Source organism: Musca domestica, unplaced genomic scaffold (assembly GCF_030504385.1).
Source record: "Musca domestica strain aabys unplaced genomic scaffold, Musca_domestica.polishedcontigs.V.1.1 5, whole genome shotgun sequence".
NCBI lineage: Eukaryota > Metazoa > Arthropoda > Insecta > Diptera > Muscidae > Musca > Musca domestica.
This window is the reverse complement of record NW_026712346.1, coordinates 13,864,790-13,936,147: the sequence shown is the minus strand read 5'-3', so window position 1 is coordinate 13,936,147 and position 71,358 is coordinate 13,864,790. Positions and strand designations below refer to the sequence as shown.

The 71,358-nt window shown below is 34.4% G+C and overlaps 1 protein-coding gene across 1 annotated transcript; it reads right to left on the bottom strand.

Annotated features, from left to right (window-relative positions):
• Positions 1-11,360: 11,360 nt before the first annotated feature.
• Positions 11,361-46,007, bottom strand: LOC101887945 (protein dimmed). The gene is made up of 4 exons (XM_011292435.3): positions 45,369-46,007; positions 32,384-32,681; positions 23,735-23,983; positions 11,361-12,197 (listed from the first exon to the last, which is right to left on the bottom strand). The coding sequence occupies exons 2-4, from the start codon at positions 32,642-32,644 to the stop codon at positions 11,589-11,591; spliced, it is 1,119 nt and encodes a 372-aa protein (XP_011290737.1). The 5' UTR covers positions 32,645-32,681; positions 45,369-46,007; the 3' UTR covers positions 11,361-11,588.
• Between the last annotated feature and the right edge of the window lie 25,351 nt (positions 46,008-71,358).

Sequence of the window (71,358 nt, the reverse complement as noted above, 5' to 3'; positions counted from 1 at the left end):
ATGAAACATAAATATTTTTCGAAGATGTATCGTTAAAGAGAACCTTTTGGGTGCGACATTCTAAATAGGAGGATATCCAGTTTAACAGTGATGTTGGGAAACCCATTAGATCTAATTTAAGGAGCAATAACTTGTGCACTACCGTATCAAAAGCTTTGCTAAAATCCGTATAAATTACATCAGTCTGCTGTTTACTAGCAAAACCGCTATGTACATGACAAACAAATTCTAAGAGATTAGTTATTGTAGATCTACCTTTCATGAATCCATGTTGAAAAGGTGAAATTATAGATTTTAGGTAGTGAGATATCCTACGCGAAACTAAAAGTTCGAAGAGTTTGGGAATAGCGCTTAATTTAGCGATACATCTATAATTATCGACTAAACTCCTATTTCCTGATTTATGAAGAGGAATGACAAAGCTCGACCTCCAGTAACATGGGAAATAACCTTTCATTAGGGAAAAATTAAAAATTTTAGTGAGCGGCACGTGAAGCACATCAGCACAAGATTTTAGAATAAACGTTGGAACGCCATCAGGACCAGGGGAGAACGAAGAACGTAATGCTTTTAACCCAGAAAAAACTTCATCTTCTGTTAGGATAATACGAGGAAAATAGTTTAGTTTCTCGATATTGTAGTTATAAACACCGTTAAAAGTGTTCGACGTATAAGATGATTGAAAAAAATCGGCAAATAAATTAGCAATATCTAAGTTATCACTAGATTCAATACTACCAAATTTCATACGACTTGGAAATTTTTGTGCTTTCTTTTTAGAATTTACAAATTTGAAAAAGTTTTTGGGATTATGCAACAAGTTCTGTCTCATTTTTATTAAATGTTGAGAATAACATTTGGAATTTTCAGAGTTGTATTTATGCCTTGCAGAAGAATACTTTGAGTAGTTCAATGCCGTATTCGATTTTTTAAATTTTTTGAACAATCTACTTTTTAAATTGCGCAAACGTCTCAGTGCAGGCGTAAACCAAGCGGGACCCTGGTCTATAGTTTGCTTAACAGTAGGTACCGAATTAGATAAAGCGGAATTAAGTTGCTCGTAGAATGTTGAGACACTGGAGTCAATGTCGTCACTTATACGCCATATAGTGTTTGATAGAAGAGTGCGAAGTTCAATAAGGTTTGTTTTTCCAAAGTTACGCCTTTTAATTAAAGCATTAGTAGATAAAAATTTAGGTGAAGATGTCTTTAATTCGAGATTTATCAACAGCGTCGGATGATAGCTGTCCTCAGGAAGTACAAAGGGAGAGACTCTGGAAATCGAAATATTCAACGACGAAGAGAAGACTAAATCCAATAATCTGTCTTTGATATTTAAAATATCATTAACTTCGTACAAGCAGGATTCAAATATAATATCCCAAAAGGCATCAAAACCAATTGGGTATGACGAGGGAACATAATCTACAATATTCTCACCTGAGATCCAAGAAACACCAGGAAGGTTAAAGTCGCCCATACATATTAACGAAGAATTATCCGTTAGTAAAGAAGAAACTTTAGAAATTAGACTAGCATGGTTTATATAAATTTCAAGGCCAGAATTAGGAGCAATATAAGAACAAGTTAAGAATACGGTATTACCTGTGAAATTTAGTTTAGCGCAGACAAATTCACTACAGGGGTCAGCTGAGACATCAATCATTTCAGAAGGAATCGAATTATGAACTGCTATCAAAACGCCTCCTCCTTTTTTCATTACTCGATCCTTTCTATAAACTTGATAATTATCAGAGAACACCTCAGTGTCAAGAACATCCGATTTTAACCATGTTTCAGTAAAAGCTATTATTTTAAATTCACAAAAGAAGCTTTTAAGCAATACGTTTCTCAGTTTAGTATTTAATCCTCTAACATTTTGGTAGAGGATCCCACAGACATCAATTAGTTTTTTGATGCTGGTAAGGTATTCACAGATCTAGTAGAGCGTTCTCTGAACAAAAATTCTTTTACCAAGGTATCTTTGGGCCAGAATGAACTACTAACAATAATGTTAAATAATTTGGGGGGAACAGTTATTTTGAATGACGAAATATCACGCTGTTGAGAGGAACGAAATTTAAAGATGTTTAAATCTAGATCAGTTACATCGTTTAGATTTGATTTTATATAGCTGCGAATGTTGTCAGTGGAAGTATCAGGATGAAGTCTAGATACAAATACTGTTTTACGCCGTTCTACAACGATAAGAGTGTTAGAAGTGGAGGGATCAACGCCATTTACAACCGCGGAAGAGTTTGTAGGAGTTATAGTTGGAACCTGCACGACTACTGCAGGTGGTTTAGCTTTTTCGCCTTTTGAAGAGTTAATGCTTGCAGTCGAAGTGGAAGCATTAGAAGTTGGGTCTATGCCTTTGCCGTTATCGATTGATGGATTATTATTAGGAGGGGGAATTGGCGATATTGGAGAATTTAAACTTATTAAGTTATCAAGACCCAAGGTATTTGGGCCAAGATTGTTTGAATCCACTAAAGTCTTTTTTCTTTTAGGAGAGTCATCAGAAAATTCAAACCTGCTGACCAATTTTTCAATTTTTTCAAATTTTTTAAATGTTAAATTAAAGCTTTTCTTTAACTTTTCAATTTCAGCCTTAGTTTCTTTAAATAGGCAATGATAATCAACTTGTAAATCTCTACATTCAAAACAAGACCAACGCAGACCTTTAGCCTTGTCTGTAATAAAATCAAACTGTCTACCGTTGAAGCCAGCGCATTTAAGATGCCAAAATTTATCGCAAATAAAGCAAGATATTAAGCGCTCATTGATGTCTCTAACAGCACAATCGTTATTTGAGCAAGCCATAATGAGAGTATTAAATATCAACAATAGGGTAATGAACACAAGTAAAAAAGAATTATTATTATTTTTTTTTTTTTTTTATTAATTAAAATAACTAAGGAAATAGTGTAATTTTGGAAATGGTGTGGTAAGAAATTTACTGTAACTGCCTAAAAGTATGCTAAGAATAACTAATTGTTTACGTACAAAGATGTTAAGGGGAACTAGCCACAAACGTCAAAACACAAAATAACACAATGGAAGCAACAAAGGATAGAAATCAAAAAGAAGAATGTAAACACCAATGTAAACTAGGCGCAAAATAACAATTTTAACAAAAAATGGGAAAAAACTGAATGAAACGCGAAAACTTCACACAATTGGAATTTAAATAAATTCAATTATTTGGAATTTCACTGTTTAGCACTTGTAGAGACACAAAAACACGGTAAAATTAATTTATATTTAAGATGGTTAATCGACACACAGAAAAACACTTGTAAGCGAGCAGAGTTGCCAAACTTGATTTAGCGATGTTCGTCCGTGCGTCCGTCTGTGGAAATCACACTAGCTTTCGAACGAAATGAAGAAGGTTAAAGGAGGTAAGTTTTACTCAGATGTGTGTTTGTTCTGCAGGAATTTTGGTATTGAAAATGGGCTATATAGGTCCATGTTTTGGTATATAACTGTGCCGACAGATTTAAGGGTTTTTGGCTGCTTTAGTCAGCATGTTAACCCAAATTTGTTCTTATTTTATAAAAAAACATCCTTGCATAGAACTGTCTATGTAGGTCAAAGTTTTGATATAGTCCAAATGTAACTGTACCTCCAAAGTTCCTAATGTTTACTACATCATATGAAAGAAAATTGCATATGCAGGTCCAGGTTTTCGTCCCCATATAACTGTACATTGTTCACTGGAAAAGTTTCAAGTGTCGCATTTGAATATCGTAATGGCTTATTTGGAGTCAATAGGCTTTTAAATATGCAACAGTTGGTTTTGATTATGTTTCTTTTTTTTTAACAAAATTCTTTAATTAGGGAATCCCGCGAAACGAAAGGGCACCAAAAGAAAAAAATTGTATTTGGAGGTAGCTTTGTTCAACCATCTGTAATTTTACATTGGTTTAAACAACGTTTAAAGTTTTATTATTAAACGTATTCATTGAATACAGTGCTTAAAAAATGTATGCATACATAGGGTAAGTGTACCATTAGTCTGCATTTTAGGATTTTCGATTTTTCAATCTCTCAACATTCTGAGTGAAATCTTTCAGTTGCAAAAAAATTAAGTTGTTCAGATTCCAAATTTTGTTTACTTTTCGAAATAATAAACAAAAATTGAATTTGTTTTTATTAAATTGGCAAAGTTTGCAATTTTACTAAAATAGTAGTCGGCATATGGTATTTCAGTAAAAAAATATTATTTTGTATATTTATACCCTACAACACTATGTGTTGGGGCTATTATAAGTTTGATTGGGCCAAAAATTATATAACACCACGAAATATTGATTTCCCACATAGGAAAGTATATATGGATCTTCCTATCTTGCCGAGCTGAGTCGATCTAGCTATGTATGTCGGTCCGTCCGATAGCATAATATTTAAGGGTTGAAATGGACCAAATTCCTTATTTTGTTGTTGCTCTACAGGTCGCAATTATAGACCAATCGAAGCGGAAGTTAGCATGGGGCTAGAGCTTAGGGCTGGACAGAAGCCTTCCAATTTTGATGGTCATCGGGTAATATTTAGTGGGTGAAATAGGCCACAACATTTGTGTTAAATAAAATTCAAATTTTCCATTAAACCGCGAATATTTTTAGTCCCGGCAAAATCACAAATAGACGAACAGGTCAATTCTGACCCGTACGTAGATGACGATAGTAAATATATGGATATATATAGCGAAATATATACAATGTGTGTATACAAAGGAAGGGGGTGTTAGTTAGAATGCTTATATCTCAAGAATGGCTGGACCTATTTTGACAAATTCAGAATGCTCCCTTGACATAAAATTATAAAATCTAAAAAAATCGCAGAAAAATATGCCAATAGTGATGTTAATATAGATTTTGTAGTATTTTGTGAGCAAAAACTAAAAAAGTTCCTGATTTTGCAGCCGTTATAAAGGTCACAAATAGAAACCAAAGAACACGAAATCTCGCATGAAGTTAGAGTTTAGGACAGCGGGTAGAATGGACCACTAATTTTGTGTGAAAAAAATACCAACATTACTTACAGGCGATATCCGAAATACACAAAAGGCGATATTCTGGCTTTTTTATGCTGATTTCGTTGACGAATATAGCCAAATATCGTAGACAAATAAATCATATAGGTGAGTCTAAATTTGGAGATACAGAGGGGCTTCTTGCTTTTGGAGATGATTGCAAAATATTTAAGGGTTCAAATTAACCAAAAACAGAAATGTTTTTCCGATCACAATTGAAGCCAATCGACACGCCTGTGAAGAGAGTTAAGGACAGGGGAGACTTCTAGCATTTTGGATGACCATTGGATTATATTTAGCTGTAAAATGGACTACAACAACTAACAGCCCTACGGAGTGCATAAGTATTGGGCAAATGTCCGTAGTCAAAATCCTAATTTCAACAGCAAAATCTTCCAATATTGATTTAGACATAAGGGGGCTTCTAACATATTGTAGTATTGTAGGGTATAACATAGTCGGCCCCGCACGACTATAGCCTTTGCTTACTTGTTTTTTATTTCAAATAGTATAAAACAATGCTATATTACAAATTCACAATTTAATCCAGAATTTGAAATTAATTTCGTTTTTAAATAGTGTTTTATTTAATTATCATTCTAAACCAAATATAGGTAGAAAATCAAGAATTGTATGGTTACCTTCAGTAACGTATCGATTTTCATTTTAAAATAAAAATGAGATTTAATAAAAAAGTACCTTTCTTATATTTGGAATTTGTGAATTGATCTTATTCCTTTAGATAGCCAATATTTTTATCAAAAATGCCACCGCTATCTAAAACGTCAAATAGCTGATGTAAAAAATCTACTTAATTTAGAAAAGTTGGTCAAAAAGAACAAATAAAAGCAACTGCCGACTCAAAACGATATTTTTATTTGAGTGGTTTTTGGATTATTTTTTAATACTTTTCTCAAGTTTTGGTGAAATTGGTCAAAAATGATATTTTTCTAGTAATCGGCACCCCCTGCCGACTACTGGCAAATCTCTTTTTTCTGTTCCTAATGTCGGCGTTAAATAATATAACAGAAAAATGCTTGTTTTCTATTTTTTTCAAGCCATAAAATTATCTTTGGACTCTTATTTACTATTATAAAATATTTCTGATTTCATAATTATTAAGTTGACGCCACCACTAATGTTGGAAGACACTCACTGACATAAACCGTTATTCTCTCGTAATAAATGATCGAAGCTCATTGTTTTTTTTTTACAGAAGGAGATCAGAGATCACTGTTGACGTTTTTTGCAATTATTTCATTATTTGGTCAATTCTATTCTTAGTTATTTAAGTTTAAATTTCAAAACTGCCGACTACTGGGACATGCCGAACTTAGGCGCACTTACCCTACATATATTAATTAATAATGCATACCAATCCAATGACGTTTCGAATGCCATTTTTTAACAATTGTCGTCTTCGTTGCAGCACACACCACATAGAAGTAAACAAATTATATTACTATCTCGATACTCTTGGAATGAATAATAAGATGCATTTCACAATTCTTTTCGGTTACATTTGATCAATTATTGAGCGTAAATATAATAACGCACGAAATTATTCATTATCCAAAAACAAAACCGATATTAAGAAAAAAACAAAACTGAAATGTACTCAAAACTCATTGCGAACGTTTCCCTGTATATTCATTTTTGAAAGACAACACTAAATGTACCAATCATCATTCAGCACAGGAAATGTTTGGAAACGTTTCCTAGCGATTCGTTCGCAAACGTACAACTCGGCAAATCACAGTCGAAGTACATTGAGGCAATCGTGCTGTGTGTGTGGTATTGACATGTTTGTAACTCATGTAACTCGGGAATTCCATTTGAAATTCGTAACAAATCAATTTAAAATCGAGAACTCAACCAGGTCCGATATGTCTTATATTTTCTATTGAAAGTCTGTATTGAATGAAACATTAGGGGTGATATTGGATTATCAATAATAATTTTTACACATTGATTTCTAAATTCTGGAATATTCCCCCATTGGCTTAACTTCATATTACTCTCAATTGACGAGAGCAATGGTTTTCAAAACTAAACTGACAGCTTAGCAATATTAGCTGTTAGCTACCAATATCATGATTTCATCCCGGTGTAGGGAATGGTTACTTGGCTTTTTCAGCTTTCTGATATGATGACTTTGGTGAAAAGCAAACTCTATAAGTTTCGAGTATTCACAAGTGAATGGAAATTACACCCACTTTTACAAATTATTATGAAATGTTGTTCAGTTACCACTAAATACAATTTTAACATTTGTGTTGCTAAGAGTTTTTCAAATTCTTTCTGGGGAATTTTTTTCTGTAAGAATCATCAGCTGATTTAAAATCAATAGTCTTGTGTCCGATGTGGAAAGGTTTAATATTTTAAGGAGATAATATAGTTATTTTAATTGTCTTGCAAATAAGCACGTCACAATCTGGGCTGAGTGCAACAAGAGAGACAATGCAAGCGGTTGAAGGTAGACATTACCATTCAAAATGGACATGTACTTCTTATAATAATACAAATAGTTGTATTATGTTAATGCAATTATAAACTTTTCAATAGTTGTTGCTTTAATGACTGGCCACTAACCTATTGAAATTGGCGGAGACCAAGAGAAGATGGGCAGACAACTAGAAGTTGCCATCTCAACGTTCATTACAACAAAAGCCATTAACCCGTCTTCTCACGGCAGCGCTACAACAGGTGTATGCATTGGAAGCAATGTAGTTGTTTTGGGCAAAATACCCATCGCTACTAGGTTTTGCTAGTGGAACTTGAATCGAACTTGGATGGTTTGTGGTGTGTAATGTTTAATCGTAAGAACGCCGAAATAAATACTACTTCCCAATCCAACGGCAAAATGCATCGCATAGTCGCGAGCATGGTATATCTACTAGGTAGTCGCATCACCCCAGCTGACCGCACCTTTAAATGTCAAAACAAGTTGTTGTAATACTGAATTCGCCCTAAATGAATGCAACACAAAAAACAAGGTAGATGTACTAGGTGATCGCATCAGCCCAGCTGACGGCACCATTAAATGTCAAAACAAATTGTTGTAATGAAGAATTCGCCCTGAATGAATGCAACAACAAATTTGTTTATGTTGTCTTCCCTAAAAGTACTTTTTTATAATATTTCAAATAATTTAAGAGCAAGTTTAGAGTGAAACCAGTAAACAAATTAAAAGAAAATGAAAGAAGGAGGTTAGAATGGAGTGCAGCTTTAAGAATTAAGTTAGCCTCAACATCTAAGATCACGTGCAAGAATTCTTGGTTTAAAAAATATCGGAATACTACAATAATACTTATTTTACTCTTACTTGTTTTACAATAAAAACTTTTATTGCGACGTTCGTTTACGACGAGAGGCACACAAAATAAAATGTAAACAAACACCTCGTTTCTGATTGGTTGAAACAAATTTGCCGCAACCTTTAAATGACATGGCAAAGCTATATTTTTCGCCTTAGATGCCAATTTTGACATTTGAGGGTACCACAAAAGTTGCTTTATTGTAGCAATTCGCCGATGCGGTTACCTGTTAGATCTACCTTGCAAAAAAGTTTGTTTATGTGTTCTTCACTAAAAGTATATTTTTCTAATATTTCAAAATAAAAAGAAAATTAAAAAAGTGTTCCATTTGCAATAAAAAATACCGTAATGGAAATTTAACACTATTTAGTGTTCCTAAAGATGAAGGAAGGAGGTTGGAATGGAATGCAGCTTGTGGAATTAAGTTATCCCCAACGCTTGCAGCATTCGTGGGTCCATGCAAGCACTATACGGCCTGACTCTGTTGTATAGCCATTTTACTTTGCTGCTCCAGCTTTTCACAAACTTCCACTAGCTCCTCCAGCCTTCTTTGGTCTGAAAAAACTCTTTGTATGGTTTGGGGAATTTGCATCGGCTCTGCTACCAAGAGGGGTTTGGTATCCACCAAGTGGCTACTAGCTTCATTGCTGGGCATTATTAAAGGGCTTTTACTGGTGGCGATATTGGTGCTTTGTTCATTATTTAAAACCATTTGATCGGGAGCACTTGCTACTGTTGTACCATTAGTGGTATTTGTCGACGAAGTAGAAGATGTTACAGTTGTGGACTCGTAAAAACATTTCGGGGGATAACTATCAACTTGTGGCTGTTGCAATGGTACCAGAGATTCGTATAATTACTTGGCTTAGTTTCCACACACAACGTAAAATGTAAACAAACACCTCGTTTCTGATTGGTTGAAACAAATTTGCCGCAAACTTTCAATGTCATGGCGAATGTATATTTTTCGCCTTAGATGCCAATTTTGATATTTGAAGGTACCACAAAAGTTGCTTTGTTGTAGCAATTCGCCGATGCGGTTACCTGCTAGATCTACCTTGGTCGCCAGTGTGTAATAGTATCTCTCTGTCTCATTAAGCTCATCTCGAGAAAGTAATAAATCATAAACATATGATCTTCACCATAACAATGCAGAACTCAAGGAAAAAATAGGTTAACGTTTCCTTTATATGAGCTTCGCAGTAGTACAGAGTAAAATTAACTTTTTAAAAAAAAAAATCAACTGTACGTAAAATTTGAAATTAATAATATCTTTCTTTCCGGTTGTCAAAAAGTGCAAGGACGACAAATACATTAAAAAATGGCTGAGTTTGATGTAGATGTACCCTCCGCTGCTCAGACGGTTGGTGGCGCCATGGACATTAATCAAACCTTGCAAGAAGTCTTGAAGAAATCCCTCATTGCTGATGGTCTTGTTCACGGTATTCACCAAGCCTGCAAAGCTTTGGATAAACGTTAAGCTGTTTTGTGTATCTTCGCTGAGTCTTTTGACGAACCCAACTACAAGAAGCTCGTTCTTGCCCTCTGTCACGAACATCAAATTCCCTTGATCCGTGTCGATTCCCACAAGGAATTGGGTGAATGGTCCGGTTTGTGCAAAATCGACAAGGAGGGCACGAACATCAAATTCCCTTGATCCGTGTCGATTCCCACAAGGAATTGGGTGAATGGTCCGGTTTGTGCAAAATCGACAAGGAGGGCAAGCCCCGTAAGGTTTGCGGCTATTCCGTTGTGGTCATCAAGGACTTCGGTGAGGAAACCCAAGCTTTGGATGTCGTCAAGGAGCATCTCAGACAAAGTTAAACAGCCTACACACCGTACAGTTTATTTTGTGATGGGGTTCAGTTGATGATAACGATGCTGCTTGTTTTTGTTTTTATCAAAAACACATCAACCAAATCAACATCAATAACAAAAACTACAAAAAAGTATAAAAATAAAAAATAAATCCATTTAGATTTAATAATTTTATTTAGGAAAGAAAAAAAATTATAACAAAATTATTGTGCAAACTATGTAAAGTAGTAAAATAAAGTAACTTAGAATGTTGAGTTCAGATACGATACTTATCGTTGTTTGTCTTTGAGAGTCCACAAAAAGAAGCAAGAGCTTTGAAAACAAATAAGTAATAAAAATAGACAAACCTTAAGTTAAACGGTATTATGTTAGACATATATTTGCAATGTTTAAGATAAATTTACTAAAAACAAAAAAAAAAAAAAAATAAATAAATAAATAAAATATATACAGTCGTTGGAATTAAAAACACATGCATAGACTAGGTGTATAGGATGTATTCCGTCTTTTGCGAAATCAATTCGGAGGGAAGGTACATCTGTTGCATTCATCTGAGTTCGACAAAATTGAGGCCAAACGATTTCGTTGGTGTAGCCTATAGTACCATTTACTAATCTCTTTAAAACGTCGATATTGGACCGTAGCATGATTATAGCACTCATAAATATTTCCAGTTTAAGCGAGATTAAGCGATTGACAGGAAGAGGGTGAAGTTTGAATTACTAAATTTGACTCAAGAATAAAACATTATTATTTATGAATAATTTATGAAAATTATTGGTAAGTTAGCGATGACAGTATAGTAATCTCTAAATGCTGCCCATAGAAACAACACCAAACCAAAATTTTATTTTATTAGGTCCAATTTCGTCGGTTACTATAGTGTCGTATAGTTGGATTACATTGAATACGATACCCCTAAAGTGAACTGTGTACTTTTGTTTTTTGAAATTTTTTAGAAAGTTCAAAGCCCTTTATTGAGATATCTTCTTTTCGTTTAAATACAATCGATTGTTGTTGTATTTTCTTTATTTCTTTTTATGTTTTGTGTGTGTGTGTGTGACATAATTGCAAACAATGATCCCCAGTGGGAAAGTTCTAATTTGATGCTTTGCTGTTATTTTCTTTTTTTCATTCCAATTTCTAACATTTCATTGGTCTACATCTGCTACTCCTACAATTCTAATTCGTTACGGTTTTAATAATTATTTTTATTCATACATAATTTAATACAATATTTAATTAATTTATTTACTAATTTGTTGGTTTTTTGTAATCATTTGGTGAATTTTGAGATGTGCAGCTGCTGCCTTCGGTCGGTAATTTGCTCGAATTGCAATTGAACAAATCTTAGGTCTAGACATTCATTCGTTGGTATCCTTCTGTGGACTTTGTTTATTTCAACATGGCGAGTGGTCTTACAAGAACTCTCGGAAGGGTTCATCGAAATTGTTATCGGCCGTTGAATCACCGTAACCGTTCATTATGATCGCTGCCTGTTGTTGCTGCTGTGGAGGAGGTGGAACAGATGCATTCTGCTGCTGCTGTTGAGGCATCATGATTTGATTGTGATTCGATATCATAATGTGGTGCGACTGGTGGTGCATGTGGCTAAGTGGCTGATTCTGTATCTGTATGGTGGTAGTGGCTGTCGTCAACGATTGAGGAGCACCGGTATTCTGATGGTGCTCCGCCAAAAGAGTACAATTGTAGGTGGCGCCATTGGTAAGTGGCGAATCGTCGTAACAGTTACCATTCAAGGCGATCAAACCATTGGCATTGACGCCGTTGCCAGCATTAAGACCCAAGATATTGACATCCGGATCCACACCATTGTTGACGTTGCCATTTTCGACGGTACCGTTACCATTCATCAGTACACCGTTAAAATCTAATGCAGATTCTTCGTTCCGTTTGGCTAATATGATGTGTGTCAGGTTGATAATGTAGTTCTTAGCCAAGGTGAGTGTTTCTATCTTTGATAGACGACGTTCCATTTCGACATGGGGTATCACCTCACGCAGGGACTGCAAGAAAACAAGACAAGCGAAATATGAATGGGTGTTTGGAGTGAATAACAAGTAAAAAAGCAGTAAGTTCAGCCGGGCCGAACTTTGAATACCTCCACCATTTGGAACGAATTAGGAAATTTTCAAAAAAATGAAATCCATTAAAAATTCTGTTAAAAGCTTTAAAATAATAATATCAGAAGGTGTCGATACATGGGTGGATATACGATATTGTGGACTCACAAAAGACTCTTTGTGTAGAATTCCGTTGAAAAATGTGGCTAAAATCATCAAAATACCGAATATCGGGTGGGTACCGTTATATGGGGGCTATGTGATATCGTGGACCTATATAGATAATTATCTTCCAAGGGATAAAGTACTCACAAGGAACTCATTGTGTGGATTTTCAGATAATTCCATTGGAAAATATGGCTAAAATCATCAAAATCCCGAATATCGGGGGTACCGTTATATGGGGGGTATACGATATCATGGATCTATGTAGACAATTCTCTTTCAGGGAGTAAAGTACTCACAAGGAACTCTTTGTGTAGTATTACAGACAATTCCGCTGAAAAATGTGTCTGAAATCATGAAAATACGGAATATCGTGGGTATCATTATATGGGGGCTATACGATATCGTGGACCGATATAACCCATCTTCGAACTTGACCTGCCTGCAGACAAAAGAGAGATATGTGCAAAATTTTGGCTTCCTGTCTGAATTCGTTTTGACTGTAGCGTGATTACAACAGACAGACGAACAGGGCTAAATCGTCTTAGAATTTTACGCTGATCAAGAATATATGTACTTTGTTGGGTCTAAAATGATTATTTCGATGAGTTACAAACGGAATGACAAACTTAATATACCTTCCATACTATGTATGGTCGAGGGTATTAAAAGACGAAAGTGACGAGTATACTGTACTGTACTTGTACGCATATAACTTAGGATATTCTACACCAGTCTGCATATTTAGCAGAGCTTACAGTGACAGTAAATTCTAAACTACAAATCAGATTAAATATATATGTACATGGCAGCTGTATCCTAATCTAAATCGATCTTAAATAAATCTTATAGACCTATTTCTAGACTGATATCGGCAGCATATTGCCACTTTGACGACGCCAAAATCTTATATTTAAGGAAAAGTGAAATAACTGACTGACTTTTTGTGGGTAGGGGTGTGATATGGCTGGTCTCTCGGGAATTCGAAGTGTACTAAATTTCATACGTTTTGATAATTTTTGAATAGATACAGCTAAAACATGACATGAAAAAGAAACAAAACGACTGAAGTTACATTAGATAACCCAATGAATGAAAATTCCGCTGATTACCATCCAAGAAACACCATCCAAAACTTCTTCGTCAATAATTTGTAACCAGAATCGTGCAGTAGTAACTGAGTTAACCCCGTCCAAAATCTCTTCTACATCAAAATCTGCACCACTTTCAATACCTAGGTCCGAACTAACTCCGTCTGTGTCAAAAAAGTTTTTCTCTCCTCAAATCACGCCAAAGTCAACAAATATAATGAGTACTCCTAATACTCCAAGTCCGCCCAATCTAAAAGTAGTTTTGCCTAAACGTTCAGTATTTGCTCCAAGGTTTGCTGCTACAACGTCTGAGGATGATGTCATATCATATAAATGTCGATGCTGAAATAAAAGTTTTTTAATTCAAATATGCGGAAAAACGAAGTAAAGCTTCTTTCAAAATTCTTGTTCCTGAGGATATTTTTGAAATAATAGTTAAACCATCCTTTTGGCCTGCAAAAGCCGTTATACACGAATATATTTATAGAGAAGTTCCAAAACCAGTTATTGTATATTTACCAACATCTCAATCAAAAAACCAGTAAGGAAAGCTCAAAAGTCGGGCGGAGCCGACTATATGATACCCTACACCACTATGCATATTTAGTAGAGTTCTCGTAAAAAGGTTTATACAGGGCATTTCAGAGCTCTATGAGATATTTGGTACAAAATCAAAATCTATCTAATTCTATCGTGAATTTTACGAACTATAGCTATCTCTGAACCGGGTTTCTCCAAATTTGACGTATTAGCTTCTAGACTGAATTCGGTCTTATGTACGAAAATTCATGCCATTTGGGCTGATATTGGCCATTTGATCCACAATTAACACGAAATCGGATGAAGATATATATGGGAGGCATATCCAAATCGGAACAGATTTTAATAAAATTAAAATCAACTATTTTTGCGCTCTATCTGATATCTGGTACCAAATATCATTCCTGTGGAGTGCATATTACGAATGTGAGGGACTTAAAGATCAAACCGGATGAAAGATATATATGGGAGCTATAGCTATATCTGAACCGATTTTTACTAACCCGAAATCGGATGAAGATATATATGGGAGCTATATCCAAATCTGAACCGATTTCGATAAAATTTAAAACAGCTATTTCTGTGCTCCATCTAATTCCTGGTACCAAATATCACGGTTGTGGAGTGCATAGTAGGAATGTGAGGGACTTAAAGATCAAATCGGATGAAAGATATATATGGGAGCTATAGCTATATCTGAACGGATTTTCTCCAAATTTGATATACTTGCTTCTAGGCCGAACTCGTTTGGGTGTGTCAAAATTCAGGTAATTTGGACTGATAGTGGACATTTGGTACACATTTAACCCGAAATCGGATGAAGATATATATGGGAGCTATATCTAAATTTGATCCGATTCTCACCAATTTCAATAGGGTTCGTCCTTGGGCCAAAAAAAATATTGTTTGGAAAATTTCATCTCAATCGGATAATAAATGCGACCTGCATTTTGTTCACAAGGATACATGGACAGACGGACGGACGGACAGACGGACTGACATGCATAAATCGACTCAGAAAGTGATTCTATGAAGGTTCTCAAAAGTAAGTATGGGTCTATCTCGTTTCCTTCTCCATGTTACAAACAAATGCACAAAGACATAATACCCTTACCACTATGTGGTGTAGGGTATAAAAAGCCGGTAATTCGCCATTTGTGTATTTTGGATTTCGCCTGTAAGTTATTTTCAGCGGGATTTTGTGTCCTTTGGTTTCTATTTGTGACCTTTATATTCGTTATATCATCGTATTTAATTCAAAACTCAATTGTCAGTATTATAAAGGTCTTAGCAATATTTTCCAAATCAAAAGTAGGTTTGAATTCGTAACTTTTAGAAGACCATGTTTGTGCAAAGTCCTATGTCAATTAATCTATATCCGTGTGTGTATGTAGCCGTTCGTTAAAATCGCAATAAAGGCGAAATATTTAAGCTAATCTTTGAACATTTATACAATATTCCTAGGAAGATATTCAATACTTAGAATATATACGTTTCGTTTAGGTATAATAATACCGCTTAACATATTTTTGTTATAATTTCTACCGAATTAACGGTATTTTTGCATTTAAAGTTTTCAGTATTGTGAAATCAAAACTGGCAATAACTGTTTACTATTTAATTTACTATTGTTCCCCATTATGCCTAGCCCCAATTTAAAAGTACGTTGAGATTTTAAATGTTTTGATGCTTTGAGAAGTATTTTCTAATCAAAATTATATGAATATATGCAAAATTTCTCGATTTGGCCAGTTCCTCTGACCCCAAGCAGATACCTAGGGTTAGGGGGAGAGTCAAGAGTACGTCATATACTAACTATGGAACAAATATCTTCATTACTTTGGCAAATATTACGATTTTAGGTAAACCGAAAAAAATGAGCGTAAAAGTAGGCGTAGTCACTTTTTCTTTGCATAAAAACCAAACTCAGGGTAGGACGAATATTTTAAAAAATATTCAAATCCGTCCAGCCGTTCTCAACTGATTCCATTAACAACGTAAAACAATTGATTTTTATATATATAGAAGAGGATATATGAAATTCTCACTAATACGAATAGAAGAAATTATTGTTTTTCTCCCAAAAAATAATTATATTATTAATTTTACAATTTTAATTCGCGTTTTCAACTTTTTGTGTAAATGTTGACATTTTGAAAATATATTTGTATTTTTTTCTATTTTTAAATTTTGCAGGAAAGACACCTGTCAAACATTTTTCTGCCGATACAAACGTTTTGAAAATATTGCCTCTTTTTTTGCAGTTTTCTGTGGAAATTTCAACTCGTGGACAAAATGCGTACCTCGAAAGAGAGAGAAAACAAAATGTACTTTCGTTTGAATGTACATACGCCATTCAACATTAGGTGTGTCTGGTTACTTTTCCAGCAGGAATTGTCCAACAACTTCTTTCTGAGAGAGTAAGGTAGTTTTATTCTCTTTTGCAAGGAAAATGCGAAAAGTAAACAGACGCTATTCCTGCAGAAGCTTGCAACTAATCAGCTGATTTGTCAAAACAAACCAATTTGTCCCCCATAAGGAGAATTAAAACAAAGGAAGCAATACTAATTTTACAAGTTTTTTAAATAAAAATGTTGGAAATAGTCTTTTATTTTCTTATTACATATTAATATTTACGTTTTTTTCACATTTTGTAAAGTTGTTCTCCAAAAACAATTAGTCTTGCTTATTCCAAAACAATATTTTCAAATTAAAATCACAAAAAGAAATAAATAAACAATAGAAAACATCTGATTGAATGTCGATGAATGAGAAGAAGAAGAGTTGCAAGAGATTGCAAGAAGAAATTTGTCCAGCAAGAATTTGCAAACTCTCACTGAAAGAACTGTCAAAATTTCTCTCTCCAACTACTCTCTTTTGCAGAACTTTCGGGTTAACAGACGACTTCCAGTAACAATTTGTAACAATTGTTACAAATTTTAGGGTAACCAGACACACCTATTGTAGTTTACATTCATAATTTTCAGTCTTTCCAAAAATTTTTAGAATTTTAGTAAATTTTTCTAGTTTTAATTTTTAAATGTCATAATTTATTTTTTCGATAAATGCTCTCATTTGTTAGGGATGGGAGATATTTTTTCGTTGTTCTGAGAGTGATTTGATTTGAACAATGTACAAATATGAGTGCTCCCTCAGGAAATTTTGTGTGAAGAATTAAATAGTTTTTTCGTAGTTAAGGGTCAAACAACGAATAGAGAGCGAGTCAAGTGTAGTAGAAACGCCACATAAGGTAGTTTTATTCTCTTTTGCAAGGAAAATGCGAAAAGTAAACAGACTGTCTTCCTGCAAAAACTTGCAACTAATCAAATCCTTTAAACGTGTTGCTAATGGCGTTCGTCTAAAAATGTTGGAAATAGTCTTTTATTTTCTTATTACATATTAATATTTACGTTTTTTTCACATTTTGTAAAGTCCTTCTCCAAAAACAATTAGTCTTGCTAACTCCAAAAAAATATTTACAAATTGAAAGCACAAAAAGAAATTAACAAACAATATAAAACATCTGATTGAATGTCGATGAAGGAGAAGAAGAAGAGTTGCAAGTGATTGCAAGAAGAAATTTGTCCAGCAAGAATTTGCAAACTCTCACTGAAAGAACTGTCAAAATTTCTCTCTCCAACCGCTCTCTTTTGCAGAACTTTCGGGTTAACAGACGACTTCCAGTAACAATTTGTAACAATTGTTACAGATTTTAGGGTAACCAGACACACCTATTTACAACACATGACGATGGTAGTGATGCAACTCTAGTTTTAAGTAAATACTATAATATATATTAGTATTAATTATTAATTAATTAATTCAGCCATTCAAGTAAAAATAAAGAAGATATTTATAACAATCTGACCTCGAGCTCAAACAATTAATCAATTAATTAGTACAAAAGAAATTCTAAAAATTGTTTCACAATGAACGTGTAATCGATCAAAGACATATATGACCAAGGTTATTCAAATATGAAACGATTATCACCAATTTCAATATGATACGTTATGGGTCAAAGAGATGAACTGTGCAGAGTTTTATCTCAATCGGACAAGAAATACGACTTGTATTTTCTAATAAAAATACTTTGACAAATGGATGGGAGTATATAAACAAACGAGAAAAGTAATTCTACGTAGATATTCGAAGGAAACTATGGGTCTATCTTATTCTTCTTTTAGACCCAAGTCTGAGTATATCTGTTTGAATGTTCGTTTTGTTATGGACTGTCTTATAAATTGTTATTATACTTCAAGTGTGTAACAATTACGTCCACATTTGCAAAAAATAAAAATAATCGCATGGGATGGTCCCATACGTGAGGTCTTAACCATAATTTGGGCCAACCTTCGAATTTGGTTTTGTAAAGATTTTCTATTTACAAAGAAATCAGAAAAACCAAATAACATAATCAAATAGAAAACAACATTATTTTAGGAGGACTTTAAAAATTGTTTCTTATTTAAATTTGTCATTTGAGTTTTTGAAAAATTAGTTTTTGTTTCTTTTTTATTAAATTAGAGAACATATAAACCGGGATCGTTTATTAAAGACAACTCCATCTTAACAAGTAAAAAAGCTGTAAGTTCGTCCAGGCCGAACTATGAATACCCTCCACCATGTGGAACGAATTTGGCAAAATCAAATAAAAATTTGGCCGTTAAATTGTGGTCTATACGACGACGTGGACCTGCACAGGCAAGTTCTGTCATAAGCCATTACAATATTCAAATCCGAAACTTGGAAAAAAAAATCGGTGAATAATGTAGATAAAATCATCAAAATACCGAATATAGGGAGGTACTATTATAAGGGGGCTATACCAAAACGTGGACCTGTACAGACAATTTTCTGTCATAGGCTGTAGTATCCATTATGAACTTCAAATACCAAATTTAAAAGAAATCCCGCGAATAATGTCGCCAAAAACATCAAAATACCGAATATCGGCAGTTACCGCTATATAGGAAGACGTGGGCCTGCACAGCAAATTGTTTGTCATAGGCTGCAGTATCCATTACGAACTTCAAATACCAAATTTGAAACAATTCCGGTGTATAATGTCGCTAAAATCATCAAAATACCGAATATCGGAAGGTACCGTTATATGGGGCTATAAAATGACGTGCACCTGCACAGACAAATTTCTGTCTTAGGCTGTAGTATCAATTACGAACTTCAAATATGAAATTTGAAAAAATTCTGGTGATTAATGTCGCTAAAATCATCAAAATACCGAAAATAGGGAGGTACCATTATATGGGGGCTATACCAAAACGTGGACTTACATGACACATTTTCAATACCAAAAGTCCTGCAGACATAATATACATATGAGTAAAATTTTATCAACCTACTTTATGTCGTTCGGAAGCTAGAGTGATTTCCACAGACGGACGGACATTGCTAAATCAACATAGAATTTAATGCTGATCAAGAATATATATATAGAATATAAATACTTGGTGGGGTCTAAAATGTATATTTCGAGGTTTAACAAACGGAATGACAAACTTAATATAACCTCCATACTATGTTGGAGGGTATAAAAATATTTCTTAAGAACTACTTGTACACATATCTATGCACCATGCCGCCATAAATCTTAGGCGGAGATCAAAAACACGCATAGCTATCTCACATGTGGCAAGCAAACATGCTGCACTTGCTTATCAGGGTGAGTTAAGATTATATCCCGCAATCTAACTCCAACATTCCACATGCAGCAATTGAAAATTCACCACATTTTCATATCCTATTCTTATTCTACACTAGGTAGTCCCGCTACATTGAACCGATAAAAATCAACGAAAATCCTATAAAAGTGTCAGCTCTAAAATTTATTTTTTTTTACTACCAACGCGATCTATTGATTCAAAGTTAAAATGAAATGTCCCATCTTTATGTATTGTATGTCTATTTATAATTTGGAATAAGTTGTTGTTAATAGTTTAATAAGTTATTAATAATAAACGACACATTATTAAATAAATAAACAACCAACCAAATATATAAATACATTTTATTTATCAATTTGTGTTTGTTTGTTTAATAAACAATTATTCTGGGACCTTAGCGCACTGGTGCGTATTATTGTTATAAACGTGTGTATTCTATACGACACTGTGGCCCAAAACTGACAGAATGGGCTCGTATGCTGCTTAATCGTGTTATTTTGGATGAGAAGTAAAAGAGAGAAATGTGAAATTCACTCCCAGGAAATTTCTTTGACTGGATGCTATGGGAGGGGACAATTAGTAAAAATTTAAAACTTAAATGACAGTTCTGGTTATCATGCTTTATATTTTACCCGGAAAATTTGTCTAGTGTAAAGTTTTTTAACCGAAGTCATATTTTTTGCCTAAATTTGCCTACAAGTTTCGGTAGTTTTTCGATAAAATAAATAAATTTTTGCACGTAACAAACAATCTTGCACTTTCTGTGACTGAGCTCTACTTACATTTGCCGATACACAATACTGTGTAACGCTCTGCCCATAATCAAGCTCGTCTATGTCTATGGTATGGTATTCGGCAACAATCGTTACCAAATGTTACTGCAAATGGTTAGTTTACTCAAAAGCCCAGCTCTTCAACTAAGAACGGCGTGCTTTTTAGTGGAGAAAATTAACCAAGTATATATAAACTTGATCTGATTCTGAAGCGATTTGTCACTCAAAAATTAAAAATGTTCACAACTTTATTGACTGACCTATTTGGACTGAAATAAGACCTATACTTGATTGTAATGAACTCAGAATGTGACAGTGTTCAATGGCTGCAAGATAAGCCAAAGCGTCCAACAAATTTTATTTATTTTTTATTTGTAAGGCTTATGTCTTATATTACCCTACTCCACAGATATTGTTAGCAATTGTTCGTCACGGGTAGGAAATGGTCTTATATTTGGTAGGTTAACAGTTTATTGCCCATTTATCGGTTTATTTTGTTTTTATATCCTGCGGCACACTGTGAGACAGGGTACTATGTCTTTGTGCATTTGATTGTAACATGCAGTAGGAAACGAAATAGACCCATAATTCCTTTTGATGATCTCCATGGAATCATATCATGTATGCCCGTCCGTCTGTCCATGTATTCTGTTAAAAAAAGTGCAGATCGCATTTATGGTCCAATTGAAATGAAATTTTCCTTAAATCCTTTTTTTACCTAAGGACGAACGCTACTGGTGATAAGCAGTCAAATTATACCTTCAATCTATATCTTCGTCCGATTCCAATTTTATTGTACGTCCTATGTGTGGTATTCGGATATCCGTGCATGGGCTCAGTTTTAGCTTTACGTTCCATATATAACTTTCATCCGATTTGGTGTTTAGGAAACACTACTCCCACATTTTATAAAAATCTGTTCTGTTGAATCTGACTGTTGAAAAAAATTTCTTTTTGATTTTAAGAATGATGCCACTGATACTTTTCTGGAAGCGATAAATAATTCAAAGTATGATGAACACTTATTGTGAAAATCTATTAAATATTTAAGAAGACCTGTCAAGAGAAATTTCGTAATCAAGAACGCTGACGGAACATGGTGTAAATCACCTAAAAGCTTAGCAGATCCTTTTGCAAGACATCTTACCGACATTTTTAAACCCTTCGATTCCGTTAATAGTGAAGATTACAATGAAACATTTCTATATTTGGATTCAGCTTGTCAAATGGATCGGCCAAAAAAAACACATATCATTGAATGAAGTAGTAGCTGAGATTAAAAGCTTAAACAAAGAAAAACCACCAGGGCATGATATTATAGATGCTAATGTCGTTAAAAATCTTTCCCGCAAATGCTTAATTTTTTTAACAAATATATATATAACGCTATCTTGCGACTTTCCAACAAATTGGAAAACAGCCGAGGTAATTATTATTCCGAAGCCAGATAAACCTGAACACATCCTGAACATCCATTTCGGCCGATATCACTTTTGCCAATATTTTCTAAAAGGGTCACAATTTGCAATACTTATATCTGTCATAACTTACGAAACAAGTCGGCCATTCTTTACATCTTGCTATATCTAAATATTTCCCTTAACCAGATATTTGATATGAATATTTAATTTATCGGAATTTAGGAATTTCACATGATTTCCTTCAAGTTTTGCACATAGATGAAGTAACCACACACACATATTTCCACATTTACATATCTCATATAAAATACAAGAAGTTGTCGATATAGTCCAAATCAGTCACGTTGTAATATTTATATCGGTCTTAGGTCAGATACGAATTGGTCAATATTGTCCAACTGCTTCGGAATCTCCCCGATAAAGAGTCAACAGTTTCAAAATCATAAGAAATGGCGTGGGGTATACATCTGTCGGCAAAACCGACTGATACTATTTTACGGTTTTTCTTTTCGATTTGGTTTTTAAATCTCCAACATTCATAATACGCACTCCATAACAATAATATCTGGTACCAGATATCAGATACAGCTCAGAAATACCTCTGCTAAATTTAGCTTCCATGCGTATCTTCAACCTATTTGACGGTTATTGTGCACCAAACCATGTAAATACGGCTCAATTTGGATAGGATATGTGAAACTCGAAAAACTATATATATATAGCATTCTTATTTTACAATTGCCCCGAGTTGGATATATCTCCCATATATTGGTTTCTCTCCATTCCAAATTATAACTGCTCTAAATTCATAATACGCATTTAAAAGAGGTTCATAGTTGGTATAGTCCACTTCACAAAAAATCCCAATATAAACGTTGATTTGTTACGGGTAGCTCACATTTGACATTGAATTGTACATTTAATTGGCTTTTACCACCACTGGACGTTGATCGATAAAATTTAACTAGTCTTCTATGTAAATAATTCCGTCTACTGTTATTCTATTCTAAAACTTTCTCAAGTATCCTCCACACATTTTTAACTTATTTCAATTTATCATGGCACAACATGGTTCGATTTTTTTCCAATCAGATTTGCTTTTGTAATAAACAAAACAAGATATGGAATATCTTCTGCGGAATGTTTTCGGGTAGTTATAATCATGACACAATTGCAGGAACAATATTGTCTCTACAGGGTTGCACATATTCGACGGACCCATCTGGCAACGCCATAACTTTTGACAGAGATGTCACATCGCTTAATGACATACCGCGTTTGAAGTGTCAGTCCAAGCAGATTTTTACCATGAACCAATACACGCCAAGCGAGCGCTCTGAAATGTACATTCAACAGAAGAAGTCAATTGTGAAAACTCAACGTGCTTTTAAAACATTAAAAAATGTGAGAAGTGCGCCTTCTAAGAACACCATTATACGTTTATACGAAAAATTTTCGACTGGTAAGGCTCTTTCTAATCCGAAGAGGCCATATAAAAGTCGACCAAGGCGATCGGCCCAGAATATCTCTGCCGTACGAGCCAGTGTTGAGAGGTCCCCAAGAACATCCTAAAAACGCCGTTCTCAGCAGTTGGGAGTGGCTCGGTCCACTTTGCAAGGAACCTCCACCACACCGACATAGCAATGAGACCTAGCCAAGGTTTTTACCTTTTTTTCTTTTACAAACATTCATATTTTTCTATTAATATTTCACGTACATTGTTAGGTACCTACGCATACGCATAATAACTCTTAAGATATAAAAACAAGTTAGTAACTGCCGGTGCAGCAATTACAAATGACATACCTGAAATGCGTCGTTTAAACTGTGCATTCGCATGCGTTCCCTTTCGTTGGACTCCAGGCGACGCAAGTTACGTTCCTTTGCATTGAGTGTGCCCTTCCTGCGGCGATTCGAATTCGTACCCGATGAGTTTCTGCCACGACTTGAAGGTCGTGCCCCGCTGCCGCCGCCATTGCTGCTGCCTCCCCCACCACTTGTGTCATCGCTTTGCGAACTTGAATCTGTCATTTCCATATCATAATTATTGCTTAACTGTTTTGGAGCGAAAAGAAAAACAGTAACCGCAACATCCACGCAGCCATGTAAAGACATTTTACGTAAAGACAAATTACGAAAGAAAACACAAAGAAAATGGGAGAAGAATAAAGTAAATTGTAAACTTTCGTTATAAATAGTAACCTAAAATTGAAATATAAAAAAATTGCGCATACAATTATACACACACACACACACACACACACATACACACAAACATTTCACAAAAACAGTGACTCAAATCGCAAAGATAACCCCAATCAGAACCAGTAAAGAAAGTCTTAAAGTCGGGCGGGGCCGACTTTATGATACCCTACACCACTTTGCTAATTTAGTAGAGCTCCACATAACAAATAAAAGTTTTTATGGGAGAATTAAAACATACACGCTATGATTATAATTATAATTTAAAGTTCAAAGGACTAAATATGCCGAAGCATTTGTATCTTTTAAATTCGGAATTGTATTGCCCATTTGGTGCACAATTAATTTGAAATCGGATAAAGATATATATGGGAGCTATATCCAAATCTGAACCGATCTCGATAAAATTTGGCAAAGATATTTCTGAGCTGTATTTGATATATTTCCCTGAATATCGTTGTTACGGAGTGCATACTACGGCTGTGGGTAACAAATATGACAAATCGGATGAACAATATATATGGGAGCTATAGCTATATCTGAACCGATCTTCACCAAATTTGACATACTACCTTCTAGACCCGATTCGGTCGTAAGTGTCAAATTCCATCCCATTTGGACAAATATTAGACGTTTGGTGCACAATAAAAGGTAAATCGGACGAAGTTATATGTGGGAGCTATATCCAAATCTGAACCGATCCCGATAAAATTTAGCAAGTGTATTTCTGAGCTGCTTTTGATATATTTCCCCAAATATTTTTGTTGCAGCGTGCATATTACGACGGCGGTGGACAAAAATAACAAATCGGATGAACAATATATATGGAAGCTATAGCTATACCTGAACCGATTTCAATCAAATTTGGCATACATATTTTCAGACCTATTTTGGGTGTATATGCAAAATTCCATACAATTCGGGCTGATATTACACGTTTGGTGCACAATAAAAAGCAAATCGGACGAAGATATATATGGGAGCTATATCTAAATTTTGACCGATTATTTCCAATTTCAATAGGGTTCGTCCTTGGGCCAAACAAATGATCTGTGCAAAATTTCATCTGGATCGGGCAATAAATGCGGCCTGTACTTTGTTTACAAAAATACATGGACAGACGGACGGACGGACAGACGGACGGACAGACGGACGGACGGACAGACGGACGGACGGACATGCATAAATCGACTCAGAATGTGATTCTATGCAGATCATCAAAAGGAACTATGGGTCTATCTCGTTTCCTTCTGCCTGTTACAAACAAATGCACAAAGACATAATACCCTGACCACCTTGTGGTGTAGGGTATAAAAATGGCGATAACAAATATGAATTATAATCTGCGTAAGTACCCCTGTTTATTAATAAAACAAAATAATAATTGTTTGTAACTATTTTCGATTGTGGTGTCTAAAAACGTGTGTGTGTGTGTGTGTGTTAGTAGAAATGTTATTTATAAAATGTGACAAATAGGACATATTCCAGATTGGCACTTCGTCATTGGAATGACATTATGATCTCTACTCAACGGTATTGGTACAAAAATTAATTCAATTTTCGCCAAAATTTTGCATATTCTGAGTTCGTAAAAAATTTTAAAAGATAACTTTATTCTTCTTCTTCTATATATATAAAAATCAATTGTTGTTTGTTGGTAACAGAATCAGTTGGAAACGGTTGGACCGATTTGCATAATTTTTTGTACAAACGTTCGTCATACCCCGAGTTAGGTTTTTAAAGAAAACAATATTGACCACGTCTCCTTTTACGCCCACTATTACGACTTATCTAAAATCTTTATATTTGCCAAAATAGTGAAGATATCGGTTTGAGAATTATTACACGAGATGCTGTTGGCTTTCCATCCAACCCTAAGTACTTATTTAGGGGCTGAGAAACGCGCCTACTTTTAAATCTGACTCTCTATATGTAAAAGAAAGTTGTGTTAGTTACTACTCTTATAACATAAAGACCGTCGGTCTGATTTTAACGATTTAGAAAAATTCGGAAAAATGTGAAATTTGAACATTTTCATTTTGACTTTTAAAATATACAATAGCAATGTTTTATCTATATTTTTAAAAATCAATTGTTGTTTGTTGGTAACGGAATCAGTTGAGAACGGCTGGACCGATTTGCATAATTTTTTGTACAAACGTTCGTCATACCCCGAGTTAGGTTTTTAAAGAAAAAAATATTGACCACGCCCACTTTTCGATTTATCTAAAATCCTTATATATGTGCCAAAATTATGGAGATATCGGGTTGAAAATTATTACACGAGATACTGTTGACTTCCCATCCAACCCTAAGCATTTATTTGGGGGCTGAGGAACTAACCACGCCTACTTTTTAATCTAAATATATCATCTATAAAGAAAGAAAATTGTGTTAGTTACTACGCTTATAACTTAAGAACCGCTGGACTGATTTTAACGGTTCATACAAATTTGGAATTGTCTCCTGGCCAAGAAGGATAAAATCTAAAAAAATCGCGTAAAAATGTGATATATTAACATTTTCATTTTGACTTTTGAAATGTACAATAGTAATGTTTTTTTTTGTATGATTTTTTTTTCATTTTGACTTACTTTTTCTAATGTACATTTGTAGTGTTTTTTATATTTTATTTTTGAATTCGAATATTAAAACCAATTTATTTAATTGACTTGATTTCAGAAATTGAAGGCGGGTTACATGGAATTGTAGTACCGATTTATGTGGTGGCGAAACGGGATAGATTATATCGGAATAATTTAACGCGATCACACCAAAGTTAAAAGATAATTACTTTTTCAAAATCGCTAAAAAATCACGAAAAAAGAGATCTCATTGCAAAAATTCTCAAATAGGGAAAAATTCGAAAAAACATTTCTAGGGAATCGAATTTTATAATAATAGTACATTCTATCGACAAACTTCGCAAGGACCTTTAAACTTCGACTGTAAAAAATCATCGAACAAGGTGAAGATTTTTTTTCTTTTTTCAGTTTGCTTTTTTTATCAATTTTGTATAATTTATGATTTTTTTTTTAATTTGGCTTATCATATTGAATTCAGTAGATTTTTTGTAAACAAAATAACTAATTATTTTCACAATATAAAAGAAAGTTATGTTAGATACTACGCTTATAACTAAAGAAAGGCTTGACGGATTTTGATAATTCATACAATTTTGGAACGTTATCCTGCCAAAAATCGCGGTAAAATATGCCAATAAAAATGTGAATGAAAAACAATCTCTTTGATGTGAGAACGATAACTCAAAAAATGCAATTCATTGCGTCTGCAGTCAGTGAATATGGTAGAGCGAATTGAACATTTAGTAAAAAAGGATTTATATCCTTCCAGAAATTCTTCCTTAACTTTCATAATATTTTAAATCGCTTTTGCAGGTCATGATATATGACCTTCGGTTAAGGGTATAGCCCGATTTCGAGTATAGTTTACATTTTAACCATACTTTGAATACTCATTTCAGCAAAGGTTGGTAATTTGAGAAGGAACAATCCTCGCAAAAAATGATTACTTTTTGGTTTTAACCATCAATGATTTAATATTCGTAATTACTTTGATCGTCTTTGAATTATACTATATGAACTTTATGGGATCTCCAATGCACAAAAATAAGTAAATTCCATTCTTACGGTAATGGTTGTAGAAGAGTAATTATCTTTGACTATTCTGAAATCATTCTGGCCCTAATTATGAGGTGGACTAAGGTGGAGGTGGACTAATTCCACACAGCGCGGTATTCTAAACGTTGTAAATACAAATCCCAAATTACAGCTCATTTGAATGGAAAATTTCGCTAAGCTCTTTACAATACCAAAAATTAAGTTTCAACATGGGATTATTATAGATGTTCTATATCATATAGGTTTTTAACACTCAATTAAAGCCTACGGATGAATAATAAGATCAAGCTATTCAAACTATCTAAAAGCGACGGTAAGTGGTTATCTTTTATAATTTTTGCCATGAATGTTTTTTCTATTTAGAAATTACTATGGATTTGTTTTACTTATAATAAAAATTGTCTCGCTCACATAAGTCTATGCTCTATTATGCTTTAGAAAATATGCGCTAAAGACTAAAAGTACTGGCCGGCAACGCGGACGGGGCCAGCTAGTATTGCATATTTTTTTCCATTTTGACTTACTATTTTCGAATGTTTTTTTTTTTTTTTGAATTCTAATATGATTGGGTAGTATAAAGCCACAACGGATAAAACTGTTATTTATAGATTTTATGTATTTATTCGTAATACCCAATAAATACATAAAATCTATAAATAACAATTTTATCCGTTGTCGCTTTATATGAAAATTCTAAAAATCAATTTTTCAATGGAATCAAATTTCAAAATAATAGTACATTCTACCGACAAATTTCGTAAGGACCTTTAAAAATATGCCGCAAAAAAAATCAGCGAACCAGTTGAAGATTCTTTTTCTTTTTTCTATATTGAAGTGTACATTTTTTATTGGTTTGAATTCTGAATGAATAATATTAAAAATGAAATGGGGGCGCAATCCGATGTTAAATGCTTTCTACTTCAGGACCTACATCGTGGTTCAGATGGAAGATGCGAACACATTTTAACAAACAAAAATGATCAAAGAAGCGTTATGGGGCTAATTTCAAAAAGTGGACCTACTTCTTTCAATAAATTGTCAAATGAGAACACAAAATGCAAAATACATTGGGACTGCAATCAGTCAAATACCGACTATAAAGAACGCAAAATAGAAATTCTACCTAAACATTCAAGATACCTTTAATCGCTTTGCCAGGTCATGATATGGATCATAACCCCTGATAACGGAACAACATGATTTCAAGTATATTCTACATTTTAACCATATTTTTCGTACTAATTTTAGCTTATGTTGATAATTTAAGAAGAAACCATCTTTGCAAAAAATCATCACGTTTTGGTATCACCATCATATGATTTAAGGTATTCTCGGGGTCTTGGTCACTTTTTTCATTTTTTGGCCCTTATTTGAAATCTTTGTTTCTAAGGGGGAAGAAAACCTCTTCTTATAAATTTTTATTTTTCGGAAAAGCGCGCATCTTAGTCTTGAGGGGGGTAAAAAACCCTGGGGTGGAAAATCATCTTACAGATAATTATCCTCATAGGAATTTATTTAAGTATAGTCCCCAGATTAGTATACCCCCAAGTCCACTTTCCCAACCAATGTGTGGTCAGAAAAGAAAATTTGATATTCTATTGAATTTGTAACCCCCAAGAGAATATTGGTTGGGAACGTAGATTTGGGATGTACGTCTATATGAAATAAACTCCGAAATGTCAATCTGGGACTCATTCAGTCGGAAATTGTGGCAGAAACATGAACAAAAATACGAAATTATAAACAAAAATACGAAAAAATTGGAGATTTATTGAATCTCCACCGCAAAATTTAAATGACAAACAATTAATGTCCATCTTACGGTAATCGGAGCAAAAGAGTAATTTTTTTGGCTATTCTGACAACATTCTGCCTGCAAGTATGAGGTGGACAAAACTCAATACCACGCAGTACGGGATTTTAAACGTTGGAAATACAAATTTCAAATTATAGCTCATTTGAATGCTTTTTACAATATCAACAAGTAAAAAAGCTGTAAGTTCGGCCGGGCCGAACTTTTAATACCCTCCACCATTTGGTACAAATTTGGCAATTTCCAAAAAATAAAATCCGTCAAAAATTCTGTTAAAATCTTAAGAATACCGAGTGCTTATACGACGACGTGGGCCTGCATAGGCATATTTTGTCATAAGTTATTACAATAATTTAAATGTGAAACTTGAAGAAAAATCTGTTTATAATGTAGTTAAAATCATTAAAATACCGAATTTGGGGGGTGGTACCCTTATATGGGGGCTATACGAAGACGTGGACCTACATGGCTCATTTTTTGACTTAGAATTTAGTATCCATTACGAACTTCAAATACCAAATATGAAACGATTCCGGTAAAGAATGTCGCTAAAATCATCAAAATACCGAATATCGGCGGGTACCGTTATATGGGGGCTACACGAAGACGTGGACCTGCACAGATAATTTTCTGTCTTAGGCTGTAGTAGTCATTACGAACTTCAAATGCCAAATTTGAAACAACCCCGGTGAATAATGTCGCTAAAATCATCAAAATACTGAATATCGGGAGGTACAGTTATATGGGGGCTATATGATAACTTGGACCTACATGGCCCATTTACGAACTTAACCTGCCTATTGGCAAAATATACATGTGTGCAAAATTTTAGCCTTCTATCTCAATTTGTTCGAAAGATAGCGTGATTACAACAGACAGACAGACAGGCAAACGGACATGGCTATATCGTCTTAGAATTTTACGCTGATCAAGAATATATATACTTTGTTGGGTCTGACATGAGTATTTCGAGGAGTTACAAACGGAATGACAAAATTAATATACCCTCCATATTATGGTGGATGGTATAAAAATTGAGCTGAATTTTCACATGGGGCTATTATAGATGTTCTTTATCATATAGGTATTTAACACTCAAATTAAAGCCTATAGCTGAAAAATAAGATCAGGCTATTCAAAATATCTAAAACCGACGGTAATTATAATTTTTGCCATGAATATTAATTTATATTTAGTCATGGAGTCATTACTCATAATCAAGTCATTACTTATAATCAAAATTGGAGTAATTATAATGGAGTCATTATTTATTTCCAAAATTGTGCCGCCTACATAAGTCTGATCTGTGATTTATTATGCTTTAAAGACTAAAAGTACGGGCCGGCAACGCGGACCGGGCCAGTTAGTTTTATATGTTTTTAAATAAATAGCTTTATATTTAAAAAGAACTTTATGTGGCGGTGTTTGAAAGTGGGACCTGGATCATACGTCAAAATCTTTAAAAAATACTGAATTGTAGTCCATTTATTTCAAATGGTTGGTTACGAACTCCAAAATGTGAATCATTTGTTCTTTTCTCTTTCGAGATGAGCTTAATGATCTGAAATTTGCAGAGGAAAGGAAAGCCAGAGGGACACTACCACACGCTTACATCTATGCAATGCGTTTGACGATTGCTTAACCGGCTCATCAGGCATATTCAGTGTTGATGGCTTTACAAGATCTGTACTTTGGTACGTAGCACTTATTTCGATCTAATAGCGACAAAGCATATGCGAATATTCGAAGGATCGGTTAAATGCCTAAATGCCACAGGAGTTATTCAGATCCTTAAATGCCAAATTTTGAACAATTGAGTTTGAAAATGTGCTAAAAATCATAATATGGAATATCTGGAGGTTCCGTTATAGAAGGATATACAATAACGTGGGCAGACATAGGCTCTTTTCCAATATCAATCACCTCAGACATAAGGCAATCTAGCGCTTGGACGGGATGGGATACCTTTGGAAGATTCCTCACACGTACAAATTTCCATACAATACTGGATCCCGATGGCACCTGAGAATATATCCGAGGCATTCTGACCAGCGATGTTGCGACCAGCTTTACCCTGACCCTTAGCGGCATTCAACACTTGTGACTGTCAAATCCCGTCACATCACATTGTGGAAATTGTTCAACGAAGGTCCATCATTTGGTATAGCCCACATATAGCGGTACTTCTTGATGTCTTGAAATTTCGCAGACTATATATCTATTTTACAATTTGGGTTCTTAGGTTCACACTTCGGCTTTAGCTCCATAAAACAGTAACATCCGATAAGTGTTTTGGAGTTCCTACAACCGAAATCTTAATAAGTATGAGGCATTCTCTCAAAATCGTTCCAAGTATATCCAGATATTGAAGGTAATATAATAACATCTCAATCGATGATGATATCATCTGGATGGACTACAATTTGTTATATCCGGTCGTACTCGTAAATGGGGAAAGACTATCTGGGTAAAATATTCAATATTCATTGGTACTGACACATTTATATGGTCGACGATATTCCTAACAAAGGTAAGGATTTGAATGCTATTGATATATTCTACAGATCTTTACGAATTTCTCTTCAAATTCATATCCGACTATTAACCTCCATCGAAACCAAGGTGCAAATGGAATATGAAAGGATTAACCATTCTCAATATGAGAATACATTCCATCAGATGCACGTTTCTGCTTCTGATTTTTATGTATGAGTGTGTGTGTGTGTGGGTGTATAGGAAAGAAAAGTTTATTCAAGGAACGTAACCTTATAAATGTTGGTGCATGGCGAACATAAATACCTGTGGCGTCCTGCGACTGGCTCGTCTTATTGGCCTTGAAGATCTGTTGTTATCCGGATTATCGGCATGTGGTACATTTGGCGGTGTTGTTTGTGTTTCTGTCATTGTATAATTGAGCATTTGTTGTTGTTGTTGTTGTTGTTGTTGCTGTGGCTGCTGTTGTTGTGGCTGCTGCTGCAGCTGTACGAAATCATGGGAAGCCATCAAATCCATCACCTGAGTGTCGTGCATGTTTAGTTTACACATCAATTCATGATTCATTTTACAATGGTATGTGTGTATGTGTGGGCGGGTTAATCTAAAAATAGAAAGACCTCATGAATATATAGTAGAAATCAATACGAAATCGCGATAATATAGAAATAATGTAAACAAACACGGAATGAACAAAATTTGTTTCACCTTTCAGAATATGAATCCTATGATAGCACGTGTCCGAAACTTTGTTTGCTCAGAATGAAAGATTTGGCTGTAGACTATAATTGTCCTATTCTCCGATTTGGTAAGATTTGCTAACATTTGGCGCCATTAACAGCTTTTTTAGGACCATTTTGAAATTAGTTTTAGGATGTCCATTTGGCATCTTTTTGAAACCATAAATTAAATATTTCCCAAGAAAAGGAAGAAAATTGATACCATTAAAAACTACTGGTAATTTTATTTTTGGGTAAAGGGTTTTTTTAATATTCTTCATTTTTAGTATAGGCTTATGCACGGTTTTGTTACCAAAAGCAACTCATTTTAAACGGCTTTAACAGGGCCGCGCTGTATAAAAAAATCAATATTTCATGGGCGCCCCTGTGTCCTTCTCTCAAATCTTGTACAATCTCATCAACAAGATGAAGAAATCGTGCAATATTAAATTAATTACTTCAACAAGCTATACATTTGTTGACATATTATTATTAATGATCAGAGGTCAACCAATTTGATTGCAAAAAATAATTAAAAAGATTGTTTGCATCAATGCTATTCGCAAAATATATTCTCAAAACCAGGAAAGAAATGTCATAGCCACGTTAGGAAATCGTGAAAAAGGCAACATGAAAATGCGCATATACACAAGGTATACTTTATTTTTAAATTGGAGAATATTTGAAAAATACGACTATATAATGGGGTGTAGCTGTTTCTTTGAGGTTGGTGTCGGTGTTTTGTAAAGTAAAACAATGTTTTTATACCCTACACCACAAGGTGGTCAGGGTATTATGTCTTTGTGCATTTGTTTGTAACAGGCAAAAGGAAACGAGGTAGACCCATAGTTCCTTTTGATGATCTGCATAGAATCACTTTCTGAGTTGATTTATGCATGTCAGTCCGTCTGTCCGTCCGTCTGTCCATGTATTCTTGTGAACAAAATGCAAAAAAGGTCGCATTTATTATGCGATTGAGATGAAATTTTGCACAAATCATTTGTTTGGCCCAAGGACGAACCCTATTGAAATTGGAGATAATCGGTCAAAATTTAGATATAGCTCCCATATATATCTTCGTCCGAATTGCCTTTTATTGTGCACCAAACGTGTAATATCAGACCGAATAGTATGGAATGTTGACATACAACCAAATTAGGCCTGAATCTAAATATGCCAAATTTGATCGAAATCGGTTCAGATATAGCTATAGCTCCCATATATATTGTTCATCCGATTTGTTATTTTTGTCTTCCGCAGTCGTAATATGCACTGTGTAACAACAATATTTGGGTAAATATATCAAATGTAGCTCAGAAATACCTTTGCTAAATTTTATCGAGATCGGTTCAGATTTGGATATAGCTCCCATATATAACTTCGTCCGATTTGCCTTTTATTGTGCACCAAACGTCTAATATTTGCCCAAATGGGATGGAATCTGGCACATACGACCGAATTGAGTCTAGAAGGTAGTATGCCAAATTTGGTGATGATCGGTTCAGATATAGCTATAGCTCCCATATATATTGTTCATCCGATTTGTTGTATTACCCACAGTCGTAATATGCACTCCGTAACAACGATATTCAGGGAAATATATGAAATACAGCTCTGAAATACCTTTGCTAAATTTTATCGAGATCGGTTCAGATTTAGATATAGCTCTCATATATATCTTTATCTGATTTCATATTAATTTTGCACCAAAAGGGCAATACAAGTCCGAATTTAAAAGATACAAGTGCCTCGTCATATTTAGTCCTTTGAATTTTAAATTATAATTATAATCATAGCGTGTATGATTGAATTCTCCCATAAAAACTTTTAATTGTTATGTGGAGCTCAACTTAATTAACAAAGTGGTGTAGGGTATCATAAAATCAGCCCCGCCCGACTATATGACTTTCTTTACTGGTTTCTATTAACAGCGAAAATTATTCAAATTGTACTGATATAGCTATAGCTCGAATATTTATGCATGTCTCAATTGATTCTATATTTTTATGTCTTTTTAAGGTCATAATATGCACCCTTTGCAATGATATTTGTTACGCCAGGTCACATATAGCAAAACACCTTACCTCCTTCAAATTTAGTGGAAATAATTTCAAATTAAGATGTACCTTTCATATCTTAACACAATCCGATTTCACCGCTCCAAAGCCGTAATACGCATGCAATAAGGGCCATAATTATTTACGATTACGATTTATATCACACAGTTACCTCAAAAAGAAGCTGCAATATCGTCGGAATTGTGAAAGTTGACATGTAACAATTTTTTGAATGGGATCACACGGACGCTTCTACTTATCATTGTATTGTTGGGTTTTTCTACTTACTTTGTGAGATGTAAGTAACTTTTAAGTAAAAATCCTAATTTAATTTAAAGTTTTCTAGTTATTAAATGAAAAGCTGGATACTTTAAAACGTTTATCAACAGTTCGTAAAAGACCTTTTCTCAAAATTCACAATTCGTTCAGGTTGAGAAAATGTTTTAATCAAAACTTCGTACATCGTACTAAATTTTTAAACTTTCATGGTTTTATATGTTATTCAAGTTTTCCATTTATGGAAAGAGGTAATTTAAGTAAAACCATCGCCCAATGGACCCACATCCATTTTTTACATCCAAAATATTTCAACGTCTCCATATGTGAGCCCTGACCCAACAGTGACCTCAATATCAAATTTCCGAATTTCAGCTCTCTATCTTCACCCAATAACATATCTAGTAACATTTGGTATGCATGTTCAAAACAATCTACATCACTCAATCCCAGACACCAACAGTGATCCAAAATTTGTATTATTTAGTACTCTTCGAACAATTTCCCAAACAACCACCAGATACCAACAGAGATCTCAATATCAAATTTTGGAATTCCAGCTGTACACATTAACAATAATAGTAGACATTTCCAAAACGACCTCCATATCTTAAGGACAAACACCAACAGTGACATGTATACAAAATTCCAGGATTTCAGGTCAATTCCTACACCCAACATCGGGTTGTACCAAATATAGTACTATTTAGTATTTTTCGCGTACTTATATTACACATTACAAAAATCAGCTATTTATCACAAACCTACCATCAGCTTCATCCGTTCTTCCTGAACTAAACTGTTCCAAATTCAGTACTATTTAGGATAGTTCACAAAACTATCGCCATGTATCGAACTTACTTTACAACCTTATTTAACTTTCCTAACCAAATTTCAAGTTTTTAGCTCACACAATAGCAAATGGTACCATTTTAGAACTTAAATTTCGAATTTCCAAATACCCTTTAGTACATCTATCCTGCAGTCCATCAGTGACTCTTATTCCAAATTCCATTCCTTTTGTTCATTTTAGTACTTTTCGTGTCATTTTAGTACGAATTTCCGAAAACCCTCGTGCAAATTTCTAGCTTCACCGACAATACATCGTTCTCCACATTCCAAACTGTTGGAGGCTAATATAAGAAGCTCTGTTAAATTTAAAAGATGTGTTAACCATGGCAAAATGAAATCAAGATAAGGCACTGAGACTAATCGATTTTAATGTTTTTTTTATTATTTGCTTGGCTTAACATGCCCATTTGGTGCACAATTAACTCGAAATCGGATAACGATGTATATGGGAGCTATATCCAAATCTGAACCGATCTCGATAAAACTTGACAAAGGTATTTCTGAGACGTATTTGATATATTTCCACGAATGTCGTTGTTACAGAATGCATATTACGGCTGTGGAGAATATATTTAACAAATCGGATGAGCATTATATATGGGAGCTATAGCTATATATGAACCGATTTCGGACGGTCATGCATAATTCGACTCAGAATGTGATTCTATGCAGATCGTCAGACGGAACAATGGGTCTATCTCGTTTCCTTTTACCTGTTACAAACCAATGCACAAAGACATAATACCTAGACCACCTTGTGGTGTAGCGCATAATTAATGCAACATTTTTTTTGACAATAGAGAACTTGCTGCATTTGTTTTATTTTAGCCTACCTTCTCTTCATTGCACCACCACCATTATTTTGACAAATTTAAATGTCAAATTACACATATGTGTTTACACGTAGGTATGCTACAGACATACACACCCATGTCTCCGCTTAGCCTTTTCCACTAATGCACCAAGCAAACAATTTGAAGTTTACACACATTTCGTGATGTTTCTGTAAATCTTTTGCTTTTGTTTTTTAAGACATCCGACGCCCATTGTGGTCATCAAAGTACTTGTTATTAAACAATACCGCTATTACTTAACACGCTGACATTAACAAAGACCAGCAACAACAATAAAAAAAAAACAAGAACAACATCGACGACAGTAAACATCAGCAATGGTTTCCTTTTGGTTCCGCGAAAAAAGTTGTTGGTGTTTTCTGCGACAATCAAATAACCTGTAGGGGGTTCCTCGACACTCTGCCGTGCAGTTGGTTCTCTGCAATTGTTGTGATAAGGGTTTTCTTTTGCCTGGCTTTCTTAGATTTCCTTTTCCATCCATTTGATTTTGTAGTAGACGTTCCATTCATGCGATGTCATTGGAAAGGAATAAGGTTATAAGGTTACAATCATAACGCCGAGGAAAACCACCAAAGGATTGTCCGATCTTAACAATAACTGTTTTGCCACTGGTCGTGTACGATACACTTTTCTCTGGTTACTTAGTGTGATGCCGCTATTATGGATGCAATAGCGGTTAGCAAGTTCATTGTTTTCCATAGCTCTGGGGGAATGGTGGAGATGCTTGAATGAAAGAAGTATTGAAAAAAACGCCAGCATGAATGTTTTAATGAACCTTTTCGCTACTTTAATGCATAGTTAAGTTGTTCATGCATTGGAATAGTTTACACCGTGCACCTCGTCGTCGTCTTTTTTTTTTTTTTTGAACCATCTCTTGGGGAGGTTAACATTTACTCCGCAAATGGCGCCAAAAGTAACAGTGCGTTGATGTGTTGATTTGTGTCTGCTTGTCGCCAGTTGCCGGGTAATGTTCTTCAAGCTGTTTAAAACATAAGAAATGCATCTTAAGCGGAAGCACACGGACGAGACACCTGCGGTTTAAAGTGTTACAAAGTCACTTGTTGTGTTTTTATACCCTCCACCATTCTATGGAGGGTATATTAAGTTTGTCATTCCGTTGTAAGACCTCGAAATATACATTTTATACCCCACAAAGTATATATATATATTCTTGATCAGCATAAAATTCTATGTCGATTTATCAATGTCCGTCCGTCTATCCGTCTGTGGAAATCACTCTAGCTTTCGAACGAAATGAAGTAGGTTGATAAAATTGTACTCAATTGTGTATTATGATGCAGGACTTTTGGTATTGAAAATGGGACATGTAGGGCCACGTCTTCGTATAGCCCCGATATAACGATACCTCCCGATATTCGGTATTTTGATGATTTTAGCGAAATTATTTACCGGAATTGTTTCAAAATTAATATTTAAAGTTCGTACGTCCTTATATTCGGGGTTTTGATAATTTTAGCTACATTATAAACAGATTTTTTTTTTAAGTTCCGCATTTGAATATTGTAATAGCTTGTTACAAAAGTTGCCTATGCAGGTCCACGTCGTCGTATAGACCCTAATACACGGCTACATTCGGTATTTTTAAGATTTTAACAGAATTTTTATCGGATTTTATTTTTTTGAAAAATGTTAAACTTGTACCAAATGGTTTTTTTACTTGTTTCTTCTCCAGAGTCGCAGTCATGATTGAAGTTGTGTATTTCAATTTCGTCAAAAATTTACCTTATATTTAATAAATATTTGAAATTTTAAAGAAATCATTATTGTGTTATTAGAGCCGATGAAACCAAGACTACTAAACTATAAATTAAACTTTATGATATATATGTATGTGCTTTGAAATGTGTATGTATGTCAAACAGAGTGCGGAGAACGATTAAAATACACTCTTTCTCACAACTATTCACGGCAAGAATTCGATTGTTTTCAATTTAACATGAAATAACCTTTTTCGTTTCCAATCGCCCAAGTCCAATGAAACACACCAGGTAGTAAGATAGAATAAAAGATGTTAGAACCTGTGTGAACACATCACCTGTCTATTTACATTTCATTAAAAATATGATTTCACTTCAAGTATTGCAAAACAAGAAGATAAAAAAGTGTAATCTATATATATATATATATATATATATATATATATATATATATATATATATATATATATATATATATATATATATATATATATATATATATATATATATATATATATATATATATATATATATATATAAATCAATTGTTGTTCAGGAATCAGTTGAGAACGGCTGAACCGATTTGCATAATTTTTTGTACAAACGTTCGTCATACCCCGAGTTAGGTTTTTAAAGAAAAAAATATTGACCACGCCTACCTTTACGCCCACTATTTCGATTTATCTAAAATCCTTATATTTGCCAAATAATGAAGATATCGGTTTGAAAATTATTACACGAGATACTGTTGACTTTCCCTTCATTCCTAAGTATTTATTTGGGGGCTGAGGAACTGATCTGTATATAAACCAATTGTTGTTCGTTGGTAACTGATAATCAGTTAAGACCGGCTGGAACCATTTGGATATTTTTTTTTAAATGTTAGGACGAACATTTAGGTTTAGGTTTTTGTGCAAAGAAAAAGTGACCACGTCCAATTTTACGCCCATTTTTCGATTTATCTAAAATCCATATATAAAAATCGAGAAAGTTTGCATATTTTGTATACATGATGTTATATTGTTGCCTTACCCAAATTTTCGATTTTGATCAGATATGGAAATAATCCATCCCATGAGAATTAAAAATGCAAAATTCATTAGAACTTCAAGCAGTGAAATATGAAGAAGCACTGTAATATAATATAATAATGCGGACTATATAATATGCGGACTATAGTGGAGTGAATTGAAAATATAGTATGAAAAGGATTCATATGCTCGGAAAATTCTTCCGAACCTTTAACCCTGGTTGGTAAACAAAAATCCCAAAAGAGGGGTTCCCGGATCTAACATTTTTAGAGTCCATTTTATATAGCTTAACCATACACAAAGGGCCGCAAATATTTTGCCCCATACTCCGCAAAAGTTACAATAAAGTTTTAAATTTGATACTGTCCTAAGGGTTACATGAGGAATCGTTTGTACAAAATATTTATCAGGTTGGTATACATTGTGATATAGCCCCTCAAATGATATAGCCACTTTCAAATTCCTCAAATGTTGGTATTAGCTTGTTGTTGAAGACCTCTTTGCGGAAAATTTTCAATGTCAATGTTTCGGAGTAGCGCTCATATAAAAGTACCTCCTGATTTTACCAATTTCGATGTTTTGATTAAATTTTCTAATCGAGTTGACTTACGTGGGCCTATTATAAACAGATAATGTATACTTTTTAATATATATGCTATATTATTTAGGTTTTTAACTCACAAACTAAAACCTCTTACTGAAAAATAGGATCAGGTTTTTTGAAAGACGTATATCTATATATATAAAAATCAATTGTTGTTTGTTGGTAACGGAATCAGTTGGAAACGGCTGGACCGATATGCACAATTTTTTGTACAAACGTTCGTCATACCCCGAGTTAGGTTTTTAAAGAAAAAATATTGACCACGCCTCCTTTTACGTCCACTATTACGATTTATCTAAAATCTTTATATTTGCCAAAATAGTGAAGATATCGGTTTGAGAATTATTACTCTATATGTAAAAGAAAGTTGTGTTAGTTACTACTCTTATAACATAAAGACCGCCGGTCTGATTTTAACGATTTAGACAAATTCGGAATTGCCTCTTGGCAGAAAAGAATAAAATCCAAAAAAAAAAACGCGTAAAAATGTGAAATTTGAACATTTTCATTTTGACTTTTAAAATGTACAATAGTAATGTTTTATATTGCATATTTTTTTCCATTTTGACTTGCTATTTTCGAATGTACATTTGTAGTGTTTTTTTTTTTTTTTTTTTGAATTGTAATATGATGTGAATTTTTTTTTTTTGGGTGGTATAAAGCCACAACGGATAAAACTGTTATTTATAGATTTTATGTATTCATTCGTAATACCCAATAAATACATAAAATCTATAAATAGCAAACTTCGTAAGGACCTTTAAAAATTTGCTGCAAAAAAAATCAGCGAACCAGTTGAAGACTCTTTTTCTTTTTTTTTCTATATTGAAGTGTACATTTTTTATTGTTTTGAATTCTGAATGAATAATATTAAAAATGAAATGAGGGCGCAATACGATGTTAAATGCTTTCTACTCCAGGACCTACATCGTGCTTCAGCTGGAAGATGCGAACACATTTAAACAAACAAAAATGACCGAAGAAACGTTATGGGGTTAATTTCAAAAAGTGGACCTGCTTCTTTCATATGACAATAAATTGTCGAATGAGAACTCAAAATGCAAAATACATTGGGACTGCAATCAGTCAAATACCGACTATAAAGAACGCAAAATAGAAATTCTACCTAAACATTCAAGATACCTTTAATCGCTTTGCCAGGTCATGATATGGATCATAACCCCTGATATCGGAACAACCCGATTTCAAGTATATTCTACATTTTAACCATATTTTTCGTACTAATTTTAGCTTATGTTGATAATTTAAGAAGAAACCATCTTCTGGGGTAGAAAATCATCTTACAGATAATTATCCTCATAGGAATTTATTTAAGTATAGTCCCCACATTAGTATATCCCCAAGTCCACTTTCCCAACCAATGTGTGGTCAGAAAAGAAAATTTGGTATTCTATTGAATTTGTAACCCCCAAGAGAATATTGGTTGAAAACGTAGATTTGGGATGTACGTCTATATGAAATAAACTCCGAAATGTCAATCTGGGGCTCATTCAGCCGGAAATTGTGGCAGAAACATGAAAAAATACGAAATTATGAAGGAACTTTATTGGATCTCCGCCGCACAATTTAAATGACAAACAATTAATGCCCATCTTACGGTAATCGGAGCAAAAGAGTAATTTTTTGGCTATTCTGACAAAATTCTGCCTTCAAGTATGAGGTGGACAAAACTGAATACCACGCACAACGGGATTTTAAACGTTGGAAATACAAATTTCAAATTATAGCTCATTTGAATGCTTTTACTTATAATCAAAATTGGAGTAATTTGTGATTTATTATGCTTTAAAGACTAAAAGTACGGGCCGGCAACGCGGACCGGGCCAGCTAGTATTTATATATTTATACTGAAAATTGTGCCACTTATGTGAGCCAGATTTGTGAATTATTATGCTTTAAAAACTATGCATTAAAGACTAAAAGTACGGGCCGGCAACGCGGTCAGGGCCAGCTAGTTCATAATAAAAACCGAATGAAAAAGAAATCAAATGACCTCAAGCCGAAGAAACTAATAAAAAAATAATAAAAATAATTTAGGCCAGACATTACATTTAAGGTACATTATTGCACTAATTGCTCTTTGTACGGACACTTGATGGAACTTTTTCTTTTTGGTTCGTAACATTTGTTTGTTTGATCTAGATCTGGATCCATTAAAGCCAATTGGTCAATATTCAGTTGAATAAATGCGGTATAACGTTGCCTATCCGTCTGTTGTAATGTATTTTGTTCGAAGGCAACGTCGGCCCAAGATTTAGGTAGCCTAATATAAAGTTATTTGCCAATATTCGCTTTTGAGGATTTAAGCCCAATTAATTGGATCTAATTCTGTTGGCAGAACAACGTTTTGGTTTTGGCATTTTGATGAATTAAGCCACATTTTTCGAGCAATTTTTATAGCCTCCACCATATTATGGAGGGTATATTAACTTCTCCATTCCGCTTGTAGCTCCTCGAAATACTCATGTCATGTCCCTCAAAGTATATATATTCTTGATCAGAGTAAAATGCTACGTCGATGTAGCGATGTCCGTCTGCCTGTTGTATTCACGCTATTTTTCGAATGAATTGAGATAGGCTAAAATGTTGAACACATGTGAATTTGTTCAGAAGACAGGATAAAATGGGTCATGTCGGTCCACGTTTAATGGGTACCATTACCTATGACAAAAAATTACTTACGCAGGTCCACGACTTCGTATATAGCTTTCAGTCGAGAGGTAGTTTTTGACGACATTTTCTTAACATTTTGCAAGTTCCTTCCAAATGGTGGAGGGCATTAGGAGTTCGGGCGGCCGAATGTAGCTGCTTTTTACTTGTTTAATTAAGTATTGCAAGAACCTAATAGCAGAAATAGCTGATGCGAATAATATACCTCAGCATTTATTGACCTATTTTTAAAAGGTTTATTTCAAAGTGGTTTATAATAAAATTGTTTATAATTTGTGAAAATTTAAGTCATATATTGCTTTCGATAACATTTATATTATACTTTCTCTTCCAAAATAAATTATAGATGAAGTAATTGTGCAAATATAACACAGATTTTCCGACTTTCACTCGAAACGTTCGTATTCAAACATATTCCTTGTAATTTGGGCTATTATAAAATTTTTGACAGCTCTCGTCCATTTCATAAAAGCTTTGATGGGCATATGAAAGTTCTTCTGAAATGGACGAGAGCTTTCATTTGTTAATTTTTTGATTAAATTGGATTATGAGTTGTGCTGCAACCACAATAAATTTAAAATTTATCAAAAGATTGTAAAATAAAATATCCTGAAAACATTTGAAGAATACGGTTCGGCAAGATGCGCCGACAAATAATTGATGTGTTGAAATTGTTCATATGTAAATTCCCCATAATACACATACAACTTTGACGTGATTCTGTAACAAACAACAGCCTATTTCAGTTCAAAACAAAAGGTCCCTTTTTATTTTCTGACCAAGGTAGTCGCATCGACGCAGCTGCTGGTACAATGAACTGTCAAATCAATTTTGAAATATTTCCATTATTCTTTTGACGCCCTGTTGACCATTGCTACACCTTAATTAAGTGTCATACAAATATTATAACGGTCAAATCATTTTGAACCAAGGCGAAGACTTCGTTTGTTTTTTATGAAATTAATGAATTGATAAATTTAAGCAAAATTTAGTTTCCAGGGATCAATTGTTATTGAATAATTTAGTGCACCAATATGTTGATTTTCATGGGAAATACATGGTTGATTCTGTTTATACCATCAACAAGTTAGAACATTTCAATCAGTGTTCCGACAAATATATACCCTCACCATTTGATAATTTTTTCGGGGGAACGTGCCAAAGAAATTGTACCACATATCCCAAATTTACATAATATTTAATGTCAGTACAAATATTGTAATGTACGGATTTTGAATTGTAAATGATACGAAATAAATATCAACACAAGATAATGTGTATATATGGAATATATGTATATGGGCACACCTTCTGATACCTCCCTCCACAAAGGGTTAAAAATTTGAAAATGTTTATTTCTCATAAAACGCGAAATAAGCATCAGATTCTCTACAAATTTCATACATCCAAATATTTTTGACAACAGAAGAAGAAGTTGAGAATATGGAATATTATATCAGACTTATATCAGATACGAAACGGATAATAGCAGTCCACACGTTTGGAACCTTTCTCATAAAAGGTCAACATTGTGGATAATCATAACACAATTGAAAAAAATATTTCAATTACTAATCATTGGCTGAGGGTATATATCTGTCGCCAAAACCGACTGATACTTTATAGCTTGCTTAACTATTGGAAGAGACAGTGGCACAATATTTTCCATGTTCGCTCCAGACCTAAGTTAGGTATAAATATTACCATGGTCCGAATTTTGACAATATATCGGGCGCTCGACTCGTTATATATGAACTATTTGAACTTTTAGGGAAGAGGTACCAGAAGAAATGGATCGATATATTCTATATCGGCCTTAAATGGTTCAAAGCGGCTAGATCGGCCTTAAATGGTTCAAAGCGGCTTTCGGCCAAAGAGACCTAGGATCGAAAACTGTTATTTTGCTCAGGAACATTTTGGCTGTTTTAAACGGTTTAATAACACAAATCGCTGGTGTATCTGCTTGATATCCGCTACATATATCCTTTCTTTCTCCGACAAAATACCCGAACCGCAGTTTCAGTTCATAGAATTGTGTAAGATCTCTTATTTCTCAATCTCAAAATATTGAGTGGTGGCACAGCAGATAATGGTAGTTTCTGATGGATGCAGAGCCTCATATCTCGGTAACTATAGATTTTATTTTTTCCAAATTCTTATAGGTGAAAGAGGTGCTCTTAAAAATGGTTAAATTTAGATCAAGTTCTGGAATATTCAATGTAATAAAGTTTGGTATTTTTTGTTCGTAATCGGTAAAAAATACCTGACAATAATATTCGTTATTATATGTTTTAAGGCTAATCGATGTGGTCATGATTGAATTCTATTCTCTGGCGGAGAGAATAAAAAGCTCGGAACGGCAGATCACCATTTTTACTTGTTTTTTTACAGATGTGATTAGAAATTGGATTAAATATGTGGTAAGTTTTAATTCTACAACTCCATTTTATGAAAATGTCTATCATTATCATGTTCCGACACCCACTTACCTTCTGAATAAAGCGGTTAGAGTTTCGTATTTCTTTAGGAACAACGCAGGGGAGTTATAACATTTTTCCACTTTTATTCAGGGACACACTTTTGAGTTCTAGTTAGAGAATTTCAACATTTTATTTTAATGCATCAAGATATACGAACTTATTTTTCTGATGCGTAATTTTGAATTTCGAACTTTTTCCGTATTGTGATGTTTGCAATATTTTTGCTAATTTGCTATTTTCATTTTTCTTTTTCACATTATTTGCTATTCAATTCGTATTTATTTCACACTATTATTATAGTTGTATTACTTCTAATCCATCCGATTCTGTTCGAAATTGATGTTAACCGTTAAAATTCTCACCGATATACAGCCAGCGACCAACTTCCGCCAATGTACAAATTCAACTAAACGGATGCCCACTTAACCGGAAATGATGGCGACCGCCACTTGTAGAATGTCCCAGGAATGCCGCAACAATCGCAAATCGAGCTTTTACTTTTGCGAGAGTGGGCCAGGCCGTCAGCAACAAGTGACGTCGCACGATGAACACAAGACGAGTATGCCGACGAGCAGCAACGACTAGCGACGACGGCCGGTAAATCGACGACGGAGGAGCAACAAGTATGACGACGATGTCCTCTTACGAGTGTCCGCAGTGAGTTGTTGTTTTTGGTACAACTGTTGCTTTAGCTTCACTGGCTTACGCAGCACGCGTTCAAGAGCGGTAAAGTGGGTTGGTCCCAAACAACCCACATAAATGCTGGCGAGGGCTTTTCGCCGACCATTGCGCATGCCGCATTATACCAAACAACAACAACAACAACTACACTAAACACGCTTTGAGTGAGTGAAGTGCTGTTGAGTGATTCCTTCTTGCTGCTGTTGTTGTTGTTGCTGCGACAAAACAAAACATAAAAAAACAGGAATTGAGTGATGGTAAAATTGTTCTTATCTTGCCAAGAAGCACCCACATGCTGGCCACCCTGATGACAATGACGATGTTGGCTGGAATGGAGTGGCGATAGATAAGTTGTGATGATGGTAGAGGTGGCGGTGGTGGTGGATGTGGCGGTTATGGCTTGACATAGTTGTTGTTGGGTGACAAATGCGAAATATCAACAAAACATCGAAGGAAAAAAACAATACGTAGAAGAAGAAGATAACTTTGATGCATTTTCGTTCGATTACGCTTTATTTATGAACTTGCCTACATACCGACATAAATGCGATACATGTATTTATAACATGCACATATGTATATGTATAAACTGGCATATATGTATGTCTGACAAGTGTGCAAACAGAGTAAGGCATGATGAATTTAAAAATAGTGCTCTAAGTTTTAGGATTCTAGATCGAGAATATTTTGAAATTAATCAGTAAAGAAAGTGGGACGGGACCGACATTATGCCACCCTACAACACTATACATATTTAGTAGAGTTTCCCGTAACAAATAAAAGTTTATACGGGGAATTTAGGTAAAGTACAAAAGCCATTTGTGTCTCTCGACTTTGAGTAGATTGAAACATTTATATCGGATCTATAGCTATTTCTGAACCGATTTTCAACTAAATCTCTCCCATTTGAACTGATATTACACTTTTGGTTCACAATAAACGTAAAATCGCATTAAGATAAGTATGAGAGCTATATGAAAATTAGAGTAGTTTGTAACTGACACCAAATATCATTGTTTTGGAGTGCATTTTATGGATGTGAGGGACTTAAATACAAAATCGGATAATAATATATATATGGGACTTATATTTATATCTGAACAGATTTTCATCAATATATATGCATTTAATTGTATGTTATATGTGTTTTAAATAGGATCAAGATAGGATATATGGGATTTATATCTGAACCGATCTCGATAAAATTTGACAAATGTATTTCCGAGTTGTATTTGGTATCTTTCCCGAATATGGAGTTCACAGTTGGAGTTGTGAGGGACAAAAATAACAAATCGGACCAATAATATATATGGGACCTATAGCTATATCTGAAACGATCTTCACCACAATTGGCCTACTTGCTTCTAGGTCACATTTGCCAAATTCCATCCTATGTGGTCTAATATTACACATTTGATGCATAATAATAGACATATCGGACGAAAATATATATAGTCAGTCAGTATCTAAATATTGACCTACTTTTTCCAATAGGGGTTGTCCTTGGGCCAAGAAAATGATTTGTAGGAGATTTCATTTCAATCGGGGAATAAATGTGACCTTTGCGTTGTTCACACAAATACATGGACAGACAAGCGGCCGGACGGACATCCATAAACCGAATCAGAAAATTATTCCATGAGGAGCGTAAAGTTGGTCAATTTTCTGGAGGGCAATATGCTCAGTGACATGCTGGATATTCGAAACGTCCGAATGTTCCTAAACTGAATTATTTTTTGTTTGTTTTCTCTTTCTCTTTCAAGACGAGCTTAATGATCAGGAATTTGCAGTGAAAAGGAAAGCCAGATAGACACTATCACACACTCACCACTATGCGACGCGTTTCGCCGTTGGTTAAGCGGCTCATCAGGCATATTTGGTGTGGATGATGGCTTACAAGGGCCGTTCTCTGGAAAGTAGTATATATTTTTTGTTCGTTAACAATCCATCAGTATATGTAGGCAATGCGAAATACTAGATAATTTGTTACCAAAGGGTATGATACCCCTCATGAACTTCAAATGATCCCGTTGAGAAATGTGCTTGGAATGATCAAAATACCCAATATCCGAAGATACCGCAGAATTAATGCTGGAATAATTGAATCCATTTAGAGGCAGACGAGAACTGGGACAATATTTTCCATGTTCACATCTGACCTGAGTCTCATATAAATATTTCCTTGGGCCAAGTTTTTAATATATAATGAACACAATTCGTTTTGTATTTATATAATACACACATGTAGTGTAATTTTTTTCTCGAAATTTTGGAAATATGTTCCATTTTCAAACTTGGTTTAATATAAATACAAATATTGGGATTTAAGGAAAATAGGTCAAAGATATCATGCTTGAGGGAGTTAGGTACTGGAAAAAATTGGTTCAGTATTGTAGATTTTCGATTTGTGCCTATGTCTTATGCTTAGTTTGAATTTTATCGGGTGCTCCATTCGTTCAATATGAGAAATGTATTTTTTTCTGCAAAAAAAAAATTCCGACTTTGATATAAGTTTGACAAACATGTTATGACGTACCATATCAAATGATATATGCCCTCGTTAGCCACAAGGTTGAAGGAATAAGGGGGGGGAAACGTCTTATTTTCGCTTCCCTAAATTTTTTGTAATTTTATGAAAGCAAAAGAATGCTCCGCTTATACATAATATCGGGATTATACTTAAGTGTTGCATACATCATTTTAAGAAGAATAAAACATTTTACGGTTTGCATTGACAAATGCATATTTGTGACTCGAGTTTTAATGAACAACGCGAGTGAACTTTTCCCTGAAAGATGTAGACACGTTTCTGTTGGAAAAAAAATATATGTGTACTGTCTTTTTTAAAAACATATTTACTTTTTACAATTCATACCCATACACTTGACAGAATTCCGATACATTTTGTATTGCATGGAACAAACACACTTAAATGTCTATACATGGATTGGGTAACTGACCAATACTTCGCAAAGTCCGTTCCAGAAAACCTTAGAAATCGTCTACATCTCAAAAAGTCAAAAATGGCAGGCATGGCACCAACGATAAATTAAATAATCTGCAAAATCATTTTCGTTAAAAATTAGATAAAGTCTTATCTAAATCGCACTTTTTCGGTTTCGACAGTATACACAACCATCTGCCTTCCATTAATATCTATTTTGTGTTTATTAAGAGAAAATAGGTTTTATCAGTGGTCTGTTATCAAACCATCAATACGACCTCGCTCTTCAACATTCGTTGTGACTTTCATGACACTTTCATGTGCTTCGATGAAACCAAGGCATCGCAATGTACTATTCCATCGATAAATTAGCCTGTGATTGTTTTATTTTTCAGCAACAACCATTGGTTTTACGATAAACAAAATGGATGAATTTTGTGGAGTCGCACTAAGGAGAAGAGAAAAACTCACCAAAATCAATGATTCCATGTTGTTAAACAATCAATCCATTTTCCGGTATTGGGTTATATGTTATCAACAGGCCAGATTTGGGATACTGAGCCCCAAATGCGTACAATCTTCCCGAATTGAAACACCTGTCAAATTTGTTGGAAATTGGTTCGGATATAGAGTTTAAGTTTCCATATAAGATTCAATTATACACTACTAGCTGGCACGGTACCCCTTCTGGCTCACATAAGTGGCACAATTCTTATTATGAACAATGACTGGATAGATCTTCACCTACTAATCGGTTTTAAGTATTTTGAATAACCTGATTATATTTTCAGGCATTGGTTTTAATTTAAGAGTTAGAAACCTAAATGATATCGCACATCTATTAAAAAGTATATATATCAAGATTTAAAATGCTAACACTAAATGCTATTGCTAGCACCGATAATGTTCAGTCTTGCCAAAAGAGAATTCTTCCAAAAATTGTGTCCATCAATGAGCAAAGCCAACAAATGCAATACATTGTAGTAAAAAAAACAGTGAAGAAAGTCTTAAAGTCATGCGGCCCGACTTTATGATACCCTACACCATTTTGCATATTTAGTTGAGCTTTACATAACAAATAAAATCTTTTATGCGGAATTTCTGAGAATTAAATGACAAAAACTATTATTAGTTATAATTTAATGACCAAAGGAACTAATATATGAGAGGATTATCCTCCCCTGAATCGAAAATAACAAATGGGATATATATGGGAGCTATAGCTATATCTGAACCGATATTATCAAAATTGTCATACTTATTTTCAGGCCTAATTTGACCCATACTATTTGGTGTGCTATTACGCGTTTTGTGCACGATTCAAAGCAAATCAGTCAAAAATATATGTGGAAGCTATCTAAATTTTGACCGATTATCTCCAATTTCAATTGGGTCAAACAAATGACATGTACAATATTTCATCTGGATCGGGCAATAAATGCGACCTGTACTTCGTTTACAAAAATATATGGACAGACGGACGGAATGCATAAATCGGCTCAGAGTGTGATTCTATGTAGATCTTCAAAAGGAACTACCCTGACCTGACGTTGTGGTGTAGTGTATAAAAAGCAGAACGACAGTTACTGCTTAGCAAGATTTTCAACCACCAAAAACAAATACTAATTTTTGAGTTCAGTGTTGCTTACAAAAAGTGGATTTAGTAATTTCTTATATAGACAAAGCGCAAATCCGTACAACACTACAATATATTGGAAAACCTCCTTAGGTCAAACACCATTTTTCTTGATTTATTTTGAAGTAATGCCATACTGTCCTGCACAAGTGCTACCTTCGGTTTTTGACCGGGGTATTTGCCCCCTCTCTGTTGTCCTGATTGGTATTCAAAACAATTCAAAGGTATTCAAAGTTGTGGTCTATTTTACCCGCTAAATATAATCCAAAAGTCATCCAAAATCCTAGGCTTCTATCCTGTCTTAGCTCTCTCCTCGTGCATAATTCTGTTTCGATTGGTTTTTAATTGTGACAGAACAATTTTAATTTTTTTGGTCCATTTGAAATCCTTAATATACATCTTCAAAACAATGGGCTTCCATTCTGAGCGATATCTTCGCTATTAGCATCACTGTAAAGGTCAGAAGTGACCTACTAGAGTATTTGTGATTTCGCCGTGTTTAAAAATATTAGCGATTTAGTGGACGTTTTTGTATTGTTTAAATAAAAGTTATGGTCTATTTTACCCACTAAATATTGTCCGATGACCAAACAAAATGATAGGCTTCTGCCCAGCTCTAAACTCTAGCCCCATGCTAAATTGCGCGTCAATTGGTTTATAATTGCGATCTGTATAGCAGCTGCAAAATTGGGTTTTTTCTGTTTTTGGTTCATTTCAAATATTCTGAGATCATCTCCAAAAACAATCGGCTTCTATTCCGACTATTCGTGAAGATCGAGCCATAATTGCGACCTGTAGCGAGATTTTTATTACACCCTCCACCTTGGAAAGGAGGGTATATTAACTTTGTCATTCCGTTTGTAACATTCTTAAATATAAATATAAGGATATTCACAATCAGCATAAAATTCTAAGTCGATTTAACGATGTCCGTCTGTCTGTCCGTCTGTCCGTCTGTCTGTCTGTTGAAATCACGATACAGCCCACATTATTTGACGTTGAGCGCCAAAATTTAGCAGAGCAATTGGTATTGTGTCTAGGATGGTTGGTATTCAAAATGAAACGTTCTGGTATAGTCCCCATATAACGGAACCTCCCGATATTCGGTATTTTGATGATTCATGCCACATTTTTTCACGGATTTGTCTGAAAATTGGTATTTGTAGGTCGTAACGGGTCCCTGTACGTGTGGCAAAACATTGCATGTATAGGTCCACGTTTTGGTATAGCCCCCATATAATTGTACCTCCCGATATTCGATATTTTGATAATTTTTGCCACATTTTTTTAACGGATTTGTCTAAAAATTGGTATTTGTTGGTCATAATGGTTTCCAGCCCCGGTGGCGAAACATTGCATGTATGGGTCCATGATTTGGTATAGCCCCCATATAACGGTACCTCCCGATATTCGGTATTTTGATGGTTTTCGCCACATTTTTTCACTGATTTCTCTGAAAATTTGGTAGTTGTAGATCATAATGGGTCCCAGTTCGTGTGGCCTTGCATGTGTAGGTTCACGATTTGGTATAGCCCCCATATAACGGTACCTCCCGATATTCGGCATTTTAATGGTTTTTGCCACATTTCTTCTAATGTTTCCTTTACCCTAAGGTGGAGGGTATTAAAAGTTTGGCCCGGCCGAATTTAATGTTTTTTTACTTGTTTAACATGGACATATTACCCGTAGCTAGATCGACTCAGCTCGTCGAGATATTATTCAAGTTATTACATAATTTTTGGTCCAATCAAACTTATAAACCCCCAAAACAAAGTGTTGTAGGGTATAAATATTGGTAAATTACAATTCAAAAATAAACATAGATTAGCTGACGAGCTCAAAAACTCACGTTGGCGTTTTAATAAGCCATACGTTGACAAGACAATAAAGTCCATGTTTTTCATCATACTATAATTCAATGACGATTAAAGAAATGCTCGGTCCCGTGCTACATTCTATTATTCGTCATTTTGCATGTTTCTGTAAGAATTTTCGACCGAATGAACCCCAAATTGACATTTGAGAATTTATCACATATAGATGAACATCCCAAGCATACGTTCCCAACCAATATTTTCTTACGGGTTACAAATTCAATACAATACCCATTTTTTTCTCTGACCTAATACCATCACCGGCATTTTCCAATCCTTATGTGGGGACTATAACAAGAAATACATACCTATGTGGAAAATTTTCTGTAAGATGGTTATCAACCCTTGAGTAGCCAATATATTTTTGTCCAAGTCGATTGGAAAATATAGTCAAGACTCTCGAAATATGAAAATTTAGGAGGTGCTTTTATATGAGGCGCCACTCCGAAACATTGAGCAACATTGAACATTTTATACGAAGAGGTTTTGGGAAAAACCTCTAGAAAAGTCGCGGTAGTGAAAAATTTGAATTTTCTATAGAATTGTTTCAGAATGCCTTTTGGAATCGAAAATTCTTATTGAAAAAAAAAAAAAGAAAAGAATATATCTATATCTATAAAAGAGGAAAATGTTTGTATGTTTGTTTGTTTGTTTGTAATTTATGGGCTCGAAAACCGCTGAATAGATTTTCCTGAAAATTTCCATATATACTGCAACATCGCCTGAAAGTAACATAGGCTATATACATTTTTGAATTTCAACTTGGAACTGGAGATATAGCATCAGCATCGGAGGTACCTTCCAAAAATTTAGATTTTAAATGCACATATCTATTGATTGGTTGAAGATACAGTCTCCAACTTTGGAATACGTAACGGAATTTTGAACAAAAATAAGTTTACCAAATTATATTTTAATCGGTTCAGATTTGGATATAGCTCCCATATATATTTTCGACCGATTTCGTTTATTTGATGCCTCAAATACAATATGAATTTTCGATTCCAATGAAATTTGGAATGTGTGACGGGATTTAATCCGAAAATAAATTTGTCAAATTATACTGAAATCGGTTCAGATTTGGATATAGCTCCCATATATATTTTCGGCCGATTTCAAGCATTTGATGCACCAAACACGCTATGTATCCCCAATTTCAATGAAATTTGAAACGTGTGATAGATTTTATCTAAAAAATTGATTTCACAAATTATATTGATATCGGTTCAGATTTGGATATAGCTCCCATATACATTTTCGGCCGATTTCATGTATGGTGGACCAAACACGATATGTATTTCCAATTGTGATGAAATTTAAAATAAGTAACGAAATTGGGAGCCAAAATGAATTGGTCAAATTAAATTGAAATCGGTTCATATTTGGATATAGCTCCCATATATATTTTCGACCGATTTCATGTATTTGATGAACCAAACACGCTATGTATCTCTAATTTCAATGAAATTTGGAATGTGTAGCGGAAATTAAAACAAATATACATTCGTCAAATTATATTAAAATCGGTTCCGATTTGGATATAGCTCCCATATATATTTTCCGCCGATTTCACATATTTGATGCACAAAACACGATACGTATATCCGATTCCAATGAAATTCGGCATGAGTGGCTAAATTTGGTACAAAAATAAAGTTGACAAATTACATTCAGATTTGATTATAGCTCCCATATATATACTCAGCCGATTTCACATATTTGATGCACCCAAAGCGAGAGAGACAAAATCTGGCACCAGAAAAAATTGCCAAATTATATTGAAATCAGTTGAGGTTTGGATATAGCTAACGTATATATTTCGGCCGATTTCATATATGTTATGCACCAAACATGATATATATGACCGATACCAATGAAATTCAGAATGTGTGGCGGAATTTGGTTGCAATAATAAATGTGACAAATTAATTGGAAATTAGTTAAGATTTGGATATAGGTCCCATATATATATAATCGGCCGATTTCACATATTTGACGCACAAATTTCAATGAAATATGAAAGGTGTGGCGGAATTTGGTGTAAAAGTAATTTTTTTAAAATTATATTTAAACCGGATCAGATTGGGATATCATTTTAATAAGAACCATTGACCCACAACGCCTTAGGCTAACACTAAAAACAACACAACAATTGATTTGAAATACGCTTATTACGGCGAAGTATGTTGCTATCTCGAATTCACTATTTGCAATAGAAATGCCACTCAACTTTAAAAGAATGCAGTTTACTGCACGCTTGGTATTTGGTATGAAATAAATAAATCCGATGGACAAACCCTTCGTGTATGCATGTCATGTTACTGCTTTTCTAATGGTTTTGGTTATTTACGCATTAAAGTAGTGCAATATTTTTTTTTTATTTTTAAATTTGTTTTTTTTTTTTTTAACAAACATATATTTGTAAATAAAATTTTGCATGCATATAAAATCAAAAGGGGTAGCGAAGCACACCGGGTTCAGCTAGTATTCTATACAATTATGATAAAAAAATACTTCTCAAAGCATCAAAACAATTAAAACCCCAACGTACTTTTAAATTGGGGCTATGCAGGTATTATTTTCACAATACTGAAAACTTTAAATGTCAAATTGCAGTTAATTTGGTAGAAATTATAGCAAAAAAAGGACGAATGTTTAGCGGTATTATTATACCTAAACGAAACGTATATATTCTAACTTCCTAAGAATCTATATATATATATATAAAAGAAAATTGTGTTAGTTACTACGCTTATAACTTAAGAACCACTGGACTACACGATTTATACAAATTCGGAATTGTCTCTTGCCCGAAAAGGATAATATCCAAAAAAATCGCCTAAAAATGTGATATATTAACATTTTCATTTTGGTTTTTGAAATGTATAATAGTAATGTTTTATTTTGCATGATTTTTTTCCCATTTTGACTTACTTTTTTCTAATGTACATTTGTAGTGTTTTTTATATTTTACTAGCTGACCCAGTCTGCGTTGCAGGCCTGTAGTCTTTGGCTTTAATTCATAGTTTTTAAAGCATAATAATTCACAGATCTGGCTCAAATAAGTGGCATAATTTTTAGTAAAAATGATGATTCGGCTAAATAGAAATAAATACGCATTGCATAAATGTCAATACAGGATCACGTACCGGGCGACTTATAGTGTTTTTAAAGACCTTTAAAAAACCCTGATCCCATTTTCAGAGGTTTAAATTTGACAGTTAAAAACCTAAATAACATAAAAGCTAGGGACTCCATAAAGTATGCTAAGGAGTAGAAATCTTTGTCCATTAAATTATGTCCGTGAGCCTCTCCGTTCACCATTTGCAATTACAACACAGGTCCCCAAATTTAATATGCGTCTTTCAACCTTTGCACAGGCTTTAATATTATTCTTAGGACGATTGATGTTACAAAAGGTGTATATTTGCCCTCACATAATATTATCTCCTAATATTCGTCGACCAAATGTGCTCTAATTTGGCCGATTTGAGGTATTTTAAAGATCTCCAAAGCATTTTCGAGCTTATAAATCGTTTGTAAAAAAAATATAAATTAATTCCATATTACGATTTATTTTCTATTCCCCAATACCACTTTATACTCGTTATATCATCGTGTTTAATAAAATTTTCAAACCTCAATTATCAGTGTTATAAAGGCTTTATCAATATTTTCCAAATCAAAAGTTTTGAATTCGTAACTTTTAGAATACCATGTTGTAAGTTATTTATTTTTTACCAGTGTAATATCCTATGCCAATTAATCTATATCCGTCTGTGTATGCGGCCGTTCGTTGCAATCGCAATAAAGGCGAAATATTTAAATTAATCTTTGAACTTTAATAATACCACTAAAAATTCGTCCTTTTGCAAGTTTTTCTTACAATTTCTACCAAATGAACTGGAATTTGACATTTAAACTTTTCGGTATTGTGAAATCAATACCGGTAAGAACTGTTTACTATTTATTGGTTCCCAATTAGGCATAGCCTCAATTTTAAAGAAGTATTTCTTAATCAAAATTGACAATTTTGGTATGGCAACCATATAACAGCATCTATAGAAAATATGCCAAATTTCTCAATTTTTTCGCTTGTTTTTTTTAATAAGAATTTTCAATTCCAAAAGGCATTCTGAGACAATTCTAAAACAAAATTCCATATCAAAATTGAACAGTAATTTTTTTCAGTTCCGCGACCTTTCCGGATACTTTTCTAAATTTTTTTTTCATGAAAACGTTTCCATTAAATACAAATAATCAAGAGAATAAATACTTAGGATTGGAAAGAAAGTCAACAGTATCTCATGCAATAATTTTCAAAGCGATATCTTCATTATTTGGGAAATATAAGGATTTTAGATAAATCGAATCAATATTTTTTCTTTAAAACCCTAACTCGGCGCATGACGAACGTTTGTACAAAAAATTATGCAAATCGGTTCAGCCGTTTTCAACTGATTCCATTACCAACGAAGAAGGTGGTGGCGAAACGGAAACACCAAAGTCAAAAGATAATTACTTTTTCAAAATCGCTAAAAAATCACGAAAAAAGAGATCTCATTGCAAAAATTCTTAAATCGGAAAAAATCGAAAAAAAAAAAATGTTAAATGGAATCGAATTTTGAAATAATAGTACATTCTATTGACAAACTTCGTAAGGACCTTTAAACATTTGATGTAAAAACTCAGCGAACAAGTTGGAGATTTTTTGTCTTTTTTTCAATTTGTTTTTCGGTTAATGGTGCAACCCAATTTCGAGTATAGTTTACATTTTAACCATATTTTGCATACTCATTTCAGCAAAAATTGGCAATTTGAGAAGAAACCATCCTCGCAAAAAATGATCACGTTTTGGTATAACCATCAAATGATTTAAACTATTTTCGGGGTCTTGAATTTTTTTTTTTCATTTTTAGCCCTTTTTATGGCATCTTTGTTTCTAAAGGGTAAAAAACCTCTTCTCATAAAATTTTCAATTTTCGGGTCCATCTTGGTCTTGAGCGCATTCATCAATTGATTTGGCTAAAAAATTGTTATTAGGCTACTCTGAGGATTGCAGATAATTGTCCATATAGGCCTTTATTTGAGTATAGTTCCCACATTAGTGTACCTTCAAGTCCACATTCCCAACTAATGTGTGGTCAGAAAAGAAAATGTTGAATTCTATTGAATTTTTAACCCCCAACAGAATATTAGTTGGGAACGTAGATTTGAGATTTACGTCTATATGACATAAACTCCGAAATGTCGAATTGGGACTCATTCAGTCATTCAGTTGAGCTGAGTTTTCACATGGGGCTATTATAGAAGTACTATATCATATAGGTTTTCAACACTCACTTAAAGCCTATGGCTGAAAAATAAGATCAGCCCATTCAAAATATCTAAAACCGACGGTTGGTGAATCTATTACATTTTTTGCATTGAATATTTATTTCTATTTAGAAATTACTATGGAGTTATTTTACTTATAATAAATATTGTGCAGCTAACATAATTCAGATCTGTGTTCTATTATGCTTCAAAAAATATGCATTAAAGACTAAAAGTACGGGCCGGCAACGCGGACCGGGCCAGCTAGTATTGTATAAATGTTCAAAGATTAAACTAAATATGTCGCATTTATTGCGATTTTAACGACCGGCAATATACACAGACGGATGTATATTTATTGACATAGGATTTTGCAGAAATATGGTCTTCTAAAAGTTACGAACTCAAACTTACTTTTGATTTGGAAAATATTGTTAAGACCTTTATGAAACTGGCAATTGAGGTTTAAAAATTTAATTAAATACGATGATATAACGAATATAAAGAGGTACTGATGAATAGGAAATAAATCATAAAGTAGACTTTTCGTATTTTTTTTTTTTTTACCAATGATTTATAACCTCGAAAATGCTTTTAAGGCCTTCAAAATACCTCAAATCGGCAGGTTATATGGGAAGTCAGCATTAAAGAACTACACTTAAGTGTACTGAAATCATAAAATGCCACATTGGAGCACATTTAGGCGACGAATATTTGGAGATATTATTATATGAGGGCTAAATGAGAACAAATACATACCTTTTGTAACATCAATAACCCTGAGAATAATATGTGCTAAGTCTGAAAGACGCATATTAACCCTTAAGTACAGGGTTGCCCATATTCGACGGACGGACCATTCCAATTGACGAGGCAACATTCTTTGCGTCAATTGAATTCTGTACGGGAACAAATGCAAATCAATGCGAATAATCCGTTGTAAAGTGGACCGAGCCATGCCCAACTGCTGAGAACGGCGTTTTTGAAATGTTCTTTGGGACCTCTCAACACTGGCTCGTACGGCAGCGATATTCTCGGCCGATCGCCTTGATCGACTTTTATATGGCCTCTTCGGATTAGAAGGAGCCTTACCAGTCGAAAATTTTTCGTATAAACGCTTAAGGTAAATTTCAACTATTTCAGAGCGTTCGCGTGGCGTGTATTGGTTCATGGTAAAAATCTGCTTGGACTGACGCTTTCAAAAGTTATGGCGTTGCCAGATGGGTCCGTCGAATATGGGCAACCCTGTACAGATAACATGTCTTTTTTACCGGTAAGCATTTACAATTTTTACAATTTCGGGGAATCCCTGGTAATTACGCATTTATACATTTATATACCTTTTCAATGCTTAGTTTAACTTTGTTTGCTGAAGTGCCAGTTGTGTGCAGTGCGATTTGTTTAATTTATCACCATTTAAATTTAGCAACCGGTAAAAATTACCTGTTGTCTGTTTTGCCGTAAGTATATTTTTAATTTGTGTTATGATTAAGCTGGATAAGAGTTAATTTTATTTATATTGTTACTTTGTCTTTTTAATGTAGAATATAATAATGGATGGTAGAAGTAGTCTGGGTCCTTCCAAGAGGGTTAAAATTGGCCAAAACAATTTTGAAGAAGCTGTGGAAAAATGGCTGGAAGAAATTGATTCCGATATTAGCGATTAGATTCAGATTCTGATTATGAGGAAAGCGATCATAACACATCAGAAATTGAGACAGGAGATGAGGACACTGATAATCAACTAGCCGATGTTGATGAAAATACCAAACATTTCCATGGTAAAAATCGTTTTTAATGGTCAAAATATCCTGCAGTACCAAAGAATACCAGAACATTGCAACATAACATTGTTGTCAAGTGCCCAGGCCTTAGAAGTCAAATTTGAAATTTATTTTTTCCCGACTTCAAACTAAGCACCTTCCACGCGAACTGGCGCTCTCCTTGCAGCGTGTACTAAAAATGGAAAATCGAAGCCATGAAGCCCTTCAATCAAGCAGTGTTAAAAGAACAACCTGCAGAAGGAGTCCATCCAACAAAGAAAGGAAAACAAGACATATATGCTTAATATGTACGACACCAATATGTTTGCAATGCACTGAAGAAATTTGTAAGGAATGTGCGAGTTGAATTTTTAACCAAATTCACATCTTGCAGGTTTTTTTCAAATGCATATTTTCTTTTTTTCTTTCGTGTTTTGTATCGGTATCTATATCTATAAAAGAGGAAAATGTTTGTATGTTTATTTGTTTGTAATTTATGGACTCGAAAACCGCTGAATAGATTTTCCTGAAAATTTACATATATACTGCAACATCGCCTGAAAGTAACATAGGCTATATACATTTTTGCATTTCCACTTGGAACTGGAGATATAGCATCAGAATCGGAGGTACCTCCCAAAAATTTAGATTTTATATGCACATATCTATTGATCGGTTAAAGATATAGTCTCCAAATTTGGAATGCGTAACGGAATTTGGAACAAAAATAAGTTTGCCAAACTATATTGTAATCGGTTCAGTTTTGGATATAGCTCCCATATATATTTTCGACCGATTCCGTTCTTTTGATGCCTCAAACACAATATGAATGTTCGATTCGAATAAAATTTGGAATGTGTGACGGGATTTGATCCGAAAATAAATTTGTCAAATTATATTGAAATCGGTTCAGATTTGGATATAGCTCCCATAAATATTTTCGGCCGATTTCAAGCATTTGATGCACCAAACACGCTATGTATCCCCAATTTCAATGAAATTTGAAACGTGTGATGGATTTTATACAAAACAAGTAAAAAAGCTGTAAGTTCGGCCGGGCCGAACTTTAAATTCCCTCCACCATTTGGTACAAATTTGGCAGTTTCCAAAAAAAAAAAAAATAAAAACCCTTAAAAATTCTGTTAAAATCTTAAAAATACCAAATGCTTATACGACGACGTGGACCTGCACAGGCAACTTTTGTCATAAGTTATTACAATATTTAAATGCGAAACTTGAAGAAAAATCTGTTTATAATGTAGCTAAAATCATCAAAATACCGAATATCGGGGGGTATGGTATATGGGGGCTATACGAAGACGTGGACTTACATGGCCCATTTTCTGTTTTATGCTGCAGTATCTATTAAGAACTTCAAGTACCAAGTACGAAGACGTGGACTTGAACAGATAATTTTCTTTCTTAGGCTGTAGTATCCATTACGAACTTCAAATGCCAAATTTGAAACAATTCCGGTGAATAATGTCGCTAAAATCATCAAAATACCGAATATCGGGAGGTACCGTTATATGGGGGCTATATGATAACTTGGACCTACATGGCCCATTTACGAACTTAACCAGCTTACTGACAAAATATACATGTGTGCAAAATTTTAGCCTTCTATCTCAATTCGTTCGGAAGATAGCGTGATTACAACAGACAGACAGGCACACAGACGGACATGGCTATATCGTCTTAGAATTTTACGCTGATGAAGAATATATATACTTTGTTGGGTCTGACATGAGTATTTCGAGGAGTTACAAACGGAATGACAAAATTAATATACCCTCCATAGTATGGTGGAGGGTATAAAAATCATTTGCCAAAATATTTTCAGCCGATTTCATGTATTTGATGCATCAAACGCGCTGTGTACGTCAAATATTAATGAAATTCAGAATGTGTGATCGAATTTGGTCTATCGATTTATTTATCAAATTATATTTAAATCGGTAAAGATTTGAATATAGCTCCCATGTATATTTTCGACCGATTTCGTTTATTGATGCCTCAAACACATTATGAATGTTCGATTCCAATGAAATTTGGAATGTGTGACGGGATTTGATCCGAAAATAAATTTGTCAAATTATATTGAAATCGGTTCAGATTTGGATATAGCTCAAATATATTTTTTCGACCGATCTCACATATTTGATGCACCAAACACCATACATATGTCCGATTTCAATGAAATTCGGACAGAGAGGCGAAATTTGGTACCACAAATTGTCAAATTATATTGAATTCTGTTGAGGTTTGGGTATAACTCCGTATATATATTTCGGCCGATTTCCTGTATGTTACACATAATGTGACCATTCATATTTTTCGTCAGGGCAGGACGCCTGCGGAATTTTGTAAGAAAAAAAATTATGCATTTAAAAACAAATTTTATTCAAAAACGGAGAGAATACGTATAAATCTAATTTATGAAATTAATCTTATGTCTAAGTATTTGTTTTATATTTGTCAGCAGAGCAAATTAGTTTTAAAATATCGGGTCTAGTTTTCAAGTAGGAATGGAGCTGATTACATTGTTTGTTGATGTTAGTCTTAGTAATTAAAATAGCTTTTAAAACTGTCACACTTAACTGCCTTTTTTCACTTGTCCATATTTTATTCATTAGGGAAAAAACTCTTTCGACAGGTGCGTTACTTCCAGGCATACATAAAACATACTCAATAATTGTGCGAAAGTTTGTGCAGTTGAGATTATTAGCACGGAAGTGTTTAAACAGCTCCACCCAAAGGTCTTCAGTAGCAACATTCTCATCGTTCCAGCTTTTGATTTTTTCAACTGTGACGTAACTGGAAATAAGCGAAAACTCATCGAACACCTCCGTATCTTGGCTACTGCTAAGAAATCTTTGTGTGATCAGCAAATCTGTCACATTCTGTACGTCTTCCCAAGTAGGGACTTTTCTCAAATTTGACAATTCAAATACTGCTAGTTGTGCATTGAACTGGCACCACTGTTCCAAGTATTCTTTACTTGTCTTATAAAAATCCGCTGCCGCAGTTTTCCCATTCTGCTCATCAACAGCAACGTCAGTTTTTTGTAATTTTACCAGTAGATTGCGGACGGAATGAGGAAGGAAAATCGAATTCTCTTTAAGTTCTAAGTTATCTCGGAGACGATTAATTTCATTCGCAGACTCTATTGCGGACACGTTTTGTCCCTCGATTTTCAACGCGGCTTGATGAAAAATCGCTGTATGTGCGTGCAATATAACCACAATTCAGAGTTGGGATTTTCGAAAAACGTTTTTAAAATAGTAGGGCATTTATCTATGCTCAGGAAATAGGTTTTCAAAGGCTGAAACATTTTTAAAATTCTCTCAAGCGCCGGCATTAAAGCAAGCCACCTTGTTTTACTGTAGCCCAACAGTTTCTGATACTCTGTGTCGGTGGAATCACAGAACTCTTTCAGAACTTCTACCCGAATGCTGTAGATGTAGAAGAATGAATAAATTTTCACAATGATGCATTCGAAGTCAACAGGGAGACAATCTGCGGCTGTTTTGATAGCATTATGAATTATATGGGCTCCACACCCAATCCCAATGAGCTGCCTTCCGACGGATAGGTTCAATTTCGCGTAAACATTATTTATCCCTTTTCTATTCTTTCCTCCGAAATTGCAGTTTGTATTGTCTGCACAAAATGCCACAATTTTCTTATTCAAATCATTGCAAGATAATACTTCTTTCAAATAATCCACAATTATATCAGATGATTCGCCTGGCTGCTTTTGAAACTCTAAAATCCTGACTCTCACGCCTTCGTATGGTACAAAATAGCGAACTAAAACAGGGAATAATTTTATTGAGCCATGTTTGGAAGCATCGGTTAATAAAGATATGCAGTGGGCTTCGTGAAGGTGTTCTTTCAATTCGTCCATCGCCATAGGTGCCAGCACATTTACAACTATAGCTTGTGATTTTGTACGGGCACATCTAAATTTTTGCTCAAAACATGTTTGTATTAGATTTGAAGCACAGTCATTCGAACGAAAACTGTGGTTTTCTTGCACTGTGTGGTACGCCCACGCACCCTCCGCTGCAGCTATATCCAAGTCTTTGAAAGTCGCCAAATTTGTTCTTTTAAAAAAAGAAAGCATTGACGAGCTTGAAGCGGCAGCTTGATCAGAAAGCTTGTGTTTTTCCGATTTTAAATGCTTCTCAATATCGCTGGCACCACCATGTCCAACACTAAAATCAGTACGACATTTTTCACACGTAACGTCTGATTCACCACTTCTTTGTTTTATAAATCGATACTTATTTTGCAAAGAAATGTTAAAAGTACACTTGCGTTTAGGCATTATTGTAATGTTACAATCACTAACATTGAAAATAAATTGTTTGACTTTGCTCGCCTTCTCCGACTCCGCGATGAAAAGATAGAACAATTTAGAGCGTCTATGCTTAGGGTACTGACAGAGTGACAGAAACTTTTTCTGTTTTTATAAGCATTTTTAATTTGGTGATTTCCCTTGTTATGCTGGAGTTAATGTCAACGCCGTCGACGACGCCGAAAAGGTTGAAACAGATTGAACTTTTTCGGCGTCGAATTTCTTACGGCGTTAAGATTAACTGCTCTCATAAAATTTCATACGATTCAATTTTTTTGACATTTGACGCCGTCGACATTAACTCCAGCATTAGCATTACAAAATCTTTCGAGTTAATTTTAATGTTAATGTTGCTTGAAAAAAACTATGCAAATAAATTATATGTTCACGGGGAAAAAAATAACTCATGTATTTTTCATCAATATCAATATCCAGTATTTTCGAAAACGGGACATTTTTGCTCTCGCTGGGGACAGCGGGACAGATAACCTCAAAGCGGGACTGTCCCGCCCAAAGCGGGACGTATGGTCACGTTAGTTACACACCAAACGCGATATGTATATCCGATTCCAATGAAATTCAGAATGTGGGGGGCGGGAATTTGGTTACAGTAATAAATTTGAAATCGGTTAGGATTTGGATATAGCTCCCAATTTCACACATTTGATGCACTAAATACGGTTTGTACCTCCAATTTTAATGAAATATGGATGGTGTAAAAGTAATTTTTTTTCAAATTATATTGAAATCGGTTCAGATTGGGATATGATTTTATTAAGAAGCATTGGCCCACAAAGCTTTTGCAATGGTAAGTAAAAAACTTCACAACAATGTAATTGAGGATATGATTAGATCTGGCTCACATAAGTGGCATAATTTTTAGTATAAATAATGACTCGACTAAATAGAAATAAATACGTATCGCGAAAATGTCAATACAGGTTCACGTAACGGGCAATTTATAGTGATTCAAAAAACCTGATCCTATTTTTCAGGCAGAGATTATAATTTGAGAGTCAGAAACCTAAATAACAAGTCACATATTTAAAAAAGTATACATCAACTGTTTACAATAGCCCATGTAAGACGGTTCTCTACCCCCATATTAGCCAAAACACACATTTTAAACCAAATCAATTCGAAAATGTAATCAAAACCCTCGAAATAGATAAAATCAGGAGGTGATGTTGAAAAATTTCCGCGAAGCGGTCTTATACCCCCTTAGAAGCAACGATGCCAAATAAGGGTAAAATCAATTGAAAATGTGACCAAGACCCTGGAAATAGCTGTAATCAGCGGATACCTTCATATAAGGGTTATACCAAAGCATATTCCCATACTTATAATCATTCGAAAGGATGTGTTGTTCTTTCTAAAATCTCAAATTACCAACATTTTAAGAATTTGAATAGGGCTGTATCATCAAAGGGGGGCTATATCACAATGCAGACCGACCTGATACATATTTTGTACAAATGATTCTTCATGTAACCCTTAGGATTGTATCAAATTTAAAACTCTATCGTAACTTTTGCGGAGTATATAGAGCAAAACATTTGAGGCCCTTCCTGAATGAATCCTTTTTTTTAATAAATTTTCAATTCGCTCCACTATTTTGTATAGTCTGCATATTACAGTGCCTCTTCATATTCGGTCTCATTGGATGGGTTATTTCCATATCTAGTCAATTTTTTCTAAATAGTAATTTCTAAATCCTGGCAATATGACTTCAATTTAACTATCATAAATAAAGTTTCATCGATTTATAAAAGTTAAGGACCCCATAAAGTAGAAATCTTTGTCGATTAAGTTATGTCCGTGAGCCTCTTCGTTCACCATTTGCAATTACGATAGAGGTCACCAAATTTAATATGTGTCTTTCAAACTTTGCACAGGTTTTTTTATTATTCTTAGGATGATTGATGTTCCAAGAAGTATATATTTGTTCCCATTTAGATAACCCTCATATAATATTATATCCTAATAGTAATCGACCAAATGTACTCTTATTTGGCCGAATTGAGGTATTTTGAAGGGCTCACAAACATTTTTAGGTTAGAAATCTTTTGTCAAAAAATTACAACATAATTCCACTTTATGATTTATTTCCTATGCACCCATCCAATCCATCCAATATACGTTATTTCATCGTATTCAATTAAATTTTCAAACCTCAATAATCAGTATTATAAAGGTCTTGGCAATATTTTCCAAACCAAAAGTAATTATGAATTCGTAAATTTTGTAAGATATTTAATTTATAAATCCTATGTCAATTAAACTATAACCGTCTGTGTGTGCGGCCGTTCGTGTGTGAAATATTTTGGTTAATCTTTGATCTTTTATACAATATTCCTACGAAGTTAGAATATGTCCGTTTCGTTTAGGTATAATAATACCACTAAAAATTCGTCCTTTGTATGTTTTTGTTACAATTTCTACCGAATTATATATAACTTGACATTTAAAGTTTTCGGTATTGTGAAATTAATACCGGCAATAAATGTTTAAGAATTTTAAGCATTTTCAATTCCAAGATGCATTTTTAAACAATTCTACACAAAAATCCATGTCAAAATAGAAGAGTCAATTTTTTCAGTTCCGCGATTTTTATAGAGGTTTTTATCAAAATTTTCTTTTCTGTTTCCACCTAATTATAAATCAACTGCTACACTTTTTTAAAATATTTATACATCGAATTAAAGAAATAGGTGTGTCCAGTTGCTCTGACCCCAAATAGATACCTAGGGTTGGAGGGCGAGTCAAGATTACGTCGTATACTAACTGTGGAACAGATATCTTCATGATTTTTGCAAATATTGGGATTTTAGGTAAATCGATCAAATGTGCGTAAATTTGAGCGTGTTCACTTTTTCTTTGCTTAAAAACTTCACTCGGTGTAGAACAAACATTTAAAAAAAAATATAAAAACCATTTAAAACCCTAACTCGGGGTATGACGAAAGTTTGTACAAAAAATTATGAAAATCGGTCCAGCCGTTCTCAACTGATTCCATTACCAACGAACAAAAATTGATTTATATATACATAAATATATATGGGAGCTATATCCGAAGCTCAACCGATCTTGGTAAAATTTGAAAAAGGTGATCTGATATCTGGAGTGCATATTACGAATGTGAGGGACTTAACCACCAAATCGGATAAAACTTGTATATGAGCGCTATAGCTACATCTGAACCGACTTTCAAAATTTACATCAATTTTTGAATATGATATCTCTCAAATGGCCGCTTCTGGCGTTGATGACGTATTGTGCCCTTTTTGCTGCATTTTCCATCGTTTTTGCCAACATTTCGGCCGGAATAGCGGCTATTTCTTCACGAATGTTGTCCTTGAGCTCTTCTACGGTCCTTGGCTTGTTAACGTAAACCTTTGACTTCAAATACGAGGACGTGGACCTGCACAGACAATTTTCTGTCATAGGCTGTAGTATTCATTACGAACTTCAAATACCAAATTTGAAACATTTCCGGTGAATAATGTCGCTAAAATCATCAAAATACCGAATATCGAGAGTTACCTTTATATAGGGGCTATAGCAAAACGTGGACCTACATGGCCCATTTTCAATACCAAAAGTCCTGCAGACATAATATACATTTAAGTAAAATTTTATCAACCTACTTCATTTCGTTCGGAAGCTAAAGTGATTTCCACAGACGGACACACGGACGGACATCAAATATGTAGTAAGATATATTTATGTGTTGCAATATTTCTTACGGTGTATTCATAAAAATATCCGACAGCACCTTCCCCATCGACTGCTCGAACAAAACTAAATATTCTCCCAAAACAATTTTGACAGAAAATTCAAAACAATTTATTTTTGCAGTTGTGTTGGTGAACACACAGATATCCCAAGGGATACTCTTTGCCAAGCCTTGTTCTTCTGTTGAATGTAAATTTCAACTATTTCAGAGCGCTCGCGTGGCATGTATTGGTTCATGGTAGAAATCTGCTTGGACTGACTCTTCAAACGCGGTATGTCATTAAGCGATGTGACATCTCTGTCAAAAGTTATGGCGTTGCCAGATGGGTCCGTCGAATATGGGCAACCCTGTACAATCAAATGCACAAAGACATAATTCCCTTACCACTACTTGGTGTAGGGTATAAAAATATATATTTTCATACTTTATGCTTCTTTTCAGAAATACAATCCTGTCGAATTTATCATTTTTCGCTTTAAACATTTTAAATTTTTCAAAGTTTTTCTTTTTCGTACAAAAGCCCACATTTTGTCGAACCTCAAAATATGTTCGAATGAAATTGTACAATGTACTTTATCTTATGTATAAAAAAGGAAACCAAATGAGTTTATTACTTCAGTTAAGCTCGTGCCCACAATGCCAACAAACTGAAGGGGGGGAATAATGTTCGCAGTGCTTAAAATGACATCATTTGCAAATTGAGTTCTGCAACAAGTTGTCGATAATAATGATCGGTTTAATATGTTATACAAGTCCAAACACTACATCGCGAGGGGCTAAACAGGCACTCGGCACTTCGACAACTAGCAAACAAACAATTTTGCAGCAATCAAATCAAATACTTAAAACCCCTGCTTGCAGATGATTTTGTTTGGCTCCTTCGTTCGCAGAATGCTAGCCATGGAAAACCAAAATATCAACATTCCTTGCAAGGACACAGTAATATTTGCTGGAGTGGTTGGGCAACTTGGAAACGAACAAATCCTACAGCTTAACCGACAAATATTTACATAATGGCCTTCGACAAGCATTGCAACTAACGAAAGGAGCTATCCGCAATTGTCATCGACACGACGACGGCCCGGTCGAGGGTGGATGCGTAGCAGAAGAGGTGGGCGGGTGGATGATGGGTTTTGCACACAAAAAAAAAAAAAAATGAAAAAAACTCCTGCCAAAGAACCCAATTGTAAATGTTGCATATTACTTTTTGTGGCATTTGTTTCGAATTTCATTGTGTTGTTTCTCTGCTCTGTGTTATCCTGCAACTTGTTGTGGCAGGAACAATAGATTTTCTAATTTCATCACGTCTTTGGCACCACACTTGCCGACTTGCTGCGCTCGATAAGGGTAGCGAATGTAATCGACAACCCTTCTCTGTTCTTGACGAAGGCAGGGCTACGTAAGATGCTAATGCTGGAAGTGCTTTTATTGACACAATGTCCGTGCAAGGAAACCATCCCTCCAGCACATAATCGAATGTTGCGAAACTGCAAAGGGCCGAAGCTATGACATCGTCTGCATTTGAGATCCATCATTGAAATGTTTAGCAAATCTACTAATTTGCTACATAGGGACATTGGTCAGCCAAATTTGTTCCATTACTTTATGAGACATAATTATCGTCAATAATGTCATATTTGTCATATTTGGATATGTCTTTCCTGAACACGGCGGGACAAATGGATATCACGACAGCTTAATAAAAGATATACAGTGGCTCACACTGAAAGTGAATCACCTCAAACATTGAAAAGTTTTTGTTTATAAAACATAAAGAGAAGTAGATTTCGGCGGGGTGTATTATTCCATTTTATTCATTAAACTAAGGAGATAATTTACAAAGTGTTTGGTTATTAATATTCTTTTTTAAAATTAAAATATAAAATAAAATCTCAAAAAAGTCGAATTTCATATGTCACATTCAAAATGAACCACTTTACAAAAAAAACTTTGATAATACTATTTTAATATTTTGTAGGCCCACCATTGGCCAACATAACAGCTTCTAGACGCCTTGGCATCGATTCCAGGAGTTTTGTTGTATATGTAGATGGAATTGCTGCCCATTCAGCCTGCAAATGGTGTATGAGGTCGTTTTTGGAAGAAATATGATATTTCGGCACATTTGTGTCCAGTAATGCCCACAAATTTTCTATTATGTTAAGGTCTGGGGACTGTGGAGAAACTTCCAATACATGGGGACAATTATTTGAAAGCCATTCTATGGCAACACGAGATTTGTGTTTGGGATCATTGTCCTGATAAAACCAGAAATCATCTTCTATCCCTAATTTCTCAACACTTGGTCTAAGATTTTCCTTTAAAATATCAATATATCTAAATTTATTAAGGATTCCTGGTATGTACTGCAAGTTTCCAGTGCCACTTCCAGTCATACAGCCCCAAACCATGACTTAACCACCGCCGTGTTTTATGCTGGGCAAATTATTTTTTTAACTGTAATTCAGTATTTTTCTGTCGCCACACCCTATGATTACCATCTGGTCCAAATAAGTTAAATTTAGATTCATCCGTAAATAAAACCTTAATAAAGACGATTTAGTAATTTTTTATGCTTATATAACTTTAGTTACCCTTGGCCAGAAGCTCATGTCCTTTGCAAAATATTCACGAGCGAATGCTAATCTCTTTTTTCGGCTCTTCAGGCTAATAAATGGCTTCTTGCGCGCAATTCGCCCATTAAATCCGTGTTTTCTAAGAACTCGTCTTACTGTTTCAGGATTCGCATCAATTCCCAAATGAATTTTGTCCATTTGGGTGAGCTTTGGGGCGCTAAGATGCGGATCTTTCTTTATCTCTCGAAGAATGTAAGCCTCGTAGCGGTTAGTGAAAATCTTTAGTGGGTTTCTTCTTGATTTATTTTCGATTCTTCCATAGTCCTTAAATCTCTGTATAATGTGCTGTACAGTTCCACGGCTTATTTTAGTGCTTTCTGCTATATTTCTTTGCGATTTCCCCTCCTGGTGCAATTTAATTACAAGCCTTCTCAAATCTAGGCTAGTTTGTCCGCCCATCTTCCCAAAATGCCTGTTAATGTAATACTGATGCTTAGCCGATCACGTGTTTTCGGTTTAAAACATTTCTGATAGAATTTGCCGTTAATTTAGCAAAAACAATTTAGGTGCTTCACTTTGACTGTGACATGCATTTCTTTGTTTTTTCTTTTATTCATTATTCTATTACATTGATTGATTGATATTCCAACATTGATACACCTGAAATAGTTTGAAAATTATAGTTGGTGTTCAAACTTCAAATTAGCGTACTCATTGGTCAGTTACATCTTTTCTTTTTATACCCTCCACCTTGGAAAAGAGGGTATATTAACTTTGTCATTCCGTTTGTAACATCCCTAAATATTCGTTTTTGACCCCATAAAGTATATATATTCATAATCAGCATAAAATTCTAAGTCGATTTAACGATGTCCGTCTGTCTGTCTGTCCGTCTGTCTGTCTGTCTGTCTCTCTGTTGAAATCACGATACAGCCCACATTATTTGACGTAGAGCTCCAAAATTTAGCAGAGCTATTTGCATTGTGTCTAGGATGGTTGGTATTGAAAATGAGATATATCGGTTCACGTTCTGGTATAGTCCCCATATAACGGTACCTCCCGATATTCGGTATTTTGATGATTTATGCCACATTTTTTCACGGATTTGTC

Bases quoted from the DNA above. Each gene is read 5' to 3' on its own strand.
- LOC101887945 (XM_011292435.3), bottom strand. From the start codon at position 32,644: ATGAATCATGAATTGATGTGTAAACTAAACATGCACGACACTCAGGTG. The intron at 23,984-32,383 runs GTATTTATGTTC...GCTCCAAAACAG, and splicing joins CCAGTCGCAGGACGCCACAG to TTAAGCAATAATTATGATAT. The intron at 12,198-23,734 runs GTATGTCATTTG...GTTTTCTTGCAG, and splicing joins GTTTAAACGACGCATTTCAG to TCCCTGCGTGAGGTGATACC.